This window comes from Salvelinus alpinus, chromosome 4 (genome assembly GCF_045679555.1).
Source record: "Salvelinus alpinus chromosome 4, SLU_Salpinus.1, whole genome shotgun sequence".
NCBI lineage: Eukaryota > Metazoa > Chordata > Actinopteri > Salmoniformes > Salmonidae > Salvelinus > Salvelinus alpinus.
The window spans coordinates 36,287,692-36,359,780 of record NC_092089.1 but is presented as its reverse complement, the minus strand read 5'-3'; the positions used below and the strand labels follow the sequence as shown (position 1 = coordinate 36,359,780).

Below are 72,089 nucleotides of genomic sequence, written 5' to 3'. Positions count from 1 at the left end.
ATTGGCATCCTCTCTTGCTTGAGGGAAAAATAGAGGACATCAACCACCCGAGCCACGGCCTGTTCACCCTGCTATTATCCAGAAGGCGAGGTCACTACAGGTGCAGCAAAGGTGGGACCGAGAGACTGAAAAACAGCTTCTATCTCAAGGCCATCAGACTGTTAAATAGCCATCACTAGCCGGCTACCACCCAGTTATGCAACCCTTTACCCTAGAGGCTGCTGCCCTATGTACATAGACATGGAACCACTGGTCACTTTAATAATGGAACACTAGTCACTTTAATAATGTTAACATACTGTTTTACTCATTTCATATGTATATACTGTATTCTGTATATACTGTATTCTAGTCAATGCCACTCTGACATCCTAATATTTATATATTTTTTAATTCCATTGTTTACTTTTAGACTTGTGTGCATTGTTGTGAACTGTTAGATACTATGACACTGTTGGAGCTAGGGAACACAAGCTTTTCGCTACAACCACAATAACATCTGCTAAATATGTGTATGTGACCAATATAATTTTATTTGAAGATGAAAGCCCCCCCCGTACACTTGTTCGATGTCATGACATACCTGGACCTCCTATTGAGATGTGCCTTTTGGTAAGTAAATCAGGTGATAAAGAGGTGAAAATTAACCTGGGTGTGTCTTTAAGTCAAGTCAGATCAACCATTCCAGAAGCAGAGTCTTTGAGTGACAGTACACAGTGGCCCACTGCCTCTAACAGACAAAGCAGTAACACTGAGGTGTTGATATTGCAGCAACCCCTGTATTGATCTTTGTGTAAAGACCGAGACATGACCTCTCTACAGCCCAATAACAACATGCATGTCAGTCCATGTTGTGCAAGTTTGAGAAAGTTGACATGGTGTCCCAATAATCTGAACCAGTCCACTGAGCCTAACACAGTTCCATAACCTATATAATAAGATGAGTGAACACTGGCAGTGAGAAGCTTCTGTGTTATACATGCTGTCTGTATTTCTTTAAGACCAGTTAATTAATATCTGTTGTTGTGTAATATGGCTGCTTGGAATATTATGGTTATAGCACAGTAATGTTATAGCAGCATATACAATACATTAATTAGATTGTTGGCCCATGCCACGTGGTGAGTCTTGTTGATAGTAAGTTCATGTAAATTGCAAGAAAACAGCTAAAACTTCAGATCTAAAAGAGTGGATTTTAGTGTCCTATAACCCGGCCACGTGCTTCCTGAGCCTATGGAAAGAGTCCACACTGCAGAGATTGGATACATTGTAACACTTGAACTCAAGTGATTGCTATAATGTAACTTGTGAAGAACATTAAATAGTTATCATTTAGAGATCACACATCCTATAGGCTACACGTCAAACAGATTTCAGATTGGGTTTTCCGTTCAGCCCGTGGTTTTTGTAATTTTCCGCGTTGTGGTGTCGACTTTTTTTTTTTTACCTCGTTCGAAAACATTGAACAGGGGAGTGGGTTCTCAACGCGGAAATCCCCCCATGTAATTGGAAATTCAAAAAGTTTACTTGAATAGATTCTGCGTTTATTCTAAAGATTACGTTTTCATTGTTTAAAATATACAAACTTAAATAATATTCCGATTTGGGAATAAAAAAGCTAAACAACAATTAAACTAGGCTACAATTAAATTATTACATGCTACAAGGACTGTCGTGGTGAGTAGGCTGTTGTAATTGCTGTAATTTCTAGTCATTAAGCAATATATTCCCTAAATAATAAATACATTTACAACGTGTGTAATAACCAAACAATAACCAAGTTATTTAAATCACATGTGAAAAGATCCTACATTTGTTTACAAAATTATTTTTCAATCACATCAAAAGGTTGACTTACACATATGGTAAACTTCTCAATATGTCTCCCTTACCTGTATAATAACAGCAGTATTTTAAATATCCAGTACAATGACAATTTTCTCTATTTCCTCTCTATATTGCTGTGATCAGACGACTTGTATAGTTATCGGCACATGTTGCTTCCTTGTTCTCTTTAGTACAGTCAAAGTGATCCACGTTCCTGGTTTTGCGTTGGTCTTTGGGAATATCTCAATAGCATTCTCCTCGCGTCCTCTCTCTCGTCTATTCTCAAAACCCATTGGATGAGAAAGCAAGAGGTCCCGCCCCTCTGACCTTCTCCTCCAATGGGTTTTGATAAAGAGACGAGGAGAGAGGAAGCAAGTATTTGCAATTGAGATTTTCCATGTGTTGCGTAGGAGGGTCTGGTGCAAGCGAGAAGTAACACCGTCAATATGACTCACTTCCTTGTTCAGTGCTATGAGCAATATGCTGACTCCCTTTTACTACACCTTGAGACTCCCACTACAGACCAAATATGGCAAGCCCGGGTGAACTGAGGGTCTTCTACTATCATAGGCTATCATTCAAAAACATGTAAGGATGAAATGTAATTCTCACCATGTTATAACCTTATTATAGTACCAACCAATTATTATTTATATTGATGAATAGTAGGCCTAACAACATTTGGCTTGTAAGACTACTACAACAACAGCCCCTCAATGTAAAATGTCAGTCTACTCAACTTGAAATCTGTCTGTGATAAGCTTCCATGTTCATTTCAAAGTAATTTTGACCCTATGTAAGTGTGCTTGTAGTGACTTCATAAGCCTGCGTGTTGGTACCATCAGTAGTCTCTGACAACCAGATGACCATATGATCACTCGGCTACACAGCTGATGCCTCCCGGACTCTTCACTAACACGACTAGAAGCCACTACTTGCCGGATTCCTGCCGTAAGCTCTGGACCTTTGCATCAGATCATTGCAACTAGCTAGCTGCTACCGAGTGGCTATAGTGGCTAACGCCCTTGTCCCGAAGCTAGCACCAGTTAGCCTTGAGCCAGGCGCATCTCCCGGCTAGTAAACAAAATTACTCCAGCTACATTACCTCTTTTGCCAATTGGCCTGGACCCTTTGTCGACACGGAGCCCCGCAGATCCATCACGACTGGTCTGCCGACGTAATTCCATCCGATGTGCCCTCAACCGGCCTTTGTCGGACATCGATGAAGACGCTTCTGCTAGCCTCGGCCTGCTCACTTTATGAACGCTGTGTCTCCCGGTTGCTGGCGTAGTAACGACTTCCCTGTTTCATCTATTGCTGTTCACTGGACCCTATGATCACCTGGCTACATAGCTGATGCCTGCTGGACTGTTCAAGAATCACGGTCCTCCATTTTGTTTGTTTTGTTTATCTGTCGGCCCCAGCCTCGAACTCAGGCCCTGTGTGTAGTTAACTTCTTATGGCTGGGGGCAGTATTGAGTAGCTTGGATGAATAAGGTGCCCAGAGTAAACTGCCTGCTACTCAGGCTCAGAAGCTAAGATGTGCATATTATTAGTAGATTTGGATAGAAAACACTCTGAAGTTTCTAAAACTGTTTGAATGATGTCTGTGAGTATAACAGAACTCATATGGCAGGCAAAAACCTGAGAAAAAATCCAACCAGGAAGTGGGAAATCTGAGGTTTGTAGTTTTTCAACTCATCGCCTATCCAAGATAGTGTAAATTTGGTCCGATTGCCCTTCCTAGGCCTTCCACTAGATGTCAACAGTCTTTAGAACCTTGTTTGAGGCTTCTACTGTGAAGGAGGAGAGAATGAGAGCTGTTTCAACCAGAGGTCTGGCAGAGTGCCATGAGCTCAGTCTCGCGCAGGCCCGTGAGAGTTAGCTGCATTTCTAAAGACAAAGGAATTCTCCGGTTGAAACATTATTGAAGATTTATGTTAAAAACATCCTAAAGATTGATTCTATACATTGTTTGACATGTTTCTACGAACTGTAACGGAACCTTTTGACTTTTCGTCTGGACCTAGTGATCGCGCCTCATGAATTTGGATTTATGACCTAAACGTGCGAACAAAAAGGAGGTATTTGGACATAAATTATGGACTTTATCGAACAAAACAAACATTTATTGTGGAACTGGGATTCCCGGGAGTGCATTCTGACGAACATCATCAAAGGTAAGTGAATATTTATAATGCTATTTCTGACTTCTGTTGACTCCACAACATGGCGGGTACCTGTATGGCTTGTTTTTGTGTCTGAGCGCCGTACTCAGATTATTGCATGGTGTGCTTTTTCCGTAAAGTAAAAAAAAAATCTTACACAGCGGTTGCATTATTAAGGAGAAGTGGATCTATAATTCCATGTATAACCCTTGTATTTTCATCAACATTTATGATGAGTATTTCTGTAAATTGATGTGGCTCTCTGCAAAATCACCGGATGTTTTGGAAGCAAAACATTACTGACCATAACGCGCCAATGTAAACTGAGATTTTTGGATATAAATATGAACTTTATCGAAGAAAACATACATTGATTGTGTAACATGAAGTCCTATGAGTGTCATCTGATGAAGATCATCAAAGGTTAGTGATTAATTGTATCTCTATTTCAGCTTTTTGTGACTCCTCTCTTTGGCTGGAAAAAGGGCTGTGTTTTTCTGTGACTAGTTGCTGACATAACATAATCGTTTGGTGTGCTTTCGTCGGAAAGCCTTTTTGAAATCGGACACTGTGGTGGCATTAACAACAAGTTTATCTTTAAAATGGTGTAAAATACTTGTATGTTTGAGGAATTTTAATTATGAGATTTTTGTTGTTTGAATTTGGCGCCGTGCACTTCAACTGGCTGTTGTCATATCGATCCCGTTAGCGGGATTTCAGCCGTAAGAAGTTAACTGACCCTCTCTGCCCATTCATCGCCATTTTAACTGTTGTTGTCTAAGACAGCTGCTGTCTTACCCGTTGTCTTAGGTAGCTCCCAAACAACACCTGTGATTGCTTTATGCCTCGCTTTATGTCTCTCTCTAATGTCAATATGCTTTGTATACTGTTGTTTAGGGTAGTTTTCATTGTTTCATTTTACTGCGGAGCCCCTAGCCCCACTCAACATGCCTCAGATACCTCTTTTGTCCCACCTCCCACACATGGGGTGACCTCACCTAGCATAACTGGTGCCTCCAGAGATGTAACCTCTCTTATCGTCACTCAATGCCTAGGTTTCTCTCCTCTGTACCCACACCCTACCATACCCTTGTCTGTACATTATGCCCTGAATCTATTCTGCCATGCCCAGAAATCTTCTCCTTCTATTCTCTGTCCCCAACGCACTAGACGACCAGTTTTGATAGCCTTTAGCCGTAGCCTCATCCTACTCCTCCTCTGTTTCTCTGGTTGATGTAGGGGTTAACCCAGGCCCTGTGTGTCCCCAGGCACTCTCATTTGTTGACTTATGTAACCGTAAAAGATTTCATGTTAACATCAGAAGCCTCCTCCCGAAGTTTGTTTTTCTCACTGCTTTAGCATACTCCGCCAACCCTGATGTCCTTGCCATGTCTGAATCCTGGCTTAGGAAGGCCACCAAAAATTCTGAGATTTCCATCCCCAACTACAACATTTTCCATCAAGATTGAACTGCCAAAGGGGGAGGAATTGCAATCTACTGCAGAGATAGCCTGCAAAGTTCTGTCATACTTTCCAGGTCTATGCCCAAACAGCTCGAGCTTCTAATAAATAAAAAAAAGTATCTCTCCAGAAATAAGTCTTTCACTGTTGCCGCCTGTTATACAACCCCCTCAGCTCCCAGCTGTGCCCTGGACACCACACAGTTGAAGTCGGAAGTTTACATAGACCTTAGACAAATACATTTAAACTCCGTTTTTCACAATTCCTGACATTTAATCCTAGTAAACATTCCCTGTTTTAGGTCAGTTAGGATCACCACTTTATTTTAAGAATGTGAAATGTCATAATAATAGTAGAGAGAATTATTTATTTCATATTTTATTTCTTTCATCACATTCCCAGTGGGTCAGAAGTTTACATACACTCAATTAGTATTTGGTAGCATTGCCTTTAAATTGTTTAACTTGAGTCAAACATTTCGGGTAGCCTTCCACAAGCTTCCCAAAATAAGTTAAATGAATTTTGGCCCATTCCTCCTGACAGAGCTGGTGTAACTGAGTCAGATTTGTAGGCCTCCTTGCTCGCATGCGCTTTTTCAGTTCTGCCCACAAATGTTCTATTGGATTGAGGTCAGGGCTTTGTGATGGCCACTCCAATACCTTGACTTTGTTGTCCTTAAGCCATTTTGCCACAACTTTGGAAGTATGCTTGGGGTCATTGTCCATTTGGAAGACCCATTTGCAACCAAGCTTTAACTTCCTGACTGATGTCTTGAGATGTTGCTTCAATATTTGCACATCATTTTCTTTCCTCATGATGCCATCTATTTTGTGAAGTGCACCAGTCCCTCCTGCAACAAAGCACCCCACAACATGATGCTGCACCCCCATGCTTCACGGTTGGGATGGTGTTCTTCGGCTTGCAAGCCTCCCCCTTTTTCCTCCAAACATAACGATGGTCATTATGGCCAAACAGTTCTATTTTTGTTTCATCAGACCAGAGGACATTTCTCCAAAAAGTACGATCTTTGTCCCCATGTGCAGTTGCAAACCGTAGTCTGGCTTTTTTATGGCGGTTTTGGAGCAGTGGCTTCTTCCTTGCTGAGCGGCCTTTCAGGTTATGTCGATATAGGACTCTTTTTACTGTGGATATAGATACTTTTGTACCTGTTTTCTCCAGCATCTTCACAATGTCCTTTGCTGTTGTTCTGGGATTGATTTGCACTTTTCGCACCAAGGTATATTCAACTCGAGGAGACAGAACGTGTCTCCTACCTGAGCGGTATGACGGCTGCATGGTCCCATGGTGTTTATACTTGCGTACTATTGTTTGTACAGATGGAAGTGGTACCTTCAGGCATTTGGAAATTGCTTCCAAGGATGAACCTGACTTGTGGAGGTCTACAATTTTTCTTGGCTGATTTCTTTTGATTTTCCCATGATGTCAGGCACTGAGTTTGAAGGTAGGCCTTGAAATACATCCACAGGTACACATCCAATTGACTCAAATAGCCTATCAGAAGCTTCTAAACATGACATGACATTTTCTGGAATTTTCCAAGCTGTTTAAAGGCACAGTCAACTTAGTGTATGTAAATTTCTGACCCACTGGAATTGTGATACAGTGAATTATAAGTGAAATAATCTGTCTGTAAACAATTGTTGGAAAAATGACTTGTGTCATGCACTAAGTAGATGTCTTCACCGACTTGCCAAAACTATAGTTTGTTAACAAGACATTTGTGGAGTGGTTGAAAACTTAGTTTTAATCACTCCAACCTAAGTGTTTGTAAACTTCCGACTTCAACTGTATGTTGGATTGCCCCCCTTCTATCTTCAGAGTTCGTTCTGTTAGGTGACCTAAACTGGGATATGCTTAACACCCCGGCCGTCCTACAATCTAAGCTAGATGCCCTCAATCTCACACAAATCATCAAGGAACCCAGCAGGTACATCCCTAAATCCGTAAACATGGGAAACCTCATAGATATTATCCTGGCCAACTTGCCCTACAAACACACCTATGCTGTTTTCAATCAGGATCTCAGTGATCACTGCCTCATTGCCTGCATCCGTTATGGGTCTGCTGTCAAACGACCACCCCTCATCACTGTCAAACGCTCCCTAAAACACTTCTGCGAGCAGGCCTTTCTAATCGACCTGTCCCGGGTATCCTGGAAGGATATTGACCTCATCCCGTCAGTTGAGGATGCCTGGTTGTTCTTTAAAAGTAATTTCCTCACCATCTTAAATAAGAATGCCCCTTTCAAAAAATATAGAACTAAGAACAGATATAGCCCTTGGTTCACTCCAGACCTAACTGCCCTCGACCAGCACAAAAACATCCTGTGGCGTACTGCACTAGCATCAAATAGTCCCCGCAATAAGCAATTTTTCAGGGAAATCAGGAACCAATATACACAAGCAGTTAGAAAGCTAAGGCTAGCTTTTTCAACCAGAAATGTGCATCCTGTAGCACAAACTCAAAAAAGTTATCGGACCCTGTAAAGTCCATGGAGAATAAGAGCACCTCCTCCCAGCTGCCCACTGCACTGAGGCTAGGAAACACTGTCACCACCGATAAATCCACGATAATCAAGAATTTCAAAAAGCATTTCTCTACGGCTGGCCATGCTTTCCCCCTGGCTACCCCAACACCGGCCAACAGCTCCGCACCCCCAACAGCTACTTGCCCAAGCCTCCCCAGCTTCTCCTTCACCCAAATCTAGATAGCAGATGTTCTGAAAGAGCTGCAAAACCTGGACCCGTACAAATCTGCTGGGATAGACAATCTGGACCCTCTCTTTCTAAAATTATCCACCGCCATTGTTGCAACCTCTATTACTAGTCTGTTAAATCTCTCTTTCGTATCGTCCGAGATTCCTAAAGATTGGAAAGCTGCCGCGGTCATCCCCCTCTTCAAAGGGGGTGACACTCTAGACCCAAACTGTTACAGACCTATATCCATCCTGCCCTGCCTTTCTAAAGTCTTCGAAAGCCAAGTTAACAAACAGATCACCGACCATTCGAATCCCACCGTACCTTCTCCACTGTGCAATCCGGTTTCCGAGCTGGTCACGGGTGCACCTCAGCCACGCTCAAGGTACTAAACGATATCATAACTGCCATCGATAAAAGACAGTACCATGCAGCCGTCTTCATCGACCTGGTGTCACGTCCTGACCATAGAGAATCCTTATTTTCTATGGTAGAGTAGGTCAGGGCGTGACTGGGGGGTTAGTCTAGTTTATTATATCTATGTGGGGTTCTAGGTTTGTTTTTCTATGTTGGTGATTGTGTATGATTCCCAATTAGAGGCAGCTGGTAATCATTGTCTCTAATTGGGGATCATATTTAGGTAGCTTTTTTCCACCTGTGTTTATGGGATATTGTTTTGAGTTAGTGCACGTAGCACCTCTGTATTCACAATTCGTTGTTAGTTTATTGTTTATTTGTTTTTTGTCTTTGCTAAGTTTCACTATATTTTTTAATTATGTGGAACTCAACATCCGCTGCGCCTTGGTCCGATAATTATTCTAGCGAACGTGACACCTGGCCAAGGCTTTCAACTCTGTCAATCACCGTATTCTTATCTGCAGACTCAACAGCCTTGGTTTCTCAAATGACTGCCTCGCCTGGTTCACCAACTACTTCTCAGATAGAGTTCAGTGTGTCAAATCGGAGGGCCTGTTGTCCTGACCTCTGGCAGTCTCTATGGGGGTACCACAGGGTTCAATTCTCGGGCCGACTCTTTTCTCTGTATATATCAATGATGTCGCTCTTGCTGCGGGTGATTCCTTGATCCACTTCTATGCAGATGACACCATTCTGTATACATCTGGCCCTTCTTTGGACACTGTGTTAACAAACCTCCAAATGAGCTTCAATGCCATACAACACTCCTACCGTGGCCTCCAACTGCTCTTAAATGCTAGTAAAACTAAATCCATGCTCTTCAACCGATCGCTGCCCGCACCCGCCCGCACGACTAGCATCACTACTTTGGACGGTTCTGACTTAGAATATGTGGACAACTACAAATACCTAGGCTGTAAACTCTCCTTCCAGACTCATATTAAGCATGTCCAATCCAAAATTAAATCTAGAATCGGCTTCCTATTTCGCAACAAAGCGTCCTTCACTCACGCTGCCAAGCATACCCTCGTAAAACTGACTATCCTACCGATCCTCGACTTCGGCGATGTCATTTACAAAATAGCCTCCAACAGTCTACTCAGCAAACTGGATGCAGTCTATCACAGTGCCATCCGTTTTGTCACCAAAGCCCCATATACCACCCACCACTGCGACCTGTATGCTCTCGTCGGCTGGCCCTCTTTTCATATTCGTCGCCAGACCCACTGACTCCAGGTCATCTATAAGTCTTTGCTAGATAAAGCTCTGCCTTATCTCAGCTCACTGGTCACCATAACAACACCCACCCCTAGCACGTGCTCCAGCAGGTATATCTCACTGGTCATCCCCAATACCAACACCCCCTTTGGCCACCTTTCCTTCCAGTTCTCTGCTGCCAATGACTGGAACGAATTGCAAAAATCGCTGAAGTTGGAGACCTGTATCTCCCTCACTAACTTTAAGCATCAGCTATCTGAGCAGGTTACCGATCGCTGCAGCTGTACATAGCCCATCTGTAAATAGCCCACCCAACTACCTACCTCATCCCCATATTGTTTTTATTTACTTTTCTGCTCTTTTGCACACCAGTATTTCTACTTGCACATCATCATCTGCACATCTATCACTTCAGTGTTCATTTGCTAACTTGTAATTACTTCGCTACTATGGCCTATTTATTGCCTTACCTCCTTACTCCATTTGCACACACTGTATGTAGATTTTTCTATTGTGTTATTGACTGTACTTTTGTTTATCCTATGTAACTCTGTGTTGTTTTTTGTCGCACTGCTTTGCTTTACCTTGGCCAGGTTGCAGTTGTAAATGAGAACTTGTTCTCAACTGGCCTACCTGGTTTAATAAAGGTGAAATAAAAAAATAAAAAAGCTAGATATAGCTAGGCTACTCATGATGATGTATTGCTTGATCTAGCTAGCTATAGCTAGGTTACTCATGATGATGTATAGCTTGACAAAGCTAGCTATAGCTAGGCTACTCATGTGCTTCGAAAGCAAAAAAACAAACAATCAATACATCATCATGAGTAACCTAGCTAAATCAAATCAATCACATGTTATTTGTCACATACACATGGTTAGCAGATGTTAATGCAAGTGTAGCGAAATGCTTGTGCTTCTAGTTCTGACAATGCAACGAGTAATCTAACCTATCAATGTTTTTTGTCTTTGCTAAGTTTCCTAGCTATAGCTAGCTATAGCTAGCTAGGTCAAGCAATACATCATCATGAGTAACCTAGCTATAGCTAGCTAAGTCAAGCAATACATGATCATGAGTAACCTAGCTATATCTAGCTAGGTCAAGCAATACATCATCATGAGTAACCTAGCTATAGCTATCTAGGTCAAGCAATACATCATCATGAGTAACCTAGCTATAGCTAGCTAGCTAGGTCAACCAATAGAGGTCAAGTCTTTGAGCGCATGCATCCTCCAAAAATGTAGAGGGTCAGTTCATGGCTTAATCAGATTAAGGTGGTTAGGGAGATGGTTGTTGGAGATGGAGTCTATGATGATCTTGTAGAGGGCTACTCTGGATACCAGCCACTGGACTTCTCCTCCTTCACAATGTGTGGCACCCACTGGCACCCACTTGGGTGATGCCTTAGCAGCTCTAGGCGCCAGAAAGTTTACCACACAGTTCAGAGTGGTAGCCAGTCGTCCTCACAACGAGCCCTCTGCCTCAGCACTGCTTTCCTCCACTGCATTTCCTTTTCCTCTCAAGCTTCATGTGACTCCTCAATTGATGTTTTGCCTTTCAACACTGGAACTCAAGTCATTGCTATAATGTAACTTGTGAAGAACATTGAGGTATTCAATGAAATGGTTATCATTTAGAGATCACACATCCTGAAGTCTACACGTCAAACAGATTTCAGATTGAGTTTTCCTTTCAGTTCATGATGTTGTCATTTTCTGCGTTTTGGTGCTGACTTTCTCATATACCTCAAGCATTATTGACTCCTCAATTTATGTTTTCAAAAGATCAGGCGCCAGCAGCCAGGTGAAACAAAAGAACCTGGTACAATGTCCAGATGCATTATTCAAAGAAAAGCATTATTAGTCAACTAGCTAGCTAGCCAAGACAAAAAACATTGACTTGCCAGTCTCTCTGCAAATCTGTAAGTCTGTTGGTAAAAACCACCAGATATATGCAAAATATGTTGATGTTATAAAAAAATGTAACAGCTGATTAAAAAACAACATAAAACAAAATATACTGTACCAGTCAAAAGTTTGGACACAACTACACATTCAAGGGTTTTTTATTTATCTTTACTATTTTCTACAATGTATAATAATAGTGAAGACATTAAAACTATGAAATAACACATATGGAATCATGTAGTAACCAAAAAAGTGTTAAACAAATCTAATTATATTTTTGATTTTAGATTCTTCAATGTAGCCACCCTTTGCCTTGATGACAGCTTTGCACACGCTTGGCATTCTCTCAACCAGCTTCACCTGGAATGCTTTTCTAACAGTCATGAAGGAGTTCCCACATATGCTGAGCACTTGTTGGCTGCTTTTCCTTCAATCTGCAGTCCAACTCATCCCAAACCATCTCAATCGGGTTGAGGTCGGGTGATTGTGGAGGCCAGGTCATATGATGCAACACTCCATCACTCTCCTTCTTGGTCAAATAGTCCTTACACAGCCTGGAGGTGAGTTGGGTCATTGTCCTGTTGAAAAACAAATGATAGTCCCACTAAGCCCAAACCAGATGGGATTGCCTATCGCTGCAGAATGCTGTGGTAGCCATGCTGGTTAAGTGTGCCTTGAATTCTAAATAAATCACTGACAGTGTCATCAGAAAAGCACCCCCACACCATCACACCTCTTCCTCCATGCTTCCCGGTGGGAACCACACATGCGGAGATCATCTGTTCACCTACTCTGCGTCTCACAAAGACACACCGGTTGGAACCAAAAATCTCAAATTTGGACTCATCAGACCAAAGGACAGATTTCCAACGGTCTGTTGTCCATTGTTCGTGTTTCTTGGCCCAAGCAAGTCTCTTCTTCTTATTGGTGTCCTTTAATAGTGGTTTCTTTGCAGCTATTCGACCTTGAAGGCCTGATTCACGCAGTCTCCTCTGAAAACTTGATGTTGAGATGTGTCTGTGAAGCATTTATTTGGGCTGCAATTTCTGAGGCTGGTAACTCTAATGAACTTATCCTCTGCAGCAGTGGTAACTCTGGGTATTCCTTTCCTGTGCTCATAAGAGCCAGTTTCATCATAGCGCTTAATGTTTTTTGCGACTGCACTTGAAGAAACTTTCAACGTTTTTGAAATGTTTCTTATGGACTTACCTTCATGTCTTAAAGTAATGATGGACTGTCGTTTCTCTTTGCTTTTTTGAGCTTTTATTGCCATAATATGGACTTGGTATTTTACCAAATATGACTATCTTCTGTATACCACCGCTACCTTGTCACAACAAAACTGATTGTCTCAAACGCATGAAGAAGGAAATAAATTCCACAAATTAACTTTTAACAAGGCACACCTGTTAATTGAAATGCATTCCATGTGCTGGTTGAGAGAATGCCAAGAGTGTGCAAAGCTGTCATCAAGGCAAAGGCTGGCTACTTTGAATAATATAATATGTTTTGATTTGTTTAACACTTTTTTGGTTTTGGTCACTTTTAATAGTTTTGATGTCTTCACTATTATTCTGCAATGTAGAAAATAGTAAAAATAAAGAAAAACCCTTGAATGAGTAGGTGCGTCCAAACTTTTGACTGGTACTGTATGTACAAATGTACAGGAACTCTGTGCTTAGGCTGCTGCTAGGGCGCCATGGCAACTAATGAGCTGCTGCGACCTATTGGTCCTAACTGCTGAAGCTTTGGGTCTGATTTCTGATTGAAGAAATACAGGCTACACTCTCTAACTTTCTCTTTGACCAGCAGAGGGCAGGCTGGTCTGTTTCTCATGTTCCATTCTCTCTCTCTCTCTCTCTCTCTCTCTCTCTTCATCTCTCTCTCTCTCTTGTATCTAATTCCTATCACCCAGACCTTGTATTTTGCTACCCCCCACCACACACACACACACACACACACACACACACACACACTTAATCTCTTCACATTCAAATTCTAGGGTGGCTCAGCGGCTAAGAAGGTGACGTCACCTTAGCAGGAGCTGGCCAGAGAACAGTGTGTTAGATTGCTGTCTGGTCTCTCCTTCACTCTCCCACCCCCCTGCTTCCCTCCCTCCGTTGGATCATAGTCCCTGTCCCAGATGCCAAGTCAAGAGGAAATGATCGCAGAGAGATGGAGAGAGAGAGGGAAGGTGGGATGGGAGAATGAGAAAGAGAGAGGATAAAGAGATTGTAATTTACGACAAAAGGAATATTTATCAAAGTCTCTCACTCTCTCTCCTTTTCCCCTCTGCTATCTTCCCTCTGCTCTTTGCATCTCTGTTTCTCTTTCTCCCCATACATTTTCTTAGCCTATGTCTCAGTGGGCCATTCCGGTCATTGACGGCAAGACTGGTTGCATTTTTTTCTCAATGCTTTTAAACAAGCAATTCATTTGACCAAAGAGCCACAGGTCGTTTGGCTTCCTGCTCCAATCAGGACTGACAGAGAGTGTTGAAAGCCAAGACTGGTCTGGCTCCTTAGAGCTCTTAGAGTAAGGCCCTCCACATACCTAGAAGGAGAGGTGGGGATTCAAGAGAGACAAAGTAAGGTGAAGTTCACTCAACTAAGTTTAGGCATCTCATACATTGTTATACAGTTGACACATGGTACCAGGGGTGTAGGAATGGGTGGGCCTGGGTAGTCACACACACACACATATATATATATATATATATTTAATGCTCTACTTGTCAGTTTTTTCTTTTTACCCAAGCACTGTACTTGAGTTGGGCAGGAGCTTACCAGAACTGGGTACCGACACCTTTTCTTCTGCTTGAGTTCCTGCACCTCCTATAGAATATTTGCTCAAAAGTATTGAGGAGTTCCTGCACCTAATTATAAACGGTACCGGCACCTATTTCAGTCCAAGTCAAGCTAAACATGCATACACCATAAAAAAAAACTTGTATTTTTGGTCTCATACACATATCTAGCAGATGTTATTGCGGGTGTAGCAAAATGCTTTTGCTCCTAGCTCCAACAGTGCTGTAATGTCTAACAATACACAACAATACACTGAAATCTAAAAAGTAAAAGAATGGAATTAAGAAATATAGAAATATTAGGACGGACAATGTCGTAGTCCGGAGTATATGTCACGCCCTGACCTTAGAGAGCCTTTTTATGTCTCTAGTTGGTTTGGTCAGGGTGTGATTTGGGGTGGGCATTCTATGTTTTGTTTTCTATGCTTCTTTATTTCTATGATTTGGCCGGGTATGGTTCTCAATCAGGGACAGCTGTCTATCGTTGTCTCTGATTGGGAATCATACTTAGGTAGCCCTTTTTCCCTCCTTTCAGTGTGGGTAGTTAACTTTGTTTGTGGCACTATACAACTATACTATGTAAGCTTCACGTTTCCTTCCTTCCTTCCTTCTTTCCTTCGTTTGTTGTTTTGTTAGCGTCATTTTAAATAAAAAGGAAAATGTACGCTCACAACGCTGCACTTTGGTCCACTTCTTTTGACAGCCGTGACAGTATAAATATATATGTATGTATGTGTTTGTAATGGAATGTATAGACAATATGGATAGAATATGTAGTACAGTACATCTGAAGAATAGTATATGTACAGCAATAGTTAAATAGGATAGGCCTTGACTAGAATGCAGTAAATGCATATGAAATGAGTAAAACAGTATGTAAACATTCTTAAAGTGACCAGTGTTCCATGGTTATGTACATAGGGCAGCAGTCTCTAGGATGCATGGTAAAGTAACCGTGCGGGGGCCGACTAGTGGTGACTATTTAACAGTCTGATGGCCTTGATATAAGCTGTTTTTCAGGCTCCCGGTCCCAGCTTTGATTCACTTGTACCGACCTCGCCTTCTGGATGGTACCGGGGGGAACAGGCCGTAGCTTGGGTGGCTGAGGTCCTTGATGATCTTCTTGGCCTTCCTGTGACACCGGGTGCTGTAGGTGTCCTGGAGGGCAGGCAGTGTGCCCCCGGTGATGTGTTGGGCAGACCACACCACCCTCTGGAGAGCCTTGCGGTTGCGGACGGTGCAGTTGCCGTACCAGGATGGTACGTGCTCCCTCTGCTGTTTTCTGAAGTCCACGATCAGCTTTTGTTGACGTTGAAGGAGACGTTAGTTTCCTTGCAAGACTCTGCCAGGTCCCTCACCTTCTCCCTGTAGGCTGTCTCGTCATTGTTGGCAATCAGGCCTACCAGTGTTGTGTCATCTGCAAACTTGATGATTGAGTTGGAGGCGTGCGTGGCCACGCGGTCATGGGTGAACAGGGAGTACAGGAGGGTGCTGAGTATGCACCCTTGTTGGGTCCCTGTGTTGAGGATCAGCGTAGTTGAAGTGTTGTTGCCTACCTTCACCACCTGGAGGCAACCTGTTGGAAAAGCATTCCAGGTGACTACCTCATGAAGCTGGTTGAGAGAATGCCAAGGGTGTGCAAAGCAAAGGGTGGCTACTTAAAAGAATATAAAATATATTTAGATTTGTTTAACACTTTTTTGGTTACTACATGATTCCATATGTGTTATTTCATAGTTTTCATGTCTTTAATATAATTCCATAATGTAGAAAATAAAGAAACTTTTGACTGGTACCATATATTACTGTGCTTTGAGTGTTGCTAGTGCATGCATGTAATAGCAGTAATTCACAAAAAATAGAATAGTTGAATCTGCTCTTTTTGATACAGTACTATATAGACATCAGAATGTCTTACCTGCTTGTGACTGTAGGAGAATTAGTCAAAGTCACTTTCTGGCACTCCTTTTTTGGAATTCCGTTTCACCTCTGTGTCAATTCCAAGCTGAGCTGTTCATCAGATTCTTCATATACAATTTAACAATTGATAATATTCTCACCAATCAGACTATTGTCATTTAATCTTGTCTTTAAACTAACTATATTATCATATGTGTGAAATTAGTTTCGATATAGTTTTAGGTGTAGTTTAGATGGGCTATCAGCTGCACATGCCTGACGGGTAGAGGGAAAAAATGACACATTCTGTTTGTGATATTAAGATTCTAACAACAACAGTGTTCGACTTATTTAGTCTCATAGTCTATTAATTATAGGCCTATGGTTTATTATGTGTAGTTCTACGTGAGTCGAATGTTAAATGCAAGAGTCATGGATTTACGTAGGCCTACAAGACTATTTGGTCTGTAACGCAAAATCACATGTTAGATGGTTTGTTGTGTGCGATCGATTACAGTAGTGTATAGGGCAGGCTTTTATGATAATTTAATGATGATTTGAGTGTCCAAATTTTGGCCCACCTAAATTCTTGCTGGCCCTGCCATCAACGTAGTTCTGCCTACGCCACTGCATGGTACAATATCATTTTACCAGACAAGGTCTTCCTCAGGCATGGTTTGGATTGCCATGTCATACTGTAGGACTCTTTGGGTTATCATATCAATTACTTGTAGTTCTCTTCTGTATTTGGTATTTCTCTGGCGAGCACCCCTGTCTTTGTTTCATTACAATGAAGGAATGCAAAACATGTATAGCATCTCCCTGTGCATTTCTCGCCGGATCACAGATCCTTGATCTGGTACTTCTAAACAACTGCTGGGAATTTGGAGACCTGACCTCAAATTCAGATCGTTTATCTGCCATAGTTTGGGCATCAGCCACTCTATGAATCCGCCTGGTATCAATGAAGCCCACGCGCACACGCCACATGCAACCTGCTTCGCCTTTAAAAACATATTGATTTCTCCAATTCGCAGAGAGCTTTAACGCGATCGATAGCCCTGGCCTTCCAAGATCAGCGGCAGTATAAGCATCCCTTCCCCTAACACACACGCCCGTCTCTCTTCCCCTCAGGTAATGATTGTCCTTGGGCAGGAGAATAGTTTGTCTGCATTAGGAGTGAAGTGTTTCTAATGGAATTGGGTCTCTCTCCTCCCCCACCCTCCCCCACCTCACCCCTCTTCTGGGTCTGTAGTAATGTGGTTATGTTCAGTGAATATATATCGGTGCTTTAACAAAGGTGAGAGAGATTGCGGCACACCTCTCCTTTGACCTTTAACATCCACTTGGTTTTCCATCCATCCATCCATCCCTCGCTCCTTCCTTCCCTCCTCCCCCGCCCTCCCTCCCTCTCTCCCCCAGCCTCGTTACGACTCTCCGTCAGTATGGATCGATAACAGTTTGTATTTGCAACGCATTAGAGGTCTGCCTAGCTCCGTGCTATATTGAAAAAGGAGGCTGCCTGCTCATTTTGGTGCTGTGTGGTCAAATCACACCACCCAGATTGAATAGGTGATATTAAGGTGGCACTCGTGTGTTCCAGACGTTGTTCTCAATGATCGGACTCTGTATTATGTTTCATTATGTTCACACCTAGTTTATATTATAGCTCCTCCACTGTTTTTATCCATCTTGTTGTTATCCTATTTCATCCTCCAACCTTGTTCCTTGTTCCTCTGACCTAGTCTTATCCCTCAATGGTCAGTATGGGAAGGAAAGGTGGTAAAGGGCAACATGTATGAATGAACATTGGAACTACTAAGAGATATATGCTGGTCTTTTCTATTGCTGTTTTTATTAGAATGTAGTTGGCCATGAACAGGCAGTGTTCTGTGCTTTTCCTCAACAACTATTTTTTAGCACCAATCCACACACTCTATAATGTACCTGTGTAGAACACCCTTCAACCAATCAGAATGAAGTATGCAACAAAGCCGTAGTTAGAGCCTATCATCATTGGCTGATTTTACAGGCTGATTTTATATGCATGTTTATCAAAACACATGAATGTAAAAGTACATACCTAGTGCCCCTGAGATGAACCCGTTACATAAAAAGCAGTTGTTACCATGGTGATCTAGTGCTGTTTCACAAGTTACGGATAGCTTTTCTGTACAATGTATGATTCCATTTAGTAGTTTTAAACCCACAAGTAGACATAGCATATTGTCTTTTTTCCCACCAAAAAGATTATTATGTCAACACTAAACTCATGTACCCTCACACACACCTGTGCACGCACGCACGCACATGTACACACACACCACACACACACACACACACACACACACACACACACATAGTCATAGACCAGAGTTTTTTTCAGTTCGGCCTTCTGAGCAAAATCACTAAATTAAATACAGAAAAATGGATATGAATAAGAAAATGTACTACTTGTGAACCTTGGGTCTTGAGTTGTATTTTTTTCCTAAATTGCACTTTGTTTTTGAAGTCCAAGTTTTTATTAAAATAAATAAGCGATACTTCAATGTTGTAGAGGGACATCCTAACAACGTGATGATCCAAGATAGTGACATTTCCTGAGTAGTTGACCTGGTCTCAGCCATAACCTTGAATTCATGTTGACAAACCTTTCCCCTCCCCCTATCTGTGGTTCTCTCAGTCCATTTTTACCCCTCAGTCCCTCTCTCTCTTTCTCTATCTCTGTTTCTCTCTCTCTCTGTTTCTCTCTCTCTCATTCTCTCTATTTTTCTCCTTCTCTCTCGCTCTTGCTCTCCCCTCTGCCTGTGCCTCTCACTAGCTCACCCCAGCCTGCTGACTGTGTCTGCTGACTGTGTCTGCTGACTGTGTATGCTGACTGTGTCTGCTGACCGTGTCTGCTGACTGTGTATGCTGACTGTGTCTGCTGACTGTGTATGCTGATTGTGTCTGCTGACTGTGTATGCTGACTGTGTATGCTGACTGTGTATGCTGACTGTGTCTGCTGACTGTGTCTGCTGACTGTGTATGCTGACCGTGTCTGCTGACCGTGTATGCTGACTGTGTCTGCTGCTTGTGTATGCTGATTGTGTATGCTGACTGTGTCTGCTGACTGTGTCTGCTGACTGTGTCTGCTGATTGTGTATGCTGACTGTGTATGCTGACTGTGTCTGCTGACTGTGTATGCTGATTGTGTCTGCTGACTGTGTATGTTGACTGTGTATGCTGACTGTGTCTGCTGACCGTGTATGTTGACTGTGTATGCTGACTGTATCTGCTGACTGTATCTGCTGATTGTGTATGCTGATTGTGTATGCTGACTGTGTTGCTGATTGTGTCTGCTGACTGTGTATGCTGACTGTGTATGCTGACTGTGTATGCTGACTGTGTCTGCTGACTGTGCCTGCTGACTATGTCTGCTGATTCTGTATGCTGACTGTGTCTGCTGACTGTGTATACTGACTGTGTCTGCTGACTGTGTATGCTGGCTGTGTCTGCTGACTGTGTTGCTGACTGTGTCTGCTGACTGTGACTGCTGACTGTGTTGCTGACTGTGTCTGCTGACTGTGTCTGCTGACTGTGTATGCTGACTGTGTATGCTGACTTTGTCTGCTGACTGTGTTGCTTACTGTGTATGCTGACTGTGTCTGCTGACTGTGTCTGCTGACTGTGTCTGCTGATTGTGTATGCTGACTGTGTTGCTGACTGTGTCCCCTGACTGTGTTGCTGACTGTGTATGCTGACTGTGTCCCCTGACTGTGTTGCTGACTGTGTCTGCTGACTGTGTTGCTGACTGTGTCTGCTGATTGTGAATGCTGACTGTGTTGCTGACTGTGTCCCCTGACTGTGTTGCTGACTGTGTTGCTGACTGTGTCCCCTGACTGTGTTGCTGACTGTGTATGCTGACTGTGTCTGCTGATTGTGTATGCTGACTGTGTCTGCTGACTGTGTCTGCTGACTGTGTCTGCTGACTGTGTTGCTTACTGTGTATGCTGATTGTGTCTGCTGACTGTGTCTGCTGACTGTGTTGCTTACTGTAATGCTGACTGTATCTGCTGACTGTGTCTGCTTACTGTGTCTGCTGATTGTGTATGCTGGCTGTGTCTGCTGACTGTGTTGCTTACTGTGTCTGCTGACTGTGTTGCTTACTGTGTCTGCTGACTGTGTCTGCTGACTGTGTATGCTGACTGTGTATGCTGACTGTGTCTGCTGACTGTGTCTGCTGATTGTGTATGCTGACTGTGTATGCTGACTGTGTATGTTGACTGTGTATGTTGACTGTGTCTGCTGACCGTGTTGCTGACTGTGTCTGCTGACTGTGTCTGCTGATTGTGTCTGCTGACTGTGTATGCTGACTGTGTCTGCTGACTGTGTCTGCTGACTGTGTCTGCTGATTGTGTCTGCTGACTGTGTCTGCTGACTGTGTATGCTGACTGTGTCTGCTGACTGTGTCTGCTGACTGTGTCTGCTGACTGTGTCTGCTGACTGTGTCTGCTGACTGTGTTGCTGACTGTTTCTGCTGACTGTGTTGCTGACTGTGTCTACTGACTATGTCTGCTGACTGTGTTGCTGACTGTGTTGCTGACTGTGTCTGCTGACTGTGTTGCTGACTGTGTCTGCTGACTGTGTTGCTGACTGTGTCTGCTGACTGTGTCTGCTGGCTGTTTCTTAGAGTGTGCTGGGGGGCCAGCAAAGGGGAAATAAACTGAGGAAAGCTTTCAGAGTTCAAGTGCACGGCCAGAGAAACGTTTCTGAGTTGGACAAAGGGAGAGAGGAAGGGAAGGAGCAATGGGAAGGCGAGAGGCTGAACTACTGACAAAGCAGCTAAGGACGGGGGAGAGAGCATAAGGCTCATTTTAAAAAATGGGTGAAATTTGAGAAAAAATATGTGAACAGAAGAAAAAAAAATGTCCATCCCCTCCCCTTCCCTCTCTCCACTTATACACTCCTCTTACCCTCCCCCTAAGATATTCCTTTCAGAACCACCCCTTTTCTCTATTTCTCTCGCTCTGTCCCTCCCTCTCTCGCTCTCTCCTCCATTCCTACCCCACTTGCACACACACACTAGATGACTGACGCCCTCTTACCCTCCCTCTCTCTCTCACCCTCGTTTTCTCTCTCTCTCCAAGCTCTTTCCGCTACATCACCAATACGTTTTTCCCTGGCTGCGGTGTGTTTGTGCTTTAGCGAGTGTATGGCGAAACCGGTTCTGTGCTGATCCAGCGTGAGCTATCCCATGCACAGAGCTAGGAGCAGCGTACCTCTTGCCAACATCCTGCCTCCACTCTGCTGCCTTTTCTGCTTTGATTTCCCACTGTCTGCTTTTCCACCAGACCTTTTATTTTTTTAACCCTCTGCTCTCTTCCAAGAATGATCTAGGAAGAGGGGAAAGAAATAAGAGAAAGGTGTCTGTGTGAAGGGGAGATGAGGAGGCAGAAAAGGAGAGAGAGAGGGGAGAGGACTAGAGAGAAGACTGGGGTTAGGCTGCAACACGAGAGGCAAAGCAACGAGGAGAGGGAGAAAGAAGAGAGCAACGAGGATCGAGGGATGATCGAGGTGGAATCGGGCCGAAAACGCAGGAAATGGAGGGAAAAATTGCTAGACTCATCCGACCTCTGCTGGTATTTTTCTCATCCTTTTGTTATTCACATACTTTCTTTTTAAGTGTTTCTGAAATTATTTGCTTCCTTTATGTTTCTCTATCTATCTCTCATGGGTTTCTCTTTCCATGTCTTCTAGGGTTTTCAGCGTTGCTTGTCTTTCCTCTTGTTTTTAAAAAGTGTCTCTGTCCATGTGTGTACTTTAGAACCCTTTCCTTCCTCCCTCTTTCCTTCCTCCCGCTCCCCTCGGAAGGTTTTCCTCCGTCCTTCCACGTTTCTCTCTCGCCCAAATGAAACGCAATGATTGCTTTTGTTTTATTTTGTTTTGATACTTTCGCTTGGATTTTCCCATTGAAAGTTTACATAGTTCGAACAAAAACTATGTTGGAAAAGGTGAAACCTGAAATTGGGGCCCAGTAGTGAGGCCGAAAGGGAGGGAAGAAGGGGGAGGGGGGGCCTAATGTTCCTCCGTTTTTTTGTTTGTTAAATCTTCGTGTGTATGGGTATGTATGTGTTTTATCGTTGTAAGCTTCGTTCAATTATTGCATGCATATTTTCTGCACAGTTTGGAGTCATTTTGATGAGTTTGACATAATATTTAACTGGTAAAAAGGCGACATTGTGAAGTGAATGTAGTTCTATTATAGGGGTATCCCCATCGCCGCTCTCTCTCTACCTCGCTCCTCGTTCTCCCCTACTTCCTGTCTGTTTGTGTCCTCAATATATCTGTCTGTTAGTCTGTACATAAACACATCTCTTCTGAATGTGTTTCTCTATTTATCGACTAATACGGCACTCTAGCTTACAGCAATCTCTGTGGGCCTTCTCTGTCCGTCCCCACGCTATTGGCTTCCACCCTCACTTCCATTGTTTGATTTACACAAGTCGGTGTGTCCCTCCGTTCATACTTAATTTCAGAGGCCAGAGTGTGTGCTGCGTGTACATGGATGTGTGTGTGTTATTCTCATTCCATCCCAGCTCTTAGCCGCCCTGTACATCTCCATGGAGACCCGCTATGTGCTCTCGGCCCCCGTACCTCGGCCTATGCACGGGCGCACAAAGACACCCCTGGACGTCGCCCTGCCAGGGTGTAAAATTGGTGAAGGGACGGAGAGGAGGGTACCCCGATTGGGAGTTGTCGGAGGGTGACGGCGGGGATGGACGTGGTCCTGATAGCCATGGCTAAGGGGCTTTGTGTCTGAATGGAGGTTAAGCTGGGGACTTAAGTATGGAGCTCAGGCCTAGACACCCCACCACTACGGGCCTGCAGGCTTGGTTAATAGTGGGTAGAAGGGCTGAAAAGAAGGCCTGGCTGACTGGCTTTCTGAAAGGCCTGACAGATCTCTACTCTATTGTCTTATCAGGTGGGCTGAAAGCACGGCGTAACGGTGCTCTCTTGTCCTTCCCCCAGTCTCACTGAAGGTGATAGTCTATATGGTTTATACCATCATCTCAACACATAAGCAAACTAAGCTTTTTATAGTTTAAGGTTTGTGTAAAAACATCTCAGAGTGGATAATCATATGTTTTCTGTATTTGCCGTTTTGTATTTTCACCTTGATGAAAAGGCATTGTACACTGTAGTAGAGAGCACCTTTTGGAAATGAAAATGTGTTGTTTGCTAGTCCAAAATCGCACAAAATCGCACTATGACGACATGGTGGATCCACGGTCTCACACCTCATATGACAATAGAAATAAATGATAGAGGTCAGTCAGTGCTGCTAGATATATGGCCTGTGATGATGGAATGCCACAGATCAGTTACCAGCCGTTAAATATTTGAACCAGCTCTAGCTTGACATCAGTTCCTCAGGCTCTCCCAGCCGTCTCAGCGTCAGTGCTGCAGTGGATGAGGCCACTAATGTGCTTCCCTTTATGAAGCATAACTCAGCCAGCGCTATCAATTATACAGCTAGTACTTGTCTGACTCTGAGAGGGGGTGGGCTACTAGTCTGCTACAGAACGCACAACAGGCTACTGGGTCCACTATGGAGGGAATGACTGACTGACTGACTGACTGGGACATAGATAGAAAAAGCAGCATGTGATCATCATGGATGTATTCCCACTCTCAGGATCTGGGTGAGAGAACCCCCCCCCGGAATCATTGTTCCAGTTGTGTCACTATGTGTCTGCCTCAGCTTGACGAGGACACAGACCGCTGAAACAAGGCAGAACCAGACGAGCTGTGAGTTCTGTTTGGATTCATATTGCCTAATGGGGCCTTTTTCATAAATACTGAATTATTTGTGTGTTTTTTTTCATATAGTGCTTCAGTCCTCCAGTGTCTCTGTGTGTCTGTTGCCGTGGGTAAATTGAGTTACTAGCTCGTATGTTTTAGAGCACTCGGTAGCACACCTCGTTTTCGTCAATAAAATGGAATCAACATTTTTTTTCAATTGGATTTGATGTGTCCATACTGTGTATTGTATTAACACTTAAGTCCAAGTTGTATTTGAGTACATTGATGTATAGGAGCTTCGACATCAATTTTCACACAGAAATCAGCACATATGAAAGTCCCAAGAGTGAGAGGTGTATGTGTATGTGTGTGTGTGTGTGGGGGGGGGGGGGGGGGTCACACCCAGGGTTCCAGTACATTCTTGTCTGGGTTGGTTTAGGTTAGTTAATGGGTTAGTTAATAACCGGTATTTTAGACTTAGGCTGGGAAATACTTTACGTATATCAGGGCATATACAGTAGCAGAGAGGTGAAAAGGTATTATGATAAGTCAGGTATTATGTATCCAGAATGTATTACATTTTTATGGAACTAGAAAGCCTCTTTAACTACTCTTCATACCTCTTCTGAAGTATTTATGCCATTATGTTCAGTAATTGATGATCTAATACCTTTAAAAAATGTGTTCACCTTGAATTACACACATCACTTCAAATTACACCATTGTCATTGTTCGGACACAATATTACCTTCTCTCGGAGTCTCTCTCTTCGTGGACAACCCCTCGTAAAGTTATGGGTGTATGAATGGCTACATTCTTGTGGTACTGTACATTTTTGTGAAGATTGTATAGTGTAGTTTTGTCCCGTGTGTGTACTGTAGATTGAGGCGGTGGTAGTGGTGGTGGTGTGGGGGTTAAACTGTACAGGCGGGAGGAATGTGTTTCGAGTTGGCAGTGAGAATTCCTCAGTTCTGCATTAGTAGGTCACAGCTTTGCCTCTTACCTCGGCAAACTCTCTGCTCTCTCTCCACCATGTCTGTCTCTCTCCTCCCCCACCTGCCCTCCCCCTCTCTCTCTCTCTCTCTCTCTGCTCTCTCTTCTCCCTCTCCACCATGTCTGTCTCTCTCCTCCCCCACCCACCCGCCCTCTCTCTCTCTCTCTCTCTCTCTCTCTCTCTCTCTCTCTCTCTCTCTCTCTCTCTCTCTCTCTCTCTGCTCTCTCTTCTCCCTCTCCACCATATCTGTCTCTCTCCTCCCCCACCCACCCGCCCTCACTCCCTGTCTCTCTCTCTGCTCTCTCTTCTCCCTCTCCACCATGTCTGTCTCTCTCCTCCCCCACCCACCCACCCTCCCTCCCTCCATCTCTCTCCCTCTCTCTCTCTCTCTCTCTCTCTCTCTCTTTCTATCTCTCTCCTGATCCTTCTCAGTCTCACCATGTTTCCTCCCCCTCCCACCCTCCCTCCGTCCCTCTTTCTTTCTTTCTTACTTTCTTTCTTTCTCTCTGTTCCCTTCTCTAGTTCTGATCCTAATCCTCTCCCCCTTCTCCCTCTCTCACAGACATCTAAGGCCCGAGGTGTTGGGGGTGGGTTGAAAGGGAAGCGAGACGGGGAGACGGTGTGTGTGTGTGTGTGCTGGTGCGCATGCGTGTGTTATATAAATCTAGCAGTACAGCTCTCACTCCTGCTTTCAGGGCTTCTAGTACTCTATGATTTATTGAGCTGGGTTCCTGAGGAATGGCCATTGTCTATGTCACCAGATTCTACCTGTTCTTATCATCTAGCGTACATGACATCTACCTTACATGTCCCGCTGGACTATCATGGTCAGACACCACTGATTCAGCTCCCACTAACATTGATATGCATATTGCTGATCGTCACATGCCAGCATACCTTCCTGCTGAGGCAAAAATTCCAGAACTATCTCGGGTCCTTCACAAGACTGTCTAACAGACTAGGGGAGCTCCCAGAGATGCTGGCTGTGAAGCAAACACAGAACATTATTAAGATAGCACACAGAAACATATACAACCATAAACATGGCATACACAGGCAGCGGCCGATATTGTCTATCAGATAACTCATGGCGTATAGCGTTGGTGTGGTGTGACTGTGAGTCAGGCCTGCTGGCTGGCTGTCTGGCTGCCATATTGACACGGCTCACAAGCCTTCACAGTCTACCCCTGTTTTCTGCTCAGCTATGCTCTGCTCTGCAGTACCATCGGTGGCGTTAGCCGGCCGTATTTACAGAGCAACACCCTTTGGTGCTATGGGCCCTGGTGCCAGACAAAGAGAGAAGGAGGGGAGGTGAAGAGGCAGAGGAAGGGAGGAGGGGAGGTAGGGTGGAGAGGAGGAAGGAAGGAGGGAAGGCGAAGAGGCAGAGGAAGGGAAAGAATGGTGTCAGAAGCACAGGGAGGTAGTGCTGCTCAGTTGGTAGAGCATGGCACTTGCAACGCCAGGATAGTGGGTTCCATTCCCACAGGGGACCAGTATGGGAAAAAAAGTAAATGTAAGCACTCACTACTGTAAGGGTCTCTGGATATCTCCATAGCTCAGACATGTCTTATAGTGACTGGCTGGACTGCCATGGCCGCTGGCCCGTTTCTGAGTTCTAACTCCCAGTTCCCACCGTCACGGCTGCAGAATGCCCAATTTAAAAGACTGTTGTGATACCCCCTACAATATTGTGACAAAGCAAACCAACCTTGTAGTAATTGATTGTGAATAGTGAAGTAAAGCCTCCTGAGTGTGTCTGGGCGGTTGGTTGTGGTGGCAGGGGGGCTATAGGAGTGTCTGTGGGGGTCAGGGCTGGGAGATGAAACGAGGGGCTGTGGTTGGTCGCTTCATGCTTCAGAGGTTCCTCAGAGAGAAGGAGAGGTCAGGAAATGACCCCAAACACCAGGCACATTGTTCAAGTTCAAGGTAAAGTTGAATGGCACTTTTCATTCCGTCTATACTGCTGCCCTCCTCCGGCTGTGGGCTTTTTTGTAAAAGTGGTATTAATTGGGAGGTAATGTTGCTGTTGGGTCAAATCAGACGTTTGTGTTATGATAGCATAATTGAGAAGCAATTAGGTCAATATTAATTGCAATTACACGTTTTACTATTTAAAATTGCATGAGGGCTTGACCATGTAGCGTTTGGATGGCTACTTGGCTCAAAGAAGCAATCAGACAATTCAATTTGAAAAGTGTGTTTGGAGGTAAGTTAAAAATGGTCAGCATTTTCCTTTTCAGAATAGCTATGGGAATAGATTTATTTCCAGAGATTTGATTGGAAATCTGGCCCAACAAACATCGATATCTTATGTGATGTCGTCTGATTGAGAAAACCCAACTCTTACTTCTGCCAAACTGCTGTAAGATCACAGTCCCAGATTTAGCTTTTTGTGTGTATGGGAGCGTGTGTAATTTGTGTGTGTTTGTCTATCTGTGTGTTTACCCACAGAGAAAGGGGATTACATGTATTTAATAGAGGATGAGTTTTGGGAGGTGTGATGGAAGGGGCAGGCCCGGCCCTCCCTCCACGAGGGCTGACCCGTGCTCAGCTGCAGTGTGTCTATCCGTGCCCTCCCAAACCTCCCAGACCCCAGACAATGGGTCAGATGTCAGGCTGGGAAATACAACACTTCCCCTTCCCCTCCGCTCCTCTCCTCCTCTACTTCCTCCTTCCCCCTCTTCTCTCTTCTCTCTGTTGTGTCTGGTGGCTCGTCAGGAGCTGTTCATTAACCCTTCACAGGGAACTTCCTGTCCAGCCCACCGTCCAAAAATATAACATGTAATGTCTTAACCTCTATTTTTAGCAATTGGATATTTTGTCTTTCAGGATATTTATTGCATTGTCTAGACCTGTTCAAGATGACTATACTATAGGAGGATAAATCACCAAAGAACAGGAATGTATAGACAAGGTTCCCCCCTAAATTCCGCACACTGTTTAAGTATGTGGTAAGGCCCTTGCTTTTCAAGGCTGTAATTGATGGTTTTGTACTCTCCGACTCTGTGCACAGTGCACACGTACGCACACACATATACTGTTCACACATGCACACACACACACACACACACACACACACACACACACACACACACACACACACACACACACACACACACACACATAATTCTGGGTCTGAGTCACCCCTTTAACAGAAAGTCAATAACAATACAGGAATGATTAATCAGGCCCTCTATTCCCTTCCTCCATTCTCCCTCCATCCCTCCCTCTCGCTCCCTCACTTCTCTCAACCCCACTTTCACCCTTTCTCAGCTAACTATTGATCTGAATGCATTTGCCTCCCATTTATCGCTCTAAACTCCTCCCTACACTCCCCTCTAAACTCCCCCACTGCCACTGCAATGAGCAAACAGGCACAAAGACCCTCTCACACAGGAGAGTCTGACACACACGCACACATAGACACAAACACACTCCATACGTAAATTTGTGTGTAAAATCATGTTGATTGCATTTTATGTAAAATGATGTATGTTTTGCCCATTTACTGGTCCAACTAAAGCAGCATGTTCATATAGGATGTTTACACAGCCACACATACGCACAGATTGCTGAGGGAAAGTGTGAGGGGAGTAGTCAGACAGTCCAGTAGTCAGAAAGCGGCTGTATATTAATAGTATAACATAATATATACCATTTAGCACACGCTTTTATCCAAAGCGATTTACAGCCATGCATGCATACATTTTATGTATTAAGAGGGTTAAGGTTAACTTCTGCAGTGTGGTGAACATTCATCACCTTTCTATGTAAAACACACTAAGCTTTATACCTGAGTAACTACCTATGTAATTACCATTTTGCAGACTTGTAAGTCTACAGTTATACATTGCAACCTAATTCAGAAATCAGTTGTATTAAATAAGACGTTTGGTAGAATGGACACTGATTTATAAAGCTTTACAATATTTCGGGGATGCAGGTGCACTCTAAGCCTCTATGCATGCATGTTTGAGTGCGTGTGTGTGTGTTTCACCTCAACCTTTGTAAACCTATGGCGGGATTGAAAAAGGTTTGACTGACAGCTCCTTTGACCCTCCCCCCTCATCCCCTAACCATTCTAGATGGTGGCAGTCAGGTTGCCATGACACCAGACTGTTTTGTCTGCCCTTTGACCTCCCGAAGGGGTGCTGTGGTCAGTCAGGCATTACATTTGAGGGGCGAATGGAAGGGGGAAAGAGGCAAGGGGCGAGGAGCGAGGAGTCGAAGGAGGGGGGCAGGGGGGCGCATTTCCTCTCTAAAACCGAGGTACAAAAGGTTCCTCTATACATCCGCTGTGTACACAGACATGGAGATGGAGAGCCATGGAGGGGGGAGGGAGGGAGGAATACTGAGACAAAGACACATGTGCACACAGACATGAAAGCTCGCTCGCTTTCTCTTTCTTTCTCTCTCTATCTCCCTCCCTCTCTCCCTGTCTCTCTTTCTCTCCCTCCCTACCTCTCTCTCTCTCTCTCTCTCTGTCTCTCAGGGAGGAGGGTAAGTGAACTAGGCTGTGTGTCCCAGGGGGTGGAGGGGGTTATTATAGTCATTGTGCCTCCCGGCCCGGCCAGCTGAAACCGTTTGGCTGCTATGCCGTTTGAAGTTATATTTATCAAGCACAAGCAGGAGGCTCAGCTTATACACCGAGATCTGTGTCTTCTAATTATTCAGAATGGGGAAGAAAGGACACGTGTTTGTTTAGACGGTAAAGTGAGGCTTATTTTGATATTAAGGATTGGACATGTGTGCAGATGTGTGCCCAGATGCTTTCCTGAAAGATCAAAGAGGGAGAGGAGGTGTGAGACAGATTATATTTCAACACACTACGTTTCTGATACTTCAAATACCATGAAAAGTCCGTTTTTTTAATGCCTATATATTTGACCAAAACGACCCATGTCATTCACTGAGTGGTACTTTCGTATATGCATATGATTGTCAAAAATCTTCAAGTGGCTAATTAAATCTGTATAGCCTGTATAAAATATTGCCATTTTGCATTGTGCTGAATTACCCAGTTATTAAGTACATCAACCTGGCTAAATTGTAGAAATGCATTAATGAAAGCACTTGAACTGAATGAGACAGGCACTCTAGATGCTGAATGTGGATTTGAGTGAAGTTCTGCATGTGACATTTATTCTGATTAATTTACACTCTTATCTATAGTGCTGTATTTATGACCTCCTTGTACAGGTCATACAGTATAGCGTAGATAGATGATTGTTCATTTCATTATTTTGCCTGTTTATTTACTGTAGATGGTGATAATTGATTGTGTAATTTAATCATTTTAATTGCAGCTGTTTGCCTGCTTTTGATTCCCCTCATTAGCAATGACCTTTTTCTGACCCATAGAAAATAGGGCATGGAACGTTTCACCACCATGGCCCGAATCTGTGTACGTTTAAAAATTGGTCCTCATATATGGCACGTTGGTTTAACATGCCGTGTCAGATGCTGAGACAAAGAAAGCCTGTCAGAGCTCAGGAAGTTAGAGTAAACTACTTCCCAGTGGTAAATTCCCATTTCATATTTCCATTTCAATCATAATACTGATGTATACTGTAGTGTGTCGTACTGAACCATGTGTTTATCTATCTTCTGAGGCTGAGCAGTTAGAATTGACGGTGACATTTAAAATGTCACACTTCAAAACACTGGCAGTGGTATTTGAATGTGTGCATTACGTTAAGTAGCTGTGCAATTACTTTCTTGACACTTGGATCAAATTGAAGCTGTTATAATTCATATGTTGACTTATAATCTGTTGTCTGGAAATATCTACCTCATTCATATAGAAATATCTCACTCATCGATCATATGACTGGAAAACAACACTGTGTTTTTCCACAGCAGCTATAGTGCTGCACCTCTACAGTACGTCTCTCTCTAAGCCCTTGTGACTCTTTGTGTTTCAGTGTGGGGACCTGGACCAATCACCTGACTGCCCTCTCCTGTCTTCCTAGTCCTCAGCAGAACAGCCATGAGGTAATATCCTCTCCTCCTCTCTACCTCCATCCATTCATCCATCCATCATTCCATCCCTCACTCCCTGCACCCTGGGTCTGGGTAGTCATCAACCCTTCTAACACCCATCAGTCTATGGTTTTAGATCTCCTGTTTCTCAATCTGTTTTATCTTCTGTTTTCTGTCTGACAGACAGCTGTCTTGCTGCCTCTATAGAAAAGCTCTACTATCCCATCTGCTTTTTGGAGAACCAGGTCTCTTCACCTCCCTGTTTCTGGCATGACTCATGCCCATTGTGCTGTGGTGACTACAGTTTGCTTGTGAGAGTCCTGGATTCTATGGTTTTTACCATAGCCGTATATAATCCATGTACAACAAATAGACTCCTGGATTCTATGGTTTTTACCATAGCCGTATATAGTCCATGTACAACAAATAGACTCCTGGATTCTATGGTTTTTACCATAGCCGTATATAGTCCATGTACAACAAATAGACTCCTGGATTCTATGGTTTTTACCATAGCTGTATATAGTCCATGTACAACAAATAGACTCCTGGATTCTATGGTTTTTACCATAGCTGTATATAGTCCATGTACAACAAATAGACTCATGGATTCTATGGTTTTTACCATAGCCGTATATAGTCCATGTACAACAAATAGACTCCTGGATTCTATGGTTTTTACCATAGCCGTATATAGTCCATGTACAACAAATAGACTCCTGGATTCTATGGTTTTTACCATAGCTGTATATAGTCCATGTACAACAAATAGACTCCTGGATTCTATGGTTTTTACCATAGCTGTATATAGTCCATGTACAACAAATAGACTCATGGATTCTATGGTTTTTACCATAGCCGTATATAGTCCATGTACAACAAATAGACTCCTGGATTCTATGGTTTTTACCATAGCCGTATATAGTCCATGTACAACAAATAGACTCCTGGATTCTATGGTTTTTACCATAGCCGTATATAGTCCATGTACAACAAATAGACTCCTGGATTCTATGGTTTTTACCATAGCTGTATATAGTCCATGTACAACAAATAGACTCCTGGATTCTATGGTTTTTACCATAGCCGTATATAGTCCATGTACAACAAATAGACTCCTGGATTCTATGGTTTTTACCATAGCCGTATATACAGTGGGGAGAACAAGTATTTGATACACTGCCGATTTTTCAGGTTGTCCTACTTACAAAGCATGTAGAGGTCTGTAATTTTTATCATAGGTACACTTCAACTGTGAGACACGTAATCTAAAACAAAAATCCAGAAAATCACATTGTATGATTTTTAAGTAATTAATTTGCATTTTATTGCATGACAAGTATTTGATACATCAGAAAAGCAGAACTTAATATTTGGTACAGAAACCTTTGTTTGCAATTACAGAGATCATACGTTTCCTGTAGTTCTTGACCAGGTTTGCACACACTGCAGCAGGGATTTTGGCCCACTCCTCCATACAGACCTTCTCCAGATCCTTCAGGTTTCGGGGCTGTCGCTGGGCAATACGGACTTTCAGCTCCCTCCAAAGATTTTCTATTGGGTTCAGGTCTGGAGACTGGCTAGGCCACTCCAGGACCTTGAGATGCTTCTTACGGAGCCACTCCTTAGTTGCCCTGGCTGTGTGTTTTGGGTCGTTGTCATGCTGGAAGACCCAGCCACGACCCATCTTCAATGCTCTTACTGAGGGAAGGAGGCTGTTGGCCAAGATCTTGCGATACATGGCCCCATCCACCCTCCCCTCAATACGGTGTAGTCGTCCTGTCCCCTTTGCAGAAAAGCATCCCCAAAGAATGATGTTTCCATCTCCATGCTTCACGGTTGGGATGGTGTTCTTGGGGTTGTACTCATCCTTCTTCTTCCTCCAAACACTGCGAGTGGAGTTTAGACCAAAAAGCTATATTTTTGTCTCATCAGACCACATGACCTTCTCCCATTCCTCCTCTGGATCATCCAGATGGTCATTGGCAAACTTCAGACGGGCCTGGACATGCGCTGGCTTGAGCAGGGGGACCTTGCGTGCGCTGCAGGATTTTAATCCATGACGGCGTAGTGTGTTACTAATGGTTTTCTTTGAGACTGTGGTCCCAGCTCTCTTCAGGTCATTGACCAGGTCCTGCCGTGTAGTTCTGGGCTGATCCCTCACCTTCCTCATGATCATTGATGCCCCACGAGGTGAGATCTTGCATGGAGCCCCAGACCGAGGGTGATTGACCATCATCTTGAACTGCTTCCATTTTCTAATAATTGCGCCAACAGTTGTTGCCTTCTCACCAAGCTGCTTCCCTATTGTCCTGTAGCCCATCCCAGCCTTGTGCAGGTCTACAATTTTATCCTTGATGTCCCTACACAGCTCTCTGGTCTTGGCCATTGTGGAGAGGTTGGAGTCTGTTTGATTGAGTGTGTGGACAGGTGTCTTTTATACAGGTAACGAGTTCAAACAGGTGCAGTTAATACAGGTAATGAGTGGAGAACAGGAGGGCTTCTTAAAGAAAAACTAACAGGTCTGTGAGAGCCGGAATTCTTACTGGTTGGTAAGTGATCAAATACTTATGTCATGCAATAAAATGCTAATTAATTACTTAAAAATCATACAATGTGATTTTCTGGATTTTTGTTTTAGATTACGTCTCTCACAGTTGAAGTGTACCTATGATACAAATTACAGACCTCTACATGCTTTGTAAGTAGGAAAACCTGCAAAATCGGCAGTGTATCAAATACTTGTTCTCCCCACTGTAGTCCATGTACAACAAATAGCCATGACTAGCGCTATGACTATTTTCTTCTCAATACTCTGCCTGCAATTAAAAAAGATTGCTCTTTTAATATGTATTTTTTAAATGTAGTGTATTTATATCAAAGACGCTATTACAACATTTGGTTGAAATTTCAAACTCCACATTTGAGTAGAGAAACCTAGAGAAGGTTATTAGCCTGTAGTGTACAGTGCAGTGTAGTGTGTATGTTAGCCGGTAGTGTAGTGTATATGAATGCTGTTACCCATGGCTGTCCACTCGTTCACTAAAACCCTACAAACCTCCAGCCTCTGAAGCACACTTTGTGTAAATGTCAGAAATTCCATTTCCACATCACGTAATGTAAGGCACCCCGACTGGGAGGGGCCAGGGGCACGCCTGGCACACCAGCCTGGCCCGGGCAGAGATTGACAGCTGTGCCCTAGCAACCATTGGTTTGGCGCATTGCCAAGCAGCCAGGGGTTTCCAGGGAAGAGGTTCCCATGGCAACGCTCATTTTGCCACTTTGGTTGGCGTACGTACAAGGTTGGCGTTGGGCAGATGAATGTGTGTTACAGCAACGCGGCTCTCAGCTTGAGAATCAAATGCATATTCCAGCAGATTGGAGCTCTACCCGTCTGCACGGCATGGCATTACCATGGCGATTTTAAATGCCATAGCTAAATTAGTCCCATCTGATGGTCTTTTACGCAGTAATCAAGGAGTGGCATTAGTGGATTTTAATTAATTAATTATTTACCGTATAAAGTCTAACACGGATGTTTGAATTTCAACCCTCGTCCAGTAATGTATCCATTCATTAAACGTCAAGGAAATAGTACACGCTGTGAATAATATTTTAGAGATTGATTTCCAGCAGACCAGACACTGCCCAGTAGCCTGTCTTCACTTCATCAACCATTTTTACAGTCTCTCCATCCGACTGCGCTAGCTGCATTCACCACAAAATATCTCTCCTATTCATACATCCTCTGGATGCACTGAAGGATAGCTACGATGATCAGAGGGTTTTGAAGTGAAGGGGTGAATTGGGAGATGGAAACTGACAAAGTACTGTACGTAATAGTGTGGTATAGGTCTGTGAGGGTTTAGGAGTCCATTGCTGGCAGAATACTATGTAGGCTGCGACAACCTTCTAGGGGCACACACCTGCCCCAGCACAGACACTTAAAGTTGGCCAGCTCTCTTTGGGGAATTGCCTCAGGCCCCCAGACACACAGACAGACCTGCTGAGGAAAGAGAGAGAGACGACGAGAGAGAGAGAGAGAGATGACGAGAGAAAGAGAGAGTGGGATAGCCGATAATGGCACAACCACGCTGCATTCCTGCTTGATTTGACTGTGAAAAAGATTGCAGGCGGGGAACCCGAGCAGAGGAAGAGGAGGGGGAAGAGGAAGGAGGTGGGTACATAGAGAGAGGGGGACAAAAGGATAAGAGGCGGGAAACGAGGAGTGACGAGGGCGGGCGAGGAGAAAAAGTCAGCTGAGTGGAGAGAGGGAGGGGCACGGTGGCGAGCACTTTGGGACAGGAGAGAGTAATGAGAGAGGGTGATGGTGGAAAGGAGAAGGGGAGAGAACCAGACATGGTGGGATTAGGAATTTGAGCACAGTCCAAAAGAGGGGAGGGGCGTGAAGGGAAGAGGACGGAGGGGGAAGAGAAAAATTCCACCTGGCAACGTTTGAATGGTTCCGCTGGTATAGCCATGGTAACCCTGCCATCATCTGATTGGCTGAGGGAGTGTTCTGAGGATGGATGTGTCTGGGTCTATCTCGCTCTCTCCGTTCAGACACCAGCCTCATCCACGGATAGCTAGCTATAGTTTGAAGAAAGGTCTGCAAAAAGATAGGTGGGGAAAAACACGGTCACTGATCTTTATTTGTTTCCTTCTTGCTAATATCATCTGACAACTTTTGGCTGGCACGATGATAACCCTCGCAAGCAGCCTTCCCAAACTCCACACGCCATACAAACACAGACAGACTGCTTTTTAAAGGCAGAGAGAGACACAAACAATCTGTCGCAGAGCTACAGTCGCATAGCTACAATCTCACAGCTTCACTTCATGGCTTCAGCTGGGCACCTGGAGGGATTTGAACCTATATCCACAAGGCTGACGATATGCGTCAGTATTAATTGCACAGGTAGTAGTACCGTTCACAAACTGTGGGAAAGCAGGCCATCATGGCACAAACACACAGTGTGACTTTGTCATTGCAGGCCCATTTATTTTAGAGCAGGTCACTGTGCTCCCCATTCAACGTTTACAGCAGAAATCCATTTAGCTAAATGAGTCAACTCATTTGGTTAAAACCCTTCAGGGTAGAGGCTCCTGATAAACACAGAGAAACAATGACAAGAATCGTCTCAAAGACCTTTCTGATTTTGGATTTGCAGAAGTAAGCGCTTTAAAATGTATCAAATGTTCAATAACTACATCAACTATAATTTTGCCTAAAGCTATTGTGACAACAGCACACAGAAATGATGCAGGACAGCTATTTTTGACTGTGGTATTTCATTACATTTCATTCATGTATTTATATTATAACTATCAGAAGAGGATATGCAGCCACATTGTGTATATTGACAGTAAGAGATAATGCATTTAAAACCATTATGGGGTCAGAATAGATATTTCAGGCCACTCTGTAGTGAAGTGGGTTAGGTAGTACTGTGTTATGAGACTAGCGTGATGCTTGTTAGAGTGCTGCTGAGAGGGAGTGGAGTGGAGAGAAAGAGGGGACAAAGCAAGGTCAGTCGCCACAAGAGGGCAACAGTGCCCCAGAAATTATTGCAGTAGTGGTTGGTTGTAGCAGTTGTGCACAGTTTTCTCCTGGCATTTATAATAACGATGTGCGTGTGTGTGTTTGTGTTTTCTGTAAAATTATATGACTAAACTCCCCTAGTATGTATTGTATGCTATCATCATCACCAGACATGTCTATTAACAGACAGATTCTGTTTTGACCATTTAGACAAACAGACAGACCCACAGATGAGACAGACAGACAGACAGACAAGACAGATAGACAGACAGACAAGACAGACAGGACAGACAAGACAAGACAGAGAGACAGACAGATAAGGCAGACAGACAAACAGACCAGACCGACAGACAGATAAGACAGACAGACCGAGACAGAGAGAGACAGACAGACAGATAAGACCGACAGACCTAGAGAGACAGACAGACAGATAAGACAGACAGACAAACAAACCAGAGAGACAGACAGAGAGACAGACCAGACAGACAGACAGACACCTGGCCGGCTGGTGAAGACGTGGCAGAGGGAGTGCTACTACAGAGTGTGCTGCGGTGTGAGGTAGTTGGTTGTATGGTTTCACATAATAAACAGCCCGGAGATAACTGTACAACCTTCTAGCTTTCCCCGCGGTGTCACCACAACCTACAGTAAGCACCCCTGGAGTCACACCACCAAGCCAACACTGTGGTAAGTATAGGACTGTCAGTGAAAGGACATGACACAACACAGAGGCTAGTTTAGGTCACTAACAAGACAGCACAGAGGCTAGTTTAGGTCACTAACAAGACAGCACAGAGGCTAGTTTAGGTCACTAACAAGACAACACAGAGGCTAGTTTAGGTCACTAACAAGACAGCACAGAGGCTAGTTTAGGTCACTAACAAGACAGCACAGAGGCTAGTTTAGGTCACTAACAAGACGACACAGAGGCTAGTTTAGGTCACTAACAAGACGACACAGAGGCTAGTTTAGGTCACTAACAAGACAGCACAGAGGCTAGTTTAGGTCACTAACAAGACAACACAGAGGCTAGTTTAGGTCACTAACAAGACAGCACAGAGGCTAGTTTAGGTCACTAACAAGACAACACAGAGGTTAGTTTAGGTCACTAACAAGACAACACAGAGGCTAGTTTAGGTCACTAACAAGACAGCACAGAGGCTAGTTTAGGTCACTAACAAGACAACACAGAGGCTAGTTTAGGTCACTAACAAGACAACACAGAGGCTAGTTTAGGTCACTAACAAGACAGCACAGAGGCTAGTTTAGGTCACTAACAAGACAACACAGAGGCTAGTTTAGGTCACACACAAGATGACACAGAGGCTAGTTTAGGTCACTAACAAGACAGCACAGAGGCTAGTTTAGGTCACTAACAAGACAGCACAGAGGCTAGTTTAGGTCACTAACAAGACAGCACAGAGGCTAGTTTAGGTCACTAACAAGACAGCACAGAGGCTAGTTTAGGTCACTAACAAGACAACACAGAGGCTAGTTTAGGTCACTAACAAGAAAGCACAGAGGCTAGTTTAGGTCACTAACAAGACAGCACAGAGGCTAGTTTAGGTCACTAACAAGACAGCACAGAGGCTAGTTTAGGTCACTAACAAGACAACACAGAGGCTAGTTTAGGTCACTAACAAGACAGCACAGAGGCTAGTTTAGGTCACTAACAAGACAGCACAGAGGCTAGTTTAGGTCACTAACAAGACAACACAGAGGCTAGTTTAGGTCACTAACAAGACAACACAGAGGCTCGTTTAGGTCACCGTGACACAGAGGAGTGGCACACAGCACACAGAGGCTAGTTTAGGTCACTACACAAGATGACACAGAGGCTAGTTTAGGTCACTAACAAGACAACACAGAGGCTAGTTTAGGTCACTAACAAGACAGCACAGAGGCTAGTTTAGGTCACTAACAAGACAACACAGAGGCTAGTTTAGGTCACTAACAAGACAACACAGAGGCTCGTTTAGGTCACTAACAAGATGACACAGAGGCTAGTTTAGGTCACACACAAGATGACACAGAGGCTAGTTTAGGTCACTAACAAGACAACACAGAGGCTAGTTTAGGTCACTAACAAGACAGCACAGAGGCTAGTTTAGGTCACTAACAAGACAACACAGAGGCTAGTTTAGGTCACTAACAAGACAGCACAGAGGCTAGTTTAGGTCACTAACAAGACAACACAGAGGCTAGTTTAGGTCACTAACAAGACAACACAGAGGCTAGTTTAGGTCACACACAAGATGACACAGAGGCTAGTTTAGGTCACACACAAGACAACACAGAGGCTAGTTTAGGTCACACAAGACAACACAGAGGCTAGTTTAGGTCACACACAAGACAACACAGAGGCTAGTTTAGGTCACTAACAAGACAGCACAGAGGCTAGTTTAGGTCACTAACAAGACAACACAGAGGCTAGTTTAGGTCACTAACAAGACAACACAGAGGCTAGTTTAGGTCACTAACAAGACAACACAGAGGCTAGTTTAGGTCACTAACAAGACAGCACAGAGGCTAGTTTAGGTCACTAACAAGACAGCACAGAGGCTAGTTTAGGTCACTAACAAGACAACACAGAGGCTAGTTTAGGTCACTAACAAGACAACACAGAGGCTAGTTTAGGTCACACAAGATGACACAGAGGCTAGTTTAGGTCACACAAGACAACACAGAGGCTAGTTTAGGTCACTAACAAGACAACACAGAGGCTAGTTTAGGTCACTAACAAGACAACACAGAGGCTAGTTTAGGTCACACACAAGATGACACAGAGGCTAGTTTAGGTCACACAAGACAACACAGAGGCTAGTTTAGGTCACTAACAAGACAACACAGAGGCTAGTTTAGGTCACACACAAGATGACACAGAGGCTAGTTTAGGTCACACAAGACAACACAGAGGCTAGTTTAGGTCACTAACAAGACAACACAGAGGCTAGTTTAGGTCACTAACAAGACAACACAGAGGCTAGTTTAGGTCACACACAAGACGACACAGAGGCTAGTTTAGGTCACACAAGACAAAATTTGCAACATTTGAAGAACACACAACGTAACTGAACTGTGCATGGAGAACATTTTTCATTATGTGATCCACAAGCTTTTTTTTCTGTCGCGGAAGGTTGAGTTGAGTTGGATTCATTTGAATGCAAGAGCTGCCTCCTGTCTGGTCTCTTTTGCTTCTACTAGTATCATTCAGATCAGTCTATTTTAACAGCATGTGTCTAGTACCTACAGTACAGCATCAATGAACTCCATGTCCAGGCATCAGGGAGTTAAGGGGATACCTAGTCAGTTGTACAACTGAATACATTCAACTGAAAGGTGTCTTTCGCATTTCAACCCCTTTGAATCAAGGCACTACAGCCCTGTGTTATTACATGTCACTACTCTGGGTCAGTAAGTTGTACTATGTACTGTACACTGCACAGTGCACTTACTGTAGACTACCTTTCCTTGAAGGCCAAAATACTGTCCCAGAGCTCTCCCTCTATAGGTGCCTCTTAAAGTCCTTAACTAAACCTTCAGATCCAATATCATACTGTATCATACTCCACACAATAACACACCTCTATACTGCATTCCCTCTTTACTGCAGCCATTTGACTGGATTCTACTGGCTAAAACTAGTACAAGCGGTCATTTTCAGTCGTTACTAGACTGTCATTGTTCTGCAGCCTTTGCGCTGTTTCCTCTGGCTCTGTGGTTCTGATCGATGATACCCAGAATTTGCCCGCTCGTCTGAAATAATAGAGAATTCACTAATGCCTGCCATCCTGCACAGTGGTAACATTATTCTAGTCTCTCCTCTCCCTCCTTTACTTTCATACAGGGTAACAATATCATATAACATTCCAATACCTAATCATTCTAGCTATGTAACTGGGTGTCATGCACCCACATTCATTCTGTGTAACATGATCCATGTCTATGGCTCTCTCGTCTGTGTTCTTGTCTCTCATATCACTCCAGAACATGTACTCTTTGTGTTCCGTTTTCCTGAGGTTTGCAGTCACAGTCAGATAAATATATCAGTTGCCTGCGAACAGCCAACCCCTCACCACCCTCCCAGAAGCCCCCCTCCTCTCCTGCTGCATCCCCCCTTCACGCTAACGCAACCAACCTCCCCCTCCCTCCCCCCTGCCTCCTCTCGTCCCCCCAGTGTGTCTGGGATAGTAGCTAAGACAACAGGCATCCGCATTGCGTTGTGGCTCCTCTCCTCTCCTGGAAGGGACAAAAGGGGGCATATATCAGAATTCTGCTGATTCGGCGCTGTTCTTTATCATACCCACAACGCCTTTCTCCTGCTGCCGTCCCAGACAGATGCACCGTTGTCAAATGCCTGACGTGTCGAGCGTGGAAGGTTGCGTTTTCTCCCTCTCTCTCCTTCTGTGATCTTGTCTCTGTAATTGTTGTATCCTCTGTCTTTTTAGTCAGGACAAGGAGCTGCCATTTCTTTCTTTGTCTCTGTATCTCCATCATTGTGGCAGAGAGAGATCTGGATATCACTGATTGGATCAGTGGGTATTTTATCCACATGGCTGATCAGAGCCCATTGGTAGTCAGGGTAGATAATGCAGCTTGCCTACACGCGCGCACGCACGCGCACGCACGCACGCACGCACGCACGCACGCACGCACGCACGCACGCACGCACGCACGCATGCACGCACGCACGCCATCATTACCAACGACGCCATCATTACCAACGACGCCATCATTACCAACGACGCCATCATTACCAACGACACCATCAACACCATTTACGCCATCATTACCATCAACACCATCATTACCAACCACACCATCATTACCATCAACACCATCATTACCAACAACACCATCTACACCATCATTACCAACCACACCATCATTACCCTCAACACCATCATTACCAACCACACCATCTACACCATCATTACCAACCACACCATCATTACCACGACACCATCATTACCATCAACACCATCATTACCAACGACACCATCATTACCATCAACACCATCATTACCAACGACACCATCAATACCAACGACACCATCATTACCATCGACACCATCATTACCAACGACACCATCATTACCAACAACACCATCATTACCATGACACCATCATTACCATAAACACCATCCTTACCAACAACACCATCATTACCAACGACACCATCATTACCAACGACACCATCAATACCAGACAGACAAATCCGGTGCAATCTTTTTCTGAAAGTAGGTTAGAATGAATATAAAGGGAGAACATTATTTTCAAGCTCACAGCTACTCGCCTGGCAGAGTCAGTGCCAGCATACCTTCCTGTATCTGTTTCTGAGCCTACCACTCCAGGCTGGAAGCTATCTCTGAGACATTTGCACTTAAATAGCAAGAGCCACTCACACACACACACACACACACACACACACACACACACACACACACACACACACACACACACACACACACACACACACACACACACACACACACACACACACACACACACACACACACACACACACACACAGCCAGCTGTACAGGCATCTATGTGATCTGTATGATCCAAACATATACAGTGCAACATGCTAGTTAGAAGAGCCCAGACTTGAGAGGGGGGGATGGACCGACTCAGACCAATGACGTCACATCTTCTGGAACACTCTTTGTGCGGAGTGATGCGGTGCAGAGCCGCCGGCAGATGCACCTGTCTAGGACAGCATATCTGTGTGTGTCTCTGTCTCAAAGCCCCAGCACCACGAGTGGCTCTTGCTATTTAAGTGCAAATGTCTCAGAGATAGCTTCCAGCCTGGAGTGGTAGGCTCAGAAACAGATACAGGAAGGTATGCTGGCACTGACTCTGCCAGGCGAGTAGCTGTGAGCTTGAAAATAATGTTCTCCCTTTATATTCATTCTAACCTACTTTCAGAAAAAGATTGCACCGGATTTGTCTGTCTGGTATTGATGGTGTCGTTGGTAATGATGGTGTCGTTGGTAATGATGGTGTTGTTGGTAAGGATGGTGTTTATGGTAATGATGGTGTCATGGTAATGATGGTGTCGTTGGTAATGATGGTGTCGATGGTAATGATGGTGTCGTTGGTATTGATGGTGTCGTTGGTAATGATGGTGTTGATGGTAATGATGGTGTCGTTGGTAATGATGGTGTTGATGGTAATGATGGTGTCGTGGTAATGATGGTGTGGTTGGTAATGATGGTGTAGATGGTGTGGTTGGTAATGATGGTGTTGAGGGTAATGATGGTGTGGTTGGTAATGATGGTGTAGATGGTGTTGTTGGTAATGATGGTGTTGATGGTAATGATGGTGTGGTTGGTAATGATGGTGTTGATGGTAATGATGGCGTAAATGGTGTTGATGGTGTCGTTGGTAATGATGGCGTCGTTGGTAATGATGGCGTCGTTGGTAATGATGGCATCGTTGGTAATGATGGCGTCGTTGGTAATGATGGCATCGTTGGTAATGATGGCGTCGTTGGTAATGATGGCGTCGTTGGTAATGATGGCGTCGTTGGTAATGATGGCGTCGTTGGTAATGATGGCGTCGTTGGTAATGATGGCGTCGTTGGTAATGATGGCGTCGTTGGTAATGATGGCGTCGTTGGTAATGATGTTTTCGTTGGTAATGGTGTTGTCGTTGGTAATGATGGTGTTGTTGGTAATGATGGCGTTGTTGGTAATGATGGCGTTGTTGGTAATGATGGCATCGTTGGTAATGATGTCGTCGTTGGTAATGATGTCGTCGTTGGTAATGATGTTGCCGTTGGTAATGATGGTGTTGTTGGTAATGATGGCGTTGTTGGTAATGATGGCATCGTTGGTAATGATGTTGTCGTTGGTAATGATGGTGCTGGTTTTGGTGTGTTTTGTGGAATAATCCATTCGGCTGCTGTTGAGTTCTCTGCTTAATAAGGTCTTGGTCTGATGTTATATCAGAATGACGAGAGGTACCAGTGAAGATCTGTATTAAAAGCCTGGCTGAATGATACAGAGGATCAGTCTGATGAATGATCTCCCCATGTAGGACTCTTTGATGTCTGATAGGATCTCCTTTGTCTGTTGATGTCTGTTGTTTTCCTGGTCAATATGCCTCCACTCCTCAACCGCCACCTGCTGGCTGCTAAATCAAGATTACAAAACAGCTATTATCGTTAGACCGTAGTTTATAGGCTAAAGAGAAATCTTGCCCAAGTAGAATGCACTCAGTCGCTCCCTCCAAGACTATACACACACAGCAAGCATACTGTACATGTGCACACACACACACACACACACACACCCATACGGAAGCAAGCACTCATGCACACACATGATTTAGATGCTCCCGTGCCCTCAAAGACTTGTTCACATCGATGATAGTCTTTACAGTGTAACAAGGTTAGAGCACTTTATGATCAATCACGATGCTTACACATCAAACATTTCCTTCAGGGGACCTGTGATTCTGTTATACAATAAACACATATGTACAAATGAGGTAACAAGATGTTCTCTCTGAGGACCTGAGAGCAACACAGATATCCCAGCAGACTGCCATGAGCCTGGCATCTGCCTTTGGTTATTACCCGCCATTAATGCTAGTTTCTATGGGAATAATGGCTATACTGTAGTAGTCTGCATGTGTTACTCCGTTATTGATTTGGTCCTCCTATCTGGGTGGTTTATTTGGTGTTTTCTCTGTCATTCAAGCTGCCATTTATTGTACTGTAGAGCAATTAATGGCTGGATGATTGGTGTAAAACCTGGAAGGCAGTGGTGATATCAGGATCGCAGGTTCATGTGCTCTCCTTTGGCTTGGTGCACCTTCCCTTCTCACCCTGTTTGAAATTCTGACCCTCCCCCTCCATTCCCTCTGCTTCCTAGCCTCTCTGATACTCTCTAAGCTCCCCCTGTCTAACACACACATTTCTCCTCATTCCCAGACACACACACCAGCACAGAGCCCACAGACTGCAAAGAGGGGGCTGGGTGGGTAAGTGGAGACGTGATATTCGAAAAACGAGAGAGAGAGAGAGAAAGAGAGATTGGGGACAAGGCATGTAGAAGTGGGAGGGATGCTCAGAGCAGAGAGAGGAGACTGGAGAATGAGACCATGAGAGCAAGAAGGAGGCGGAAAGTGAGAAGACAGTCTGTGTGTGTGTAAGACAGTGTGTGTTGTTTGGGGGGGGGGTGCGCATATGCATGCAAACATATATAAGTTCATATGTCTGTGTGTTTTAGTGTATATGTGTGTTTGTGTTCCCGGGTGACACAGATTGATGGAGGGAGAAGACAGAGGCTGAGGTGACTGTGCTGGTGGCGGTGGGGGAGGTAGGTAGAGAGTAGAGCATGCAGGATAATAGAATCAATACTATTGTCTGTAACATACCTGCCGTTGGGCTTTCAGTCTGGTCCCAGTAGCCAGTCAGCCATCAGACCCAGCCGCCGTAGAGCAAAGACAGAGAAGAGAGGGGGGGACAAAGAGAGAGAAAAGGAGGGGAAATGCAGGCATTGCCGCCTTCTATTTTATTTGCCGCAAATGATGGTGAATGAAGATGGAGTGTTGAAAAAGGCTAAGTTTGATTCCTTTGTGATTTTTAAACCTTTGTGTTTTGTTTAGTGCCTCTGCCGCCAAGATGCACTGGAACTTTGGATAGAGGAAGATACCGTCCTTTTGTGTCCCTGTACCTGTATTTGTGTGTATATGCATGTATTTGCGTGTCCTTGTGTGCCTGTGTCTGTGTGTGTGTTTAATCAACAACTGAACCATCAGAGGAGACATGTTGAGGGAGACATGTTGTCCACATGTCTGTGTCGGTGTAGCTGCTATTCTATGTGCTCATCTTGTTTCTCCCCTAGATTCCCAGATTGCTTTAGTCAATCTGTCTCTGCTTTTCTGCGTTTGAAATGATCTTTCTCACACGTTGATGATATTTCATTTAGAATGATGAAAGGGGATTGGGAACTCGTTTGAGTTGGTAGACATGTTGATGTGGTTTATCAGTATATGGCTTTTCTCTGCACCTGCGTACACACCATATGTGTGTTCAAAAGCAGAATTTAGTTTGAGATTGCAGTATTGCGGTAAAAACGATATTTACAGATCCAACTGAAGTGTATTATTAATATGGACTTGTAACTTGAACCGCAGATAAATACATAATTCATTAGTGTGTGAAGTTGTGAAAAATGTCTTCAAATGGCTCTTCTTTCCTTTCTGTAAAGACTCACCCTGTTTCACATTATTCACATTCATCAACGTCTATTTATATCTGACAGCTAAACAGACACGGCCAAAACTTGATTCTTTATTTAACTCATTGATTGTATTTTTCTCATTATTTGAAATTATTGTCACAAAGAGAATTTACCTGTGTTAGAGAGTAAGTCAGTGTGTCAGTCAGACTGTCTACCAATAGGTGGCACTGCTTTGCCAAATTTTCTCTCACAGAACTTTTGCTCTTGGCACTACAGTAGGATATATTGGACGTAATGTACTTAAGTAGTTATTCAAACAAATAAACATGTTTGAGAGAAGTGTATGTACAGTAACATGTTCTTATTTCATAGTGTTTGATTGTCCCTTAGAATGACGCAATTTCATTCCCTCCCTCCGCAGGTAGAGTCGGACATTTTGGAAAATTGTATCCAGTGACATCTTGCTAAGATGGATCCGAAGGCTTCTCTCTTCACCCTTCCACATCCTCCTTTAACCCTACACGACCACCATGTCCTGTGTCCCCATCTCACCCAGTGAGTGAGAGCACAGCTCCTGTCCTTCATTTGAACCACTGTCAGACTAACAAAGGCAACATCTACCTGTAATTGCCAGTGAAGACAGGGAGACAGTGGCTCAACCAGTAGGAGTTAGAAGAGAGAAAAGGGAGAATTGCTCTTTAAGTCCTCGTAAGCAGATGTAGCCATTCTTGGCCCGTAGCTGGTTGCCCCTACAACATAGAGTTGTTAAATTGCAGAGCAGTCTCACACAATCAGGCTGGAGATTGTCAAGTGTTACATAGTGGTATCTTAAGGGTAGAGGAATTATACTGACTGGGACTATTTTATTCTGATTGACACAGCTCAGTGGACTGCCGAGGAGGTCCGTAGAGGCAAACGTCTCTAAAGAGCTATTAGAGAAATGATTCAGAGCCGAGGTTATTAAGAGAGTATATTACATATTAACAGAATATATTAGGTATGAATACACACACTGTTAATCAGTATATATCTAGTAGGTATGTATTATATTGTATGTTATACCACAGCATTGTTGAATACTTGTTTCTGATTGGCGAGAATGGACATTAACAAGTTGTTATACAGAATGTCTGGAATGTATATTCATTATATTACATGTTTCATATTGATCAGATTTGCTGCGTTTCTGTAGCAAACCCACACAGGAGCCGCCCGGTTGCCGCAGAAATGAAAATGTCAGACGAGGTCATAGCTTTTTGTCGTCGGTGCGACTATGCGGTTCTTTTTTCTTTCGTAAAAAGACGTTTCATCCATCAGACCATGTTTGCTAATGTGAAACGCCTGTGGAACTACGTTTCCCAGCATGCCCCTCTGTCCCTGAGACCCTTAACCTGTGAGGTCATAGTAGGTCACAGGTGAGGTCCTCGGGAACAGGGCTGCATTCATGTTCATCATTGTGGAGCAAAAGAAAAGAGAAGAGTCGCTGTGGAAGATGACTTACTGTTTTTATACGTCAATTAACTCCTTGTTATTTCCCATAGACTGTTCCAGTATAAAGAATGCAATGTATAGTGTTTAAACTGGTGTTTCCTTTTAAAGTGATCATAGTTAGAGTTGCTTCCACACATCTGAATACCAAACAAAATCCCAGACTTTGACACAGTGGTTGGATGTCCCATGTCTTTGTATCTGATAATGGTACACACAGCCCTATCCATTCTGCAGGACTCTACTGAATGTTGTGGTACTTATGTACTTGTCTGAAGTGTGATTCCCTCTTAACAACAAATAGCTGTGGAAGAGGATGTCTGTCTGTAGTCTCCAACTGCAGGAGTGACCTCAGGGGGCCCACCCTATTGGCTGGCTTTCTGTTCTAACCCATAATGGGAGCCAATCAGAAGACAGCCAAGGGTGGTGACCCTGTCAAAGTTATCTTCGAAGACAGCTAATGATCCATGTGAAATAAAGTATTTATACACTGTTACTGTATTTTGTTACTGTATTTTTTACTGTATAAATTGTATGTTTTAATTCGTAAATAAAGACAGAGTAATGTAAACGGTGTGGCAGTCTGTGTGAACGTGTGAAGAGGAGCATGCTATGAGCAATGTCTGGCAGATCTACATGTTAGAGACTCCAGAGGTGTAAAACCTCCCTGTATATATTGTTATTTTTTACTGCTGCTCTTTAATTACTTGTTACTTTTATCTCTTATTCTTATCCATATTTTTTTTAACTGCACTGTCGGTTAGGGGCTCGTAAGTAAGCATTTCACTGTACGTAAGCATTTCACTCACCTGTTGTATTCGGTGCATGTGACTAATTAAATTTGATTTGATTTGACATGCTAACATCTAATTGAAGACAATGTTAATGTGGCTGCTGACACTGAAGCACTAACTACAGCTGCAAAGCCATTAGCAAACATTTAACATATCCCGGACTATCATCTTGGTAATGTACAAACATGCAGTCATCCAGAAATATCATCCTGCTGACCTCCCAGTCACACACAAGATATTAATGGAGAGGATTTCAACCCTTAAATGTAAATAAACAGAATTGAATGTACATTTAGCTTTACTGCATGAAGTGTCAGTTCATCAAAGTGCCCTTGTTGGCTACACACACAAAACTAGGCACACACACACACACACAGTCTTGTACAGCTAACCTTGTGGGGACACACAATTCAGTCCCATTCAAAATCCTATTTTCCCTAACCCCTAAACTTAACCCTAAGCCGTACTCTTACCCTTACCCTAAACTTAACCCCAAAACCTAACCCTAACCCTAGCTCCTAACCCTAAAACTAACCCTAGCTCCTAACCCTAACCCTGAACGTAATTCTAACCCTAACTAACACTAATTCTAACCTTAACCCTAAACCCCCTAGAAATAGCATTTGAACTCGAGGGGACAAACACAATGTCCCAAATTGGTGTCACGCACACTCTCTCTCTCTCACTCTCTCTCACACACTCTCTCTCTCTCTCTCTCTCTCTCTCTCACTCTCACTCTCACACACACACACACACACACACACACACACACACACACACACACACACACACACACACACACACACACACACACATGTATTTGTGGCCCTCCCTCCCCAGCTGGGAAGCCAGGGTGGCTGCCTGACTTGTTGTCTGACTCTGGCAGTCCTGGAGCAGACTCTTGGCCAATATTGATTAGCTTGTCTGTGTGGAGACAGATGAATGCTTTAGTACCCAGCTCACCATGCCACTGGAAATATATTAACTTGGTGTATTAGGCACCCTGTCTGGTTACCATGGAGACACAGAGAGAGATTGGGAGAGTGGGGTTGTGGGGAGGGGGAGGGGGATATGGGATGTGATGAGGCAGTGGGCTTGATTGGTAGTCTCTCTCTCTGTTCTCCTTTCTCTCTCTTGTTTTCTCGTGATCTCTCTTTTTCTCTCTCTCCATGTCTTTAACCTTTTTTTCAATGTCTCTCTCTCTTTCATTAATTAGGGATTGGCACTTTTTTCCATCACTCATTATCTCAATGATTTCAGTGTCCTCCACTGCTCAGGGTTTATCCCTCTTAGTTTTCATTTCCCTTTCTGTTTCCCTCTCCCTCTCCAGACCACCAGCCTTTTTCATTTTTGTTTTGGCTCCCTCACAGACAAACTTCCACTCTATATCGTTACACTTTCATGAGCATTTTGCACTCTCTCTTCCCCCCCCTTGCTAGTTTTCCCCTCCCCCCTTCCTCCCCCCTCCCTCTCTCACTCCATCCCTCTGCTCTGCAGTAAAACTGGTGCATTGTGGTAGCAGAGAGAGGGGACCAGAGACAATGGAATTGAGAAGAAAGGTGGGGAAACCGACACAGGCAAAGGGAAGGCTTTGGTGCTCCTCCTATACCTAGCCATGAAGTGGGAGAGCATTTCACATGTATTACGCTGTCATTCTCAGATTTAAGTGGAGTGGTTTAAAGACACTTACACCTCAAGTGAAAATGAACATCTGCTCTGCACAGCTCAAAGACACAGCATTTCATTTAGTGTGTCATGCAAATGGAATATCCATGGAATCCGAATTAGAATTATATGTGAAAATCCGTATCTCAGTGACATCCTTTATGACATCATACATTCATATTCAACAATACAGTAAGTTTTGGAACCTCAACCAACTTTTCCCATATGACAGCACATCATCCTGAAGATGTAGAAGTGGGGGTTGTGGGTTCTCTATGCCAGCATGTTGTTCAACCCCTCTCCTAGCTGCTATCATTGCTTTGTGGAGGTTGAATACAGTATACGTCTGTGTTGGGGACACGTCCTCACCGAATACAACATTCGAAATGTAGACTCGTTGTAAGGTTCTGTATTTATTTTCTTAGTCAACCTTGTGTTCTGTTTCGTTGTGTTCTTGAACGTAGCCCTGTCTTTCATTTTTGTTCATTGATTTCACCTGTGTTAGTTACTCACATGGTCTCATCAGCTCCTTATTTAGTTCAGTTCATTCTGCTTGTACCTTTGTGAGGTATTGTTCGTTTTGACTCTACTAAGCCTTTTCTGAGAACCAGTTATAGCCTTCAGTTCTAGTTTTGATTCACGTACCTGTTTGCCTACCTGTGTATGATTATTGCCAGCCTGTGACTACGATTCCTGCCTTCTGCGAAGGTGAAATAAACACCTGCCGCACTCTGTGCTTGAATCTACACCTTTTTCTCCCTCAGTATTCATTACAGAATACCTCACCTAAAACGGAATGGATTCAGCGGAGCTACAGCGGCGCCTAACCCAGCAAGAGGAGCTCATGGAGGAAATCTGCCATCTTCTCCGCCAGCCTATCTCTACTCCTTCGATGCCAGGAATTGTAACCCATTGCCCTCCTTCATTCATATCCATGCCTGGAAAATATGACGGTTCACCTGGAAAATGTCAGGGATTTCTGATGCAATGCTGCAAATACATTGAGCACAACCCCCACTAACTTCACCACCAACAAGAGCAGGGTGGATGTTGTTGTCTCTACTCACGGGCAAAGCCCTGGATTGGGTCTCCGCCATATGGACTGCCAAAAGCACAACTCGGATCCAAGACCCATTTCCACACCCTCTTCAAAGAGGTATTCGATCCCTCTCCTTCCGGCCATCCTATAGGAGACCTCCTCATAGAACTTCAACAAAGGCGCAATTCAGTATGCCCTCGCGTTCTGCAAAATGGCTGTAGGGAGTGGATGGAGTGAGGCTGCTTTACTTACCGTCTACCGAAGAGGGCTCAAAACGGAACTTCAGGCGGCGCTGGCCTGTAGAGGTGACCTTCAGGATTTAAATCAATACATTCGTATCTCCATCGACCACCTCATCGCCGACTGCCGAAGAACTCAGGAACCCGACACCTTCTCTTTCCATGATTCCGTCATCCGAGTCTTCCAGAGCCCATGCAGTTGGGCCATGATTAACGCTCCCTGAATGACGTCACGGTCAAACCGTGTCCCTCATCCTCTGATCCCAGCAACCATTGAACAAGTGGGCCGCCCCAACATCTATACAAAACTCGACCTGCGAGGTGCATATAACCTTGTCCGTATTCGTGAAGGCAACGAATGGAAGACGGCCTTTATCACCGCACTACAAATACCTGGTCATGCCCTACGGCCTTACTAACGCCCCCACCGTCTTCCAATCCTTTATGAACAAGGTTTTCCAGGATATGATCAACCGCTTTCTCATCGTCTACATTGATGACATCCTGATTTAATCCCTGAAGGAACACATACTGCATGTGCAAAAGGTTCTTCAATGGCTCCTTGACCATAACCTTTATGTGAAGACTGAAAAGAGCACCTTCCATGTAACCTTGGTAAACTTCCTCGGTTTCGTACTGACACCTGGAGGGGTCAGCATGGATGAGAACAAAGTCACTGCCATCAGTAACTGGCCCAAACACACCACCGTTAAGGACCTCCAACGTTCTCCAACTACTATTGCCGTAGTTCATTTGGAACTTCAGTTCTACTGCTGCAACCCTTACCAGCCAAAAGACCCGGACCCTTCAAAGGACTGATACCACCCTGACTGCTTTCAACAACTTGAAACGACTCTTCACCTCAGCTCCTGTCCTTCGCCAACCTGATCCGACCCTTCCTTTCACCCTGGAGGTGGATGCCTCCGAAGTCGGAGCCATACTCTCTCAGTGGGTGGGAACATATCCATAATCACATGCCTGTGCCTTCTTCTCCAGGAAGTTATCCTCCGCAGAGGAATTACGATGTGGGGAAGAGAACTCCTCGCCTTCAAGCTGGCCCTCGAGGAGTGGTGCCACTGGTTGGAGTGCGCACAACATCCCTTTCTCGTCCTAACAGATCATCGTAATCTGGAATATATCAGAGGGGCCAAGAGGTTAAACTCCAGACAAGCCCGCTGGGCTCTCTTCACATGCTTCCATTTTCATGTTACTGACATCCCTGGAAAGAAAAACATAAAAGCTGATGCTCTCTCCCGACAGTTTGACCTTCCGACCAGTAACTCAGACCCTACACCCATTCTTCCTTCCTCTTGCATTATGGGACCGGTACAGTGGGAGGTTCTCTCTGCCATACAAGAAGCCCTAACCACAGACCTGGCTCCTCCTGAGACACCAGCTGGGAGGAGTTGCATACCAGCAGCTGTTAGACCACAACTGATGCAATGGTGTCACACGTCCTTGGGGTCAGGACATCCGGGCATTACACAAACCACCGAACTTCTAACCTGTAAGTTCTGGTGGTCCTCACTGGCATCCGACGTAAGGGATTACGTACACTCCTGTCCAGTCTGCACCCAAACCAAAAGCCCTCGTCATCTCCCTTCCTGTAAGCTGCAAACTTTGCCAATCCCTCACAGACCCTGGTCCCACATAGCTGTAGACTTCATCACAGACCTTCCTGAATCCTCTGGTAACACCACCATCCTTGTCGTAGTAGACCGTTTTTCTAAAATGTGTCGTCCGGTTCCTCATCTACCCAACGCCATGGAATTGTCTGAGTGTGTTCCAGCAGGTGTTCCGTCTGTATGGGATTCCGGAGGACATCGTCTCTGACCGCAGGCCCCAGTTTGTCTCCCGGGTGTGGCGAGCCTTCTGTGACCGACTAGGGGTCACCCTCAGCCTCTCCTCCGGCTACCCCCCCCCCCCCCCCAGACCAATGGGCAGATGGAACACCTGAACAAAGAAATGGGGAAGTACCTCCGCCAACAATGTTCTGCCTCTCCACATGACTGGAGTCTGTATATGGCCTGGGCCGAATATGCGCAGAACTCACTCATGCATTCATCCCTCTGCCTTACTCCGTTTCAGTGTGTACTTGGTTACCAACCCCCTGTTTCCCTGGGAGGCGGAGCCTGGTACTGTCCCAGCTGTCGACGACTGGTTTCGGCGTAGTGAGCGGGTATAGGAGAGGAGACTGCTAACCGGCATCTGCAGGAAGCCTCTAATACCCAGAAACGCTTTGCCGACAGATGCCGCCGACTTACGCCACTCTTTGACCCGAACAGCGTGTGTGGCTCTCTACAAGAGACATCCGGCTCCGCCTCCCCTGCAAAAAGTTCTGTCCTCGCTTCATTGGTCCCTTCAACATAACACATCGCATCAACCCTGTCACGTACTGCCTCCAGTTACCCCGTCAGTATAAAATCTCCTCGTCCTTCCATGTCTCTGTTAAAACCGGTCACCTACAGTTCTGGGGGGGGGGGGGGGGGTCAATCTTGTCTCCTGTTTTGTGTTCTTGAACGTAGCCTGTCATTTTTTTTCATTGATTTCACCTGTGTGTTACTCACCTGGTCTCCTCATCAGCTCCTTATTAAGTTCAGTTCATTCTGTTTGTGCCTTTGCGTTATTGTTCGTTTTGACTCTACTAAGCCTTTTTTCTAGCTCATTTGTGAGAACCAGTTATAGTCTTCAGTCCTAGTTGATTCACCTACCTGTTTATGACCATTGCCTGCCTGTGACCACGATTCCTGCCTTCTGCAAAGGCGAAATAAACACCTGCCGCGCCCTGCGCGTGAATCTACACCTTTTTCTCCCTGTGTATTCTTTAAACTCGTGCTTTAAAAAAACTAGGGAATATATTCAATAACAACCAGAAAATGATTGAGGCAGGGCGAGTTGGTGAGAACTGATCCTGTTTTATTTAGGCACAGCAATATGGGTTATAAGATAAGAACTTGGAACTTTGTTTCTCAGGGAAAGGCTATGGAAGCTGAAGGAGATCCTAAATGCTGAGATCATGGCGGCGGAATTTGACAAGAAGATGAATGATGGTACAAGTCCTGCTGTCTGCATCACTCCTAACAAAATAGTCCCTCAAATGGCTGAATACGCTTTCCTCACTGCTAATGGTGTTGGGAGACGACATTCAATTGTTTTTGGAGAGTTCGATTACAGTGGATTTGGTTTTCTGCATACTGTAACAGTCATGGGTGTTCAAAGTTTGATCAGAAAGAATACTTTGCCTTTCAAGAATGGAATGGACATTTTATTTGATGCACACAACCGGTATGACTGAGAAATGGTCTTACCTAGCTACCTTAAGATAAATGATGATCTACATCTATAGAGGATTTAAGACAGTTTGCTACAGCAGGAAAATAATTCTGCATCAACAGGAAATGTGAATTATTTGGATCATAATTAATGGACATTTGTGTAGTGGTTGATACATTTTTCTTAAGGTAAAAACAAGTCTGAAATGTCAGTGTAAATTGCAAACTTCAGAGCTATTACAACCTCAAACACTACATGTTTTACATTTCCTGCTTAGCAGGAGAGGTTCCCCTGGGACGGGGTGATCAAATTAAGATCCTACATCTGTAACTGTAAGTCGCTCTGGATACGAGTTTTGGCTAAATGGCTCAAATGTACTGTTTATAACTCTAACTTCCCCCCCAGCAGCTCCTCTAGTGCATCATTATGCATTTTGATTCCCTTGGTTTTACACTGGGGGCAGTGTTTTACACTGGATGTAGCAGCAGACTATTAGATCATTTCAGCTCTGGTAAAAAAATTGACTAAAATGGAGCAGAGTTGGAAATCTGCACACACCCACACTTTCATGGGAGAAATTTAGATATTTTTCTCTCCTCCGCCCCTCTATCCATCAAACACAGTGTATGACGAGGGGTTACTGACAGCAGCAGACAATTTCATTGTGGCTGCCTTCAACCTGCCTCAAGGTGAGACATGATCCCCTCTCCCTTGTATTTCCTTTTCCTCACTACTACCTCACACCATATTTCAAAACATTTCTTGCATATCCAAACCTCTGTTACTTGCCATGGGGTGTGTAGCATCAGTAATGTCTTACCTTTTCCCAACCTGTCATCTGTGTGATAGGCTCTGTATAGTATGGGCTCTGTACAGTGGTGGAAAAAGTACTCAATTGTCATACTTGAGTAAAAGTAAAGATACCTTTTAATAGAAAAATGACTCAAGTGGAAGTCGCCCAGAAAAATACTACTTGAGTAAAAGTCTAAAAGTATTTGGTTTTAAATATACTTAAGTATCAAAAGTACAAATAAAAGTATAAACCATTTCAAATTCCTTATTAAGCAAACCAGATGGCACAATTATTCTTTAAAAAAATAATAATAATCCAGGGGCACACCAATTTACAAACGAAGCATTTGTGTTCGAGTCCGCCAGATCAGATTCAGTAGGGATGACCGGGTATGTTCTCTTGATAAGTGTGTGAATTAGACCATTTTCCTGTCAAAATGTAACGAGTACTTTTGGGTGTCAGGGAAAATGTATGGAGTAAAAATTACATTAATTTCTTTAGGAATGTAGTAAAGTAAAAGTTGGCAAAAATATAAATACTAAAGTACAGATACCCAAAAATTACTTAAGTAGTACTTTTAAAGTATTTTTGCTTAAGTACTTCACACCACTGGCTCTGTATAGTATGGGCTCTGTATAGTACTTTTATCAGTCTAACGATATACTTGGTTCTATACTGAACCATGTCAATCAAGACAACTTGTCATGTCAATGTAAATCAGTAAAAATGTTTTTGTTGCTTAAAATTGTTGTCTGCTTCTTTCTTTCTTGTCATTTTTTGTTTGTTTTCCCCCTATTATCTCTACCCAGCTTCTGGATGTTTCCCTCCATGTTGTGAGTGACTGTTTCCTCCTCCATTGTTCCTCCTGGCATGACCTTCCTGTTGAACCTCATGAACTCTTAGTAGCTCTGCTTAGCTATTGCCTCAACGTGTTAAAAAGATTCCAACTAGTCTATGACTCAATCTATGATAGCAAGCTAGTTGTGCACCTGCTGTCAATATAATAGTTCATTAAAATAGTTATACTAAGACATATACAAAGTATTAAATAGATTTAATTTCCTATTGAATTCCTATGGTATTTCCTTTCTATTCTACCTTGTTCTAGAAATGTATAGGCTGTGTTGCATTTCCTCCCATGGGTTCCTCAGGATCTCAGGCTTCTGGTTATGTCTACAACTGTATCACCTGTCAGTATCCTGTGAGTTCCCACTTGACTGTCCAAGTGAGTAACAAAACACCGCCACATCCAATCTATTGACCATTCACACCGATTTGTTTCATCACTCAAATACCCTCATCTCCCCAATGCCTGGTTAAAAGACTTCATCCTAAACCCGCCTTAACACTGTCTGTGCAACACTGTCTGTGCAGATCTGTTTGTGTAGGTATGCCTGTGTAGGACTGTATGTAGTACTGCTTGTGTAGGCTATGTGTTACATAACTGCATTTTCCCCTTGTGAAAACATCCACTTGGTGTCTTTCATCCTAGAAATGTTCTTAGCAGTAAAGTCAGAGGATGTTTTTGCACAGAAAGGCTCCCCAAGGCACCCTTTAAGTTCTTGGCTTCTTTGTGTAAGGTGACAGTCCCCTCCCACACACCATGGTATTCATATCCACCCAGTGCTACACAATTACTGTTCAGCATATCACCCCTTTCAGTGCATCCCCCTAGAGGCTGTATTTAAATATTATCATTAGGAGGGCTCTGACTGCCACTTGAGAACAGCTTGACCTCAAGGTTAGGGTGTTTCAGTGTGTGAGTGATAATGGCCAAGCCCTAGCATGTCCATCACTATACAGTACCCACTGCAATTCCTCACAAGCAGGACCCAAGTATGTCTTTAGATGAGAATCTTTCCCAAAAAGATGAGGTGAATTATTGAAGACATGTTACGAAACCATCCCTTTTCCTGAAACTTCCATTTAGACATGATTCCTTTGTAGTGAGAGAAGATCAGAGGATTGTGCAGTCATGTTGTCCCCTGACTTGCAGATCAGGACCCAGCAGGTGGATCAGTTTGAGGAGGTGACAGTAGGGATAGACAGGCTCTACTCTATCCCCTCAGCTGGTCTGCGACACCAGGGTACATACCAGTGTGAGATCTACTCTGACCAGCGCTCCTTAGTCAGACTCTACTACCACCTCATAGGTGATGATAGTGTTGTAGAGAGACGTTCATTCAAGTCCCATATTCCTTTATGTGTGTTGTATGGTGGGGTCTGCCCATTCAACATCAATGTGTAGCACGGTGCCCATTTTGTGGCAGAGAGCTTCACCACACATCTTTGTATGTATCTTTATAGTCGATGTGTCCTCTCTTGCTCTGTTATCTCTATCTCTCGGTGTTCTGAGTCTCTGACCTCTCTCTCCCTCCATCTCTCTCACTGTCCATTTCTCTCGCTCTCTCTTATCGTCTCTCGATCTCTCCTTCCCCCCTCTCTCTCTGACCCAGTCATTCCCCAGGTGGTGGTAGGCCACAGTGAGCTGCAGGAGATATTTGATCTGTCACTGCTTCCAGGGGGCCGAATTGTCCCTGTGCATGGTGGATGGTCCCTCACCCTCCTCCGTCTCCCTCTCTCCCCACGGCCTGTCTGACTTCTCTGCTACTGCTGCTCTTCCTCTCCCTGGGGTAAGTGAACAGGCTGTACACCACATACAAAGTACACTCTTAGAAAAAAGGGTTCCAAAAGAGTTCTTTGGCTGTTCCCATAAAATAACCTTTTTTGGTTCCAGGTAGAATCCTGATGAAGACATCTTGGCTGTTGAAACGTTGTTGCTCCTAGAGTGTGCGGCTCTCCTTTTCTTTTCAATAACTATTTTGAGTTCCATGTAGAACCGTCTGGGGAAAGGGTTCTTTCTACCTGGAACCAAAACAGTTCTAACCAGAAAAGTTTTTTCAAAAACAGCGTTTCCCAAACTCAGACCTCGGGGCCCCCAGCGGTGCACAGTTGGTTTTTGCCCTAACACCACACTGCTGACTCTGATCAAATATTGATGATTAGTTGATTATTTGAATGAGCTGTGTAATGCTAGGACAAAAACCAAAACGTGCACTCCCAAAATGACCCTGTCCTATGGGGACAGCCGCAGAACCCTTTTAGGTTCTAGATAGCACCTTTGTGTCAGTGTCCCAGCTCACATACACAGAGCTGTAGATATACCTTTGACTGTGTTAGTATCCCTCCTCCCTCACAGATGGAGACAATCATTTATATTCTATAGGCTATAGTATAGACAGCTATTAACGCAGAGAGTGCCTTAATATCCCTTAGCCGTGGCATATTCACCATACCGTGCTTCTTCAGGCCTTATTGCTTTATTAAAGCCATGTTGCTTTAACAGCATTGGATTGCTTTTGTTTGCCGTGCTGCCAATAAAGATTGTTTGAATCTGAATGTGACTTAACCAGAGAAAGGGCTGTCCCAGGCAGTCTCAAATCCTATCATATCTAGTTTCCAGAACAGTAATGAGGTTCATGTTTGCTCAGCAACTGTGACACTATATCTAATTTCTTGGAGCCTGAAAAGATATGGCCACTTAAAGCTCCTATAGGACAAAAAATATTTGATTCTCCTTCCGAAATGACATACATCCAGTCTCATATGACGGCCATCATACCCAATTCAGCACTCATACCAGAACTTTTTTATTTGTGCATTATGTCATGTGTTTATTACAGATATTACCAAGGGGATATCCTAGTCCAGACATTGGTATAGGCTTACATATCATGGAGAAGCTCTCGTCTGGACTAACTCAGCTCTGTGTACCTGGTTGTTACAGGATTCTGCACTGGTGGTCGATAAAGGAGAAGAGTGATGTGGAGCAAGCTGAAGACGATCCAGATTCTAGGTGCCCAGTGCGGGAGATATATCTACTGAAATAAAAACTGTCCTATGACGCTCATCCATTCCCTTGTCTGTGATGGTGAAGAATATCTGGGTTTGGTCAGAGCAATCGGTCTTTAGCTGGTTTCACCACTAGAGGGCGATAAGCACATGTTAATATCTATAACTTCAGTGCTTTAAGGCAGGAGTCATTAAGATCGGTTGCCTTACTTTCCTGATGTAAGACATTATTTGTTATAATGACAATGATTAGGTTACTATTATCACCACATACTGTGGCATGGTGAGACCAGTGAATGCTTTATGGGACAGATTCAACAAATTTTTATTTGTTCAAAGACCCCTACTGTTATGACAGATTCGATGTGATACATAATGAGACGTTTGTAATTAAGAAAACCTCAACCCTAACCTAGCATCAACCCTTACCGTAAACCTAGCTTCATTTCCACATCTCGGCTCAACCCTAGCCTCAACTCTAACCCTAGCAAAAAATATAAATTGACTTCTTTCTATGATTATATACGGATTGTTAACTGATCGTTAACTGTGACAGACAGATGGGTTAACTATTGTATGAATTAACCCCTTCATTGGTTAAACTTGATGTGGCTCATGAGTATTATTAGTTCACTGTATTCTGGCTAGGTGGTTGTGAGACTATTGTGACACTGACCATACCATGATGGAGGGAACATGATCTGAGGAGAGGCGGAGCGTTACTGCCGTTATAAACCCTCAGTGTGTGTCTAAATATATACAGACATGACTCATCGTTTAACCCAGCCATTTAACAGGCGCTGAGGGTGTATTTTTTTCCAATGGGTTGTTCAGTTGTCTGGGCAATGGATGATGCATCAAGGGGCCTCCTAGCTAGAAGTGTATTCTGGATTTTATCAAACCTGGAATTAAAGTTTCCACTTCATGATATGCTATTGTGGTTTGTGGCTTTTTGACCACCTACATGACCAAACACACTTATTTTATTTAACCTTTATTTAACTAGGCAAGTCAGTTTTAAGAACAAATGTTTACTTACAATGACTGCCTACCCCGGCCAAACCCAGACGACGCTGGGCCAATTGTGCGCCACCCTATGGGACTCTCAATCACGGCCGGATGTGATACAGCCTGGATTCGAAACCGGTACTGTAGTGACGCCTCTTGCACTGAGATGCCGTGTCAGACCGCTGCGCCACTCAGGAGCCCTCGAGTGTAGTGTGTAATCAGACTTGATTTTTTATGGAGTTAATGGATAACCAAGGTAGAATCTCAAATTTGATGAAAGTCAAAATGTGAAGTCCACTATATACTATTTATACATGATCGTGGGTGGGCTCTATTGCATTCTACTTCAGTCATATACTGTTGATTCATTCAATCAAATGCATTCAATTCAAGAATTGAAAAAAGGTTATTATAAATTCATTGAGTTGACATGAATTGACTTGAAAATTGACCCCAATCCTGTACACCATATGATCGCAGCATTTTATCATTGAGCATTAACCTTAGTGACCAATATCGCAAAAGCTGAATATATGTCACAAATCAGCCCTACGTTAGAGCCGACCCCAGCCTCGACCACACCTGTGACCACACCTCTCACGGGGCTATATATCACTCTGACAGAGGTCACATCACTGACTTCTACTGTCATTTTACCAGAGATAAGGTAGTATTATGTAATAACATCAGGTAAACCTGGAACTTAGCTTTGTTTGAAGTTCCCAGTACTCTACAGTATAGGCATTATTCTAACAGATAATGATGGACTGGACACTCGCATTTTATTTAACTTTGATAAGGGAGTCAAGCTGAAACCAAGGTCTCTTTTACAGATGAGCCTGATGAAGGAACCAAGGTCTCTTTATTTGATTGACTATTTGGCTGCCTTTGTGTGTCCGTCATCGTTTGGAAAGGATTATGCTTTGTAAATGACATGCATTACACGCCAACTTATGTCTTTATCTGGGAGCCTGACCCTTCTTATCTCAACTTGACTGGCACAAAGCATGGTCGTAATACAATTATACAATTATATCTTTTGAGACCTCGTGGTCAGGTAGTTGCAAAATAAGGTTTTTAAATGTATTTTTATCGACCAGAAAAACACTTCTTTACCTGGTTCTCTGACCTGATACCAATCAAAATATGACATATTTCCCAGACGTCTCGATGCCATCATGAACACATATGTACAGTATTTTGGGTGTAATATTGTCTGACGTCTTTTCAACCAGAAAAACAATTTACAACCGGAAAGTTACATCATTATGACATCCCATGCCAACTCAGCCCATAGAAAGAATCAGGGTAGTTGGAACCAAGACAAGTGTTTTTGCGATGATTCCGGTAAGGGATTATGACCCCACCAAGTGAGTGTGCAGTTTGTTGCTTACCCAATCAACCCTGAGGAACTCCCAGACAGCCCATAGGCTCCCCAGCCTGAGGAAACTCCCTTAGCTAGAGGCGTTGAAATACAGTATGACAAAAATAACCTCTGAGAAATGGTGTAATCTTACAGGATATTCCATCCTCCCCCCATTGTCTATGGTCCTTTTCTCAACTCTGAGAGGCAAACCTGGAGGTTTTATCGTAACTCTCACTGGGTGGGGAAATCATTGTTTCCATAGCAGTTGTTGTGTTTTAGGGGTAGTTAGGACTAGTAGAACTAGTGGAAGTCCATTTCAGTTGCATTACAATGCTTGTTCTCTGTCCTCATTTCACTTTTGTCCTTCTTGCTGTCTTCGTCTTTCAGGCATCACAACACGATGCATCTCAGACCTCATCTATTGGTTTCTCTGCATCTCGTACGATTATGACGCGGTTGTGGTGATAATGACAGTAATGAGAATCACGATCATATCAATTGCATTTATATAGCACTTCTCACAAGGCCTCAAAGCACTTCACTGTGCGTTGTCATTCCGTCCACAGTGAGTTGAGAACATCAGCTCCATTGATATCAAAGTGGGTGACTGTTGATATGGAATGACTTTGAAACCTTGATGTGGAGGTGGGAAGGAGATAGATCTGACCCTCAAACTTGCAATACACACACACAAACACACACACACACACAGACCACATCTTTCAGTTTAGTCACATTACTGTGCTTCCCCTTTTAATGGGAGCAGCATGTCTCTGGTTGGGCTGCCAGCTGAGAGCATTCCTCCCTGACGCAGGGCAGGAGGCCTAGACAGGGTGGGGGAGGAAGGGATAATTTGAACCAGCTGCCAGGGGAAGTGATCTCCTGCTTCGTCACACAGAGAACTCCTCAGACCCTGTCTGACCAACTAACAGCCTGGGAACCCTAGCCTGGGTCCCAACATAAACCCAGCCCCTCGTATCAGCATCCTCCATCCACATCTCTGCGTCTGGGCTTTCACAGACGGTCAGGGTGTTTGGGGATAGTCACGTCACATATGTCACCTTATCAGATAGTGTGTGTATATACAGTCGTGGCCAAAAGTTTGCATATACTCCAGAAAGTTATGAAGAGTGATGAGATGAATTGCAATTAATTGCAAAGTCCCTCTTTGCCATGCAAATGATCTGAATCCCCCCCAAAAAAATTCCACTGCATTTCAGCCCTGCCACAAAAGGACCAGCTGACATCATGTCAGTGATTATCTCGTTAACACAGGTGTGTGTTGATGAGGACAAGGCTGGAGATCACTCTGTCATGCTGATTGAGTTTGAATAACAGACTGGAAGATTCAAAAGAAGGGTGGTGCTTGGAATCATTATTCTTCCTCTGTCAACCATGGTGACGTGCAAGGAAACACGTGCCGTCATCATTGCTTTGCACAAAAAGGGCTTCACAGGCAAGGATATTGCTGCCAGTAAGATTGCACCTAAATCAACCATTTATCAGATCATCAAGAACTTCAAGGAGAGCGGTTCAATTGTTGTGAAGAAGGCTTCAGGGTGTCCAAGAAAGTCCAGCAAGCGCCAGGACCGTCTCCTAAAGTTGATTCAGCTGCGGGATCAGGGCAACACCAGTATAGAGATTGCTCAGGAATGGCAGCAGGCAGGTGTTAGGGCATCTGCACGCACAGTGAGGCGAAGACTTTTGGAGGATGGCCTGGTGTCAAGAAGGGCAGCAAAGAAGCCACTTCTCTCCAGGAAAAACATCAGGGACAGACTGATATTCTGCAAAAGGTACAGGGATTGGACTGCTGAGACCTGGGGTAAAGTCATTTTCTCTGATGAATCCCCTTTCCGATTGTTTGGGGCATCTGGAAAAAAGCTTGTCCGGAGAAGACAAGGTGAGCGCTACCATCAGTCCTGTGTCATGCCAACAGTAAAGCATCCTGAGACCATTCATGTGTGGGGTTGCTTCTCAGCCAAGGGAGTGGGCTCACTCACAATTTTGCCTAAGAACACAGCCATGAATAAAGAATGGTACCAACACATCCTCCGAGAGCAACTTCTCCCAACCATCCAGGAACAGTTTGGTGACGAACAATGCCTTTTCCAGCATGATGGAGCACCTTGCCATAAGGCAAAAGTGATAACTAAGTGGCTTGGGGAACAAAACATCAATATTTTGGGTCATTGGCCAGGAAACTCCCCATACCTTAATCCCATTGAGAACTTGTGGTCAATCCTCAAGAGGCGGGTGGACAAACAAAAACCCACAAATTCTGACAAACTCCAAGCATTGATTATGCAATAATGGGCTGCCATCAGTCAGGATGTGGCCTAGAAGTTGATTGACAGCATGCCAGGGTGGATTGCAGAGGTCTTGAAAAAGAAGAGTCAACACTGCAAATATTGACTCTTTGCATCAACTGCATGCAATTGTCAATAAAAGCCTTTGACACTTATGAAATGCTTGTAATTATACTTTAGTATTCCATAGTAACATCTGACAAAAATATCTAAAGACACTGAAGCAGCAAACTTTGTAGAAATTAATATTTGTGTCATTCTCAAAACTTTTGGCCACGACTGTATATCACATAGTCCCCCTCCTAAACCGAGAAGTTAGTGAAGTCAGAAGTCTATAACATGATATCACCCAAATCTAGTGAGTGTGATGAGTAATGGTGACAACATAGACTGGTACCATTCAGACCCTCATATACTCACCACAATAATGTTTTGACTCACTTTAATCACCATCCTTGTTGTACTGGCATTGTTGACCGGCACTGGCTATCACCAAAGAGCACTCTTCCCTCTATGGTTAGATCGATACGGTTCTGATACTAAAGACTGGGAAGCTGTCCGAAGTCATCATTTATGCATATAATTAATGTCATTTTAGTGCCCCCACACCTTGCACCAGAATGTTTTGAGTGTTGGGGTGAGGAGGGGTTCATGATCCATCACCAGGGAAGTTTTCCATATATTCAATAAAAGGATGCCATATCTTAACCAAAGTACCTAGTTTATTCCGTAGAACAGGGTTTCCCAAAATAAATGTAAGAAAAAAAAATATTTACAAAATAATTGACAGATTAAGCACATTTTGGACATGGGATCTGTGGGAAATTGTTGGAGGGTACAATACAATGTAATATTATACAATTTATGTTCTTAATTTACGTTCTTGCTTGTATTAATTATTTTTATTTTGTTGTGTGCTGAATTATATTGTTCTATACACATATGTGTATGTTTTATTCTGTTTTTGTATACAGGGCTCTATTGTAAAAGAGATTTTTAATCTCAATATGACTCACCGTTTAAAGGTTAAAAAAATGGCAGGCCACAGTATCAATTATTTTAAAAATCTACTAAATTCCCCATAATGTTGTTTTCGTCAAGGCTAGAGGAGAAGACCCAGATGCAGACAGTTTCAAAGTAACAAAAGTTTATTACAAAAACAGGGGGGCAGGCAAACGACAGGCCTCAGAGGTCAGTAATCCAGAGCAGAGTCCGAAAGGTACAGAACGGCAGGCAGAGATCAGTAATCCAGGGTAATGTGACAAGGGGACAAAACGACAGGCAGGCTCAGGGTCAGGGCAGGCAGAATGGTCAAAAACCAGGAAAGCTAGAAAACAGGAACTAGAGCCAGAAAGGCGCACAGGAAAAAACACTGGTAGGCTTGACGAAACAAAACGAACTGGCAACAGACAAACAGAGAACACAGGTATAAATACACTGAGGATAATGAGGAAGAAGGGCGACACCTGGAGGGGGGTGGAGACAAGCACAAAGACAGGTGTAACAGATCAGGGTGTGGCAGTTTTTGACATAATTTGAGTCAATTGGAGGTGTACCTGTGGATGTATTTCAAGACCTACCTTCAAACTCAGTGCCTATTTGCTTGATGTCATGGGAAAATCAAAGGAAATCTGCCAAGACCTCAGAAAAAAATTGTACACCTCCACAAGTCTGGTTCATCCTTGGGAGCAATTTCCAAACGCTTGTAGGTACCACGTTCATCTGTACAAACAATAGTATGCAAGTATAAACGCCATGGAACCACGCAGCCGTCATACCGCTCTAGGAGACACAAACTGTCTCCTAGAGATGAACGTACTTCGATGCGAAAAGTGCAAGTCAATCCTCAGCAAAGGACCTTGTGAAGATGCTGGAGGAAACAGGTACAAAAGTATCTACAGTGGGGCAAAAAAGTATTTAGTCAGCCACCAATTGTGCAAGTTCTCCCACTTAAAAAGATGAGAGAGGCCTGTAATTTTCATCATAGGTACACTTCAACTATGACAGACAAAATGAGAAAAAAAAATCCAGAAAATTACATTGTAGGATTTTTAATGAATTTATTTGCAAATTATGGTGGAAAATAAGTATTTGGTCACCTACAAACAAGCAAGATTTCTGGCTCTCACAGACCTGTAACTTCTTCTTTAAGAGGCTTCTCTGTCCTCCACTCGTTACCTGTATTAATGGCACCTGTTTGAACTTGTTATCAGTATAAAAGACACCTGTCCACAACCTCAAACAGTCACACTCCAAACTCCACTATGGCCAAGACCAAAGAGCTGTCAAACGACACCAGAAACAAAATTGTAGACCTGCACCAGGCTGGGAAGACTGAATCTGCAATAGGTAAGCAGCTTGGTTTGAAGAAATCAACTGTGGGAGCAATTATTAGGAAATGGAAGACATACAAGACCACTGATAATCTCCCTCGATCTGGGGCTCCACGCAAGATCTCACCCCGTGGGGTCAAAATGATCACAAGAACGGTGAGCAAAAATCCCAGAACCATACGGGGGGATCTAGTGAATGACCTGCAGAGAGCTGGGACCAAAGTAACAAAGCCTACCATCAGTAACACACTACGCCGCCAGGGACTCAAATCCTGCAGTGCCAGACGTGTCCCCCTGCTTAAGCCAGTACATGTCCAGGCCCGTCTGAAGTTTGCTAGAGAGCATTTGGATGATCCAGAAGAAGATTGGGAGAATGTCATATGGTCAGATGAAACCAAAATAGTTTTTGGGTAAAAACTCAACTCGTCCCGTTTGGAGGACAAAGAATGCTGAGTTGCATCCAAAGAACACCATACCTACTGTGAAGCATGGGGGTGGAAACATCATGCTTTGGGGCTGTTTTTCTGCAAAGGGACCAGGACGACTGATCCGTGTAAAGGAAAGAATGAATGGGGCCATGTATCGTGAGATTTTGAGTGAAAACCTCCTTCCATCAGCAAGGGCATTGAAGATGAAACGTGGCTGGGTCTTTCAGCATTACAATGATCCCAAACACACCGCCCGGGCAACGAAGGAGTGGCTTCGTAAGAAGCATTTCAAGGTCCTGGAGTGGCCTAGCCAGTCTCCAGACCTCAACCCCATAGAACATTTTTGGAGGGAGTTGAAAGTCCGTGTTGCCCAGCAACAGCCCCAAAACATCACTGCTCTAGAGGAGATCTGCTTGGAGGAATGGGCCAAAATACCAGCAACAGTGTGTGAAAACCTTGTGAAGACTTACAGAAAACGTTTGACCTCTGACAACAAAGGGTATATAACAAAGTATTGAGATAAACTTTTGTTATTGACCAAATACTTATTTTCCACCATAATTTGCAAATAAATTAATAAAAAATCCTACAATGTGATTTTCTGGATTTTCTTTCCTCATTTTGTCTGTCATAGTTGAAGTGTACCTATGATGAAAATTACAGGCCTCTCTCATCTTTTTAAGTGGGAGAACTTGCACAATTGGTGGCTGACTAAATACTTTTTTGCCCCACTGTATATCCACAGTAAAACGAGTCCTAGGTTGACATAACCTGAAAGGCCGCTCAGCAAGGAAGAAGCCACTGCTCCAAAACTGCTATAAAAAAGCCAGACTACGGTTTGCAACTGCACATGGGGACAAAGATCGTACTTTTTGGAGAAATGTCCTCTGGTCTGATGAAACAAAAATAGAACTGTTCGGCCATAATGACCATCGTTATGTTTGGAGGAAAAAGAGGGAGGTTGCAAGCCGAAGAACACCATCCCAACCGTGAAGCACGGGGGTGGCAGCATCATGTTGTGGGAGTGCTTTGCTGCAGGAGGGACTGGTGCACTCACAAAATAGATGGCATCACGAGGAAAGAAAATCATGTGCATATATTGAAGCAACATCACTAGACATCAGTCAGGAAGTTAAAGCTTGGTTGCAAATGGGTCTTCCAAAAGAACAATGACCCCAAGCATATTTCCAAAGTTATGGCAAAATGTCTTAATGACAACAAAGTCAAGGTATTGGAGTGGCCATCACAAAGCCCTATAGAAAGTTTGTGGGCAGAACTGAAAAAGCGTGTGCGATCAAGGAGGCCTACAAACCAAACCAGTTACACCAGCTCTGTCAGGAGGAATGGGCCAAAATTCACCCAACTTATTGTGGGAAGGCTACCCAAAGCGTTTGACCCAAGTTAAACAATTTAAAGGTAATGCTACCAAATACTAATTGAGTGTATGTAAACGTATGACCCACTGGGAATTTGATGAAATAAATAAAAGCTACTGATATTCTGACATTTCATTCTTAAAATAAAGTGGTGATCCTAACTGAACTAAAACAGGGAATTTTTCGAGGATTTAATGTCAAGAATTGTGAAAAACTGAGTTAAATGTATTTGGCTAAGGTGTATGTAAACTTCTGACTTCAACTGCATGTAGTGTTCAAACTACAACAGAATAAATCTGTCAGAACTTGCTGTTACGGAGACTGTCAGGTGCAGCCCTGTATCATGCAACGCTGCCTGACTGACTGACTAGTACCAATTGTGTTCTTATATTATGAGGGGGTCTCTGATGTATTTGCTATCAAAAAAGGGGTCACCGATTAAAAAATGTTTGGGTACCCCTGCCTTAGAATATATGTTATTTTCTCTAAAGGAATGCATTTATTCATTTGCACGCTTTTTTGCTACATCAAGGGCAATCTCGGTTAAAGATGGCGCCGGAGGGGATGGCTGCTGTCTTATCGGCTCTTAACCAACCATGCTATTTTTTTTGTTTTTTCGCGTTGTTTGTAATTTGTTTTGTACATAATGTTGATGCTACTGTCTCTTATGACCGAAAAGAGCTTCTGGACATCAGAACTGCGATTACTCCCCTCAGATTAGACAGAGTTTTTTTTCAATGAGTAGGACGGGTGGGATATACTACAGACACCCGACCTGGCCCATATCCCAGTCATTCGCTGGAGAAGGAAACTGAGATTTTGCGGAAAAAGATCAGGGTGCCTTGTGAGGATCAGGTGATGAGTGGCTAATCTTCCTTTGCCATCCGTACTGCTAGCTAATGTTCAATCGCTGGAAAATAAATGGGACGAACTGAAAGCACGTATATCCTACCAACGGGACATTAAAAACTGTAATATCTTATGTTTCACCGAGTCGTGGCTGAACGACGACATTATTAACATACAGCTGGCAGGTTATAGACTCTATTGGCAGGATAGAACAGCAGCCTCTGGTAAGACACGGGGCCTAAGCATATATGTACACAACAGCTGGTGCACGATATCTAAGGAAGTCTCATGGTTTTGCTCGCCTGGGGTAGAGTATCTCATGATAAGCTGTAGACCACACTATCTACCTAGAGAGTTTTCATCTGTATTTTTCGTAGCTGTCTACATACCACCACAGACCGATGCTGGCACTTAAACCGTACTCAATGAGCTGTATACCGCCATAAGCAAACAGGAAAACATTCATCCAGAGGCGGCTCCTAGTGGCCGGGGACTTTAATGCAGGGAAACTTAAATCAGTTTTACCTAATTTCTATCAGCATGTTAAATGTACAACCAGAAAAAAATCTAGACCACCTTTACTCCACACACAGAGATGCGTACAAAGCTCTCGCTTGCCCTCCATTTTGCAAATCTGACCATAGTTCTATCCTCCTGATTCCTGCCTACAACCAAAAATGAAAGCAGGAAGCACCCTTGACTCGTACTATTAAAAAAAGTGGTCAGATGAAGGAGATGCTAAACTACAGGACTGTTTTGCTAGCACAGACTGGAATATGTTCCGGGATTCTTCCGATGGCATAGAGTACACCACATCAGTCACTGGCTTTATCAATAAGTGCATCGAGGACGTTGTCCCCACAGTCACTGTACGTACATACCCCAACCAGAAGCCATGGATTATAGCCAACATTCGCACTGAGCTAAACGGTAGAGCTGCCACTTTCAAGGAGCGGCACTCTAACCCGGAAGCTTATATATATATCGTATTAAGCATCTCCAATCCAAAATTAAATCTAGAATCGGCTTCCTATTTCGCAACAAAGCATCCTTCACTCACGCTTCCAAACATACCCACGTAAAACTAACTATCCTACCGATCCTCGACTTTGGCGATGTCATTTACAAAATAGCCTCCAACACTCTACTCAGCAAACTGGATGTAGTCTATTACAGTGCCATCTGTTTTGTCACCAAAGCCCCATATACCACCCACCACTGCGACCTGTATGCTCTCGTCGGTTGGCCCTCACTACATATTCGTCGCCAAACCCACTGCCTCCAGGTCATCTATAAGTCTTTGCTCGGTGAAGCTCCGCCTTATCTCAGCTCACTGGTCACCATAGCAACACCCACCCGTAGCATGCGCTCCAGCAGGTATATCTCACTGGTCATCCCCAAAGCCAACACCTGCTTTGGCCACCTTTCCTTCCAGTTCTCTGCTGCCAATGACAGGAAGGAATTGCAAAAATCGCTGAAATTGGAGACACATCTCCCTCACTAACTTTAAGCATCAGCTATCTGAGCAGCTTACCGATCGCTGCACCTGTACACTGCCCATCTGTAAATTGCCCATCCAACTACCTACCTCATCTCCATATTGTTTTTATTAACGTTTTTGCTCTTTTGCACACCAGTATTTCCACTTGCACATCATCATCTGCACATCGATCACTCCAGTGTTAATTTGCTAAATTGTAACTACTTCGCCTCTATGGCCTACTTATTGCCGAACCTCCTTACTCCATTTGCACACAAATTAGATTTTTCTATTGTGTTGTTGACTGTACTTTTGTTTATCCCATGTGTAACTGTTGTTTTTTTGTCTCAAAGAAAGGTGGAAAAAAAGAAGTGTCTTCACTGACATTTTCAACCTCTCCCTGTCTGAGTCTATAATACCAACATGTTTCAAGCAGACGACCATTGTCCCTGTGTCAAAGAACACAAAGTTAATCTGCCTAAATGACTACCGACCAGTTGCACTCACGTCTGTAGCCATGAAATGCTCTGGAAGGCTGGTCATGAATCACATCAACACCATTATCTCAGAAACCCTACAGATGATGCAATCTCTATTGCACTCCACACTGCCCTTTCACACCTGGACAAACGGAACACCGATGTGAGAATGCTATTCATTGACTACAGCTCAGCGTTGAACACCATAGTGCCCTCAAAGCTCATCACTAAGCTAAGGACCCTGGGACTAAACACCTCCCTCTGCAACTGGATTCCTGACGGGCCTCCCCAGGTGGTAAGGGTAGGTAACAACACATCCGCCACGCTGATCCTCAACACGGGGGACCCTCAGGGGTGCGTGCTCAGTCCCTCCTCCACTCCCTGTTCATTCATGACTGCACGGCCAGGCACTACTCCAACACCATCATTAAGTTTGCTGATGACACAACAGTGGTAGGCCTGATCACCGACAACGATGACAGCCTATAGGGAGGAGGTCAGAGACCTGACCGTGTGGTGCAAGGACAACAACCTCTCCCTCAACGTGATCAAAACAAAGGAGATGATTGTGGACTACAGGATAAGGAGGACCGAGCACGCCCCCATTCTCATCGACGGGGCTGTAGTGTAGCAGGTTGAGAGCTTCAAGTTCCTTGGTGTCCACATCACCAACAAACAAACAGGCTCCAAGAACACCAAGACAGTCGTGAAGAGGGCACGACAACACCTCTTCCCCCTCAGAAGGCTGAAAAGATTTGGCATGGGTCCTCAGCTCCTCAAAATGTTCTACAGCTGCACCATCAAGAGCATCCTGACGGGTTGCATCACTGCCTGGTATGGCAACTGCTCGGCCTCCAACCGCAAAGCTCTTCCGATGGGTAGTGTGTACGGACCAGTACATCAACAGGGCCAAGCTTCCTGCCATCCAGGACCTCTATACCAGTTGGTGTCAGAGGAAGACCCTAAAAATTGAAAATTGACCCTAAAGACTCCAGCCATCCTAGTCATAGACTGTTCTCTCTGCTACCGCATGGCAAGCGCTACTGGATCGCCAAGTCTAGTTCCACGAGGCTTTTAAACAGCTTCTACCCCCAAGCCATAAGACTCCTGAACAGCTAATCAATTGGCTACCCAGACTATTTGCATTGCCTCCCCCCCCCCCTTCTACGCTGCTGCTACTTTCTGTTACTATCTATGCACAGTCACTTTAATAACTCTACCTACATGTACATATTACCTCGACACCGAAGCACCCGCACATTGACTCTGTAACGGTACCCCCTGTAGATAGCCCCGCTATTGTTATTTACTGCTGCTCTTTAATTATTTGTTTTTCTTATCTCGTCCTTTTTTGCGGGGTATTTTCTTAAAACTGCGTTGTTGGTTAGGGGCTTGTAAGTA

General features: G+C 44.0%; 2 protein-coding genes across 5 annotated transcripts in view; one reads left to right on the top strand and one right to left on the bottom strand.

The window, feature by feature from the left end:
* Positions 1 to 2,052, bottom strand: part of LOC139572398 (maternal B9.15 protein-like) — an 11,356-nt gene extending 9,304 nt beyond the window's left edge. The window contains exon 1 of the mRNA XM_071395151.1: positions 1,893 to 2,052. The gene's annotated coding sequence lies outside the window, so the exon portion shown is untranslated. The remainder of the gene's footprint in view (positions 1 to 1,892) is intronic.
* Positions 2,053 to 21,474: 19,422 nt separating this feature from the next.
* LOC139572409 (uncharacterized) lies at positions 21,475 to 59,993 on the top strand. Of its 4 annotated transcripts, XR_011674401.1 has the most exons (10): positions 21,475 to 22,041; positions 31,124 to 31,193; positions 44,998 to 45,057; positions 46,346 to 46,475; positions 54,119 to 54,195; positions 55,042 to 55,107; positions 56,021 to 56,044; positions 56,320 to 56,436; positions 57,668 to 57,844; positions 58,999 to 59,993. XR_011674401.1 is itself a non-coding variant. In XM_071395167.1 (9 exons), exons 5-8 carry the CDS (start codon positions 46,390 to 46,392, stop codon positions 57,808 to 57,810), a joined length of 372 nt encoding a protein of 123 aa, XP_071251268.1. In that variant the 5' UTR covers positions 21,475 to 22,041; positions 31,124 to 31,193; positions 44,666 to 44,715; positions 44,998 to 45,057; positions 46,346 to 46,389; the 3' UTR covers positions 57,811 to 57,844; positions 58,999 to 59,993. The 4 variants fall into 4 exon arrangements, 2 of the variants coding, with proteins under 2 accessions (XP_071251268.1, XP_071251269.1); XR_011674400.1 differs by lacking the exon at positions 44,998 to 45,057 and having other exon boundaries at positions 46,342 to 46,475; XM_071395167.1 differs by lacking the exons at positions 56,021 to 56,044; positions 56,320 to 56,436 and adding an exon at positions 44,666 to 44,715.
* Positions 59,994 to 72,089: the final 12,096 nt, after the last annotated feature.

Coding starts and splice junctions, on each gene's coding strand:
- LOC139572409 (XM_071395167.1), top strand. CDS start 46,390: ATGGATCCGAAGGCTTCTCTCTTCACCCTTCCACATCCTCCTTTAACC. Junction 46,476..54,118: donor CTGTGTCCCCATCTCACCCA/GTGAGTGAGAGC, acceptor TTTGTTTCTCAG/GGAAAGGCTATGGAAGCTGA. Junction 54,196..55,041: donor TGACAAGAAGATGAATGATG/GTACAAGTCCTG, acceptor CATCAAACACAG/TGTATGACGAGGGGTTACTG.